We start from the raw sequence: 72,089 nt of genomic DNA on the forward strand, positions 1-72,089 counted from the left end.
AGTGCCAATGATACGCACCACTAGTGCATCAACCGGCAGAACCCTTACATTTGGGTCTATCCCCATGGTCGTTCATGAAATGGGGGATGGACATCGTCTAGCCGCTTCCATCGGCTCCTGTAAAGGTAAGGTTTCTTTTAATTTTGACTAGTTATTTTTCTAAATAGGTGGAAGCAGTTCCTTATCAGAAGATCGGAGAATGCGAAATGGTCGACCTCCTGTGGAAAAATATAATTTGCAGGTTCAGAATACCAAAAGAGATAGCATGTGATAATGGGCCTCAGTTTATCGGCGCAAAAATTACAAAGTTCCTTGAAGATTTGAAGATAAAGAGGATCACCTCTTCATCTTATCATCCAAGCGTAGACGGTAAAGCGGAGTCAACAAATAAAGTGATTTTTCAAAACCTCAAGAAAAGGTTGGAAGCGGCAGAAGGCAATTGGCCCGAAGAATTACCCGGAGTTCTGGGCCTACCAAAAAACAGCCAAGTCGAGCATAGGAGAGACTCATTTTTCCCTTGTGCACGGCGCAAAAGCTCTCCGGTGGAAGTAGGGGAACCCTCCTTGAGATATTTCCAGGCAGATGAAGAATCGAACAACGAAACAATGTTAATTAACTTGGAGCTACTCGAGGACCAAGGGACTTGGCGCGTGTAAGAATGGCAGCACAAAATCAGAGAATGGAGCGATATTATAATCGGAGAGCCAATTTCTGTAATTTCAAAGTAGGAGATTTGGTTCTGAAGAAAGTAACTCAAAATACCGGGGAACTCAATGCGGGAAAGCTGGGGCCAATGTAGGAAGGTCCCTACTGGATTTCAGCTATCACTGGAAAAGGTTCGTACGAGTTGGAGAACCAAAATATAGATAAATTGCCTAGCAACTGGAACGTGGCACACTTCAAAAGATATTATTGCCGATGAACATTATCCAAGCGGAAAGTATCTACTGCACTCTTTTTTCGTTCGTTCAGTTTTTGTCCCAATTGGGTTTTTTCTGGAAAGGTTTTTAATGAGGCGGCGATAGAAAGCATACTACGAAGACATCAGCAATAAGTCCTTCGATAGCAAGGCAAACAAACAAGCTTCCACTCAGGTACGATTAGATAATCTTTGGCTTGATAGGAAATTCCCACTGGAAAGTTAGGTTTGCTATCGGACAAAGGTTAACCGACCTTTCAAGAGCACAAACCACTAAGGGGTTATTAGATAGTATATTCCTCGATAGCATGGATTCCTAAGGGGAAGTAAGGTGTGTTGCCGAGTTAGGATTATCTAGCAATTCATTGGTGGAATCTTTGAAGGCACAAGACTTCCAGTGTCCAATTTGCATTCTTCGCATTCGAACACTGGTCGGGCGGGGGAGGGGGTTGATATGAGGATACGGCAACACTGACTGCCATGTCGACTGGGAATAAAAATCCGGAAATAAAATACTTCATTAGGACCGGGGACTACGCAGCCAGCCCCGTAGAAAATAGTTGTACAAGATAACCACAAGTAATGACAATTTCTTTTTCGCATAACAAATGCTTTTGTACTTCTGAAAATAGAAGGAATTAAATAAAATGAAATCCTTATCTTGTTTCTTGTCTGAATGATGAACTAACTTTGCCATTTGAAAGTTAAACAAGTACTTCAAATTCTAGTGCCGTGATGAACAGGAGACGTCCTCTTCAAGAGCACCATAAACATAAGAGGGCCCTCTCTTATGAAAACCCTCACGTTAAAGGGTTGGTTTCGGAAGAATTTATGCCCGGAATCAAAATGCCTTCAGGGAAAAATGCACCCGAAGACGTACACGAAAGGACGCAAAAAAGTAAACTTGCACAAATACATATAGAAACTCTCATGTAAAAGTGATAATGCTCGGAACCAAAGTACTTTGAGGAAGGTGCATCCGAGACTACACATAGCAAAGCACGAAAGAAAAACGTGCGCAAAATTCTTAAGCAAGTATAAAAGTTAAAGACTTGGATGAATACTCAAACAAAAGTAAGAGTCAAACAATACTTGAGCAAAAATATTTCTTTATTTACAAAAATTTTCCGAAACGGCAAAAGTATAAGAATGGGAAAAAGAAAAGAAAAGATAAGCTGCAGCATCTCCATAATTAGGAGGAAGAGAAGTGTCCGCATTCTAGGCAAAAGTAGGTGGGCCCGCCGATGGCTCGACATCTTCCCCAGTTTGATCTTCAGCATCATCATCCTCTAATTCCTCTTCAGTTCCCGAAAACTCGGAACCAAAACCGAAGAAATAGAAGCATCAGATTGCACCGGGAGTCCATTTTTAGCAGCCAACTTAAGCTCTGAGGCCCTAGAAATTTTGGCATCAAAGTCAAGGATGCCTACTTTGGCCTCTTCCAAAGTTTTTCTCCTCATGCTGTACATGGCGCAAGTTTTTTCAACAATGAGGGAAGCCACTCGGCGCTTGTGTTTTTCTTTGAGTTAGGTTACCTCATCAGAGAGGCTTTTCCGGGAGGACCTAGTAGATTGGAGGCTAACATCAAGGTCGCGGACAGTTGAACTAAAGAGACCATTATGGCCGATAGTCTTTCTGTACTTCTCTTCCAACTAGGCACACTTCTCCTCCATACCAGCAAGCTCTTCGATTTTGGAGTCCAAGGCTGCTTCTAATTCAGTCACTTTTTCAGCAGTAGCAGCCTCATGCTCGGTTGCAGCAAGAACGGTGTCATGGTCTTCAAACCATTTAGCCTTGGCCTTGTCAAATCAAACCCTTAGCCGGCTTATTTCTTGGGTAAGGGTTACCACCTCTTGCTCACTTTGCTGCAAATGAGCCTCGAATGCAATAGCCTCAGCAGCTTTGGCTTCCAATTCCAAGAGACAAATAACACTTTGCTCCCGCTCTGCCAAAAGTTGGTCCCGTTCAGAAGTAAGTTCCTCTTTCTCGCGACTCAACCTCCGAAGGCCCTCGGAAGCAAGAAAGTTGGCCTGCAAAGCAAGAGAAGACTTAGAATATATTCATGCAAAAGTAGAAGAAATTATGAAGGAATAAAGGAATGCACCGCTACGGCATTGTTCAACAAATACTCCCCCGAGATTGCTTGGATCTTTTCCCAATCTTTTTCTGAAGCAAAGACTTCAGATAGTTAGCAAGCTCCATTTGTCGGGAAAGCAGCTTGCACCCGGTAGAGACCGAGAGGGGAGCATTCCTCCTCCTCTGCGGATCTTCAGAAGGGCAGCATAATTCTGCCCCAAATTCCCATGAACTAGGATTGGGGAGGAGGAACATCTCCTTCGTGATCAGATGCGGCTGGTGGAGATGATGTAGCAATTGCTGGTGGAAGATTAGATGAAGATGGAAATGATATAGCTATTGCTGGTGGTAGTGAAGATGGAAATGAAGCTGATGGAGTTGAAGAATAAGAAACAGATGCATCAAACGCAGTGCTGGTTGCTGGATGCTCGCTAGCCAAAGACGGAAGGGACTCAGTACTTAGCCCTGTGATACCGGGCACAATAATTGGGGCCTGAAAACGGAGTTGGTATTTTTCACTAAATCAAATTCCCCCCAAAGTGCCGAGGTATCGTCCTCGGTTGGTGTAATTAACCTAACACATTGAGTATTCTGTTGAGTTGATGTTGAATGTCGCCTTCTGTGTAAAGAAGCCCCATCATCACTGGCTTCTCCATCATCGTCAATTACGCTATCTATGACTGGCCCGGGAGGAGGGCTAGTAATCACAACTTTCGGAGATGACACAGGAGCAGTAGTCTTCTCCCTCTTATTATTTTCCCCGGCCGCGGAGGAACGCCTTCTCTTTGGTTGCTTGTTCTCCGGCTAGGGACTCCGTAATGAAACACTTGGGCCCGAAGTAGGTCCAGAGACACATGCTCAAGTAAGTGCCTCTAAAAGCAGCCTCGCCGCATCAGCAGGATCGGCCAAATTATGAAGTGTAAGTGGTCGAAAAGGATGATGCATATAAGTAAAATTTTGGCAGCTAAATTCATGGCCATGATTACCTCGTTAATCAGCAAAAGCTATGCTTATTCGTGGGATGACACATGTTCGGGGAATTAAATGCGGAGAGATATGCGTCTAATCAACCGTCAGAAGCCTATAGAGGGAATTACAGAAATTCCCGCCAAAAGAGTGTTTCTACCAGCTTCCCGGTAACACCAAGTTATGTCACCAGAAAGCAGGGGGACTATTTGTATAGGGTAAAATACGATGACACGTGGTCATCTAAAGGAAGGACACGTGGAACCCATGATGAGGATGGCCGAAGATCGATACCAAATATTTCGCTTATCGCCGGAAGGGATAACGTTCATAGAAAGGTATTAAGTCGGTAACGTTTAATAAGGAATATTCTGCAGCATAAGAGCAACGGCCCGTTATAGGGATTTTGGCATTAATGTCCACCGTTACATCTTCATCAATGACCCTCATAATTGACATTAAAGGAGGGCACGATCCTAGGACCTCCTTCCCTAGACACAACTATAAATAGTGAGCTTTGCTATCATTTTAAAGGACAAAAATTTCTGGCTAACTTATACTACATTTTATACAAAGCTTAATACATTTTACTTTCTTGCTTTTGATCTCATCATTATTGTGCCCGGAAACCTTGTTTCGGGATTCATCGGCTCTGCTATTTCATCTACATTTTAAGGCTAAGAATTGTATATTTCCTCAGTTATTTCTTTATTCAGGATCAAATTAGTTTATTTGTCTAGAAACCACGTATAAATTCAAACTATATCGTTTTACGGGTAAACAGACACACATATAACGAGAGTTGATATCCTGCAGTAAGATTATATTCTCTTGGGTGTCACGACCCATTTTTCCCTCCGTTGGGTATCGTGATGGCACCTTGTCTTTGGGACTAGGGAAGCCTAACATTTACTGAATATCAACAATATTAAAGAAAGTCTAACAGTCTCGATATAGAAATCTTTACAAAATTTATAATTTCTCAAAACTGCTACTACAAATCATACGGTCTATAGAGTTTACTACAACTTCTAAATACAATTGTTTGGAAATAAGTAAAATAGTGTGAATACAAAATTAGGAAGGTGACTCCAAAGCCTGCGAACGCAGCAACAGGTTCACCTTGAGTCTCCACAGCAACGATCCGTACAGCTACTAACGAACAAATACCTGGATCTGTACAAAAATGAACAGAAGTATAGTATGAGCACACCACAACGGTGCCCAGTAAGTATCAAGACTAACCTCGGTGGAGTAGTGATGAGGAACAGTCAAGACACCTATTGGTCTAATAAATTGAACAAGTATAAGTATAGGGACAACAAAGCATGATTTCTACACAAAGATTACGCGATATGGCTAACAATACAGTAATTGCAATAGGGAAGGAAACAACAAGTACCAACGGAACACCATAATAAAGACACAGAAGAGTGAATGGAAACACAAACCTAATCCGAAATCACAAATACAGTAAAGACAAGTAATAAATCATCAACTACGACAGTTTTCACATCAGGTCTTAGCCAACAAGCTTTAATCAATTAGTCAAATCCTTCAAGTATAAATCTTTCACCCATAAGTTTTCAAATAAAAATCTTTAGAATATAATCCTTCCCAATAAAGATATTTCGAGATATACTTCCTTCAAATAAATATCTTTCAAACATATTTCTTTCAAAATAAATACCTTTTGAATATAATCTTTTCAAATAAATAACCTTCGAATATAAGTAACCCTGTGACACCTCATCTCATAATCATACAATACGGGTCTCAGTACCTGAACCCTAACACTTGGCATCCGGTGCCCTCATCACACCTCGTAACTGCACTAATGACTCACGTGCCAAATAGAGCAATTCTCACATGGAAGCAAGTAAACAAGGGCGTGCGTCTATGCTCAACAATATCACGAAAACCTCTTATCCGATAAGGGTGCTTAGCTACGTGTATGCCTGTGCAAGTGTCCTAATATAGTTCATACCAGCTAGTAAGTATAAGGAAAAGAACGGACAACACGTAGAATGTTTAAAAGAATGTAAGCATAGAAAATCAACAGCTCAGAACACATATATATAACAACAGGGAATCTCACAGGATACCGTCCCGCAGTCCCAAAGTAAATACGAAGAACAGGGGAATCTCCCGGATTACCGTTCCGTAGTCCCAAAGTAAATATACAGAACATGGGGATCTTCCGGAATACCGCTCCGTAGTCCCAAAGTAAATATGCAGTGCAAGGGGGATCTCCCGGAATACCATTCCGTAGTCCCAAAGTAAATATGCAGTGCAACCAACAGAGATAACAGTTACAGCACGGCAGAAACCTCGGGCATCACCACAACAAGTACAACCGCAACAATGACCATAATACACAGTACGGCAAGTAAATCAACTCAAGAACTTTAAATCATAAAGAAAAGGTAGAACTCATTCTCAAGGAATAACCACAATAAAGAATGTTAGGCGTAAAGAGAACAACTTAACAAGAGAAAACTAAAATGTAGCAACCATCCCACAATATACAATTTAACAACAAGGAAACTAACACGAGCCAGATAATTACAAATAAGGACATGTCAACTAGAATATAGGATATCTATACTTCCTTTCAGGTTGGGCAATTACGAAGAATTTACAACCAACTTCAGTTTAAGGACAAGTAGCGGAAAGGTAATCATAACCTCAATAGAATTACAGGAGAGATAATGGTGAATTCCAATAAAGACAAGTTGTTATGAAAAAAAAAGATAGCATGGCAATAGGAGAGGAGAAAATCTTCATTTAAGTCAAATAAGAATCAAATAGGCAATAAGAGTGAATCATAAAGCAAATAAATTCCCATTGAAAGCATGTAGAGGTGAAACTAGCAAATAGGAAGCTCAATCATACAAGAACAACTTCCTACTTAGTGAATATAAGGACCTACGAACCCTAAAAGGCCAATTTTTCACAAATAAGTCCGAGCAAGCACTTGTCACCTCGTGTACACGAACTACAATCAACATAGAAGACTCAAATCCTGAGGGGAAATCCCCCACACAAGGTTAGGCAAGATACTTACTTCAAAGAAGACAAACCGATACTCTGAAATGAACTTCTCGGGTGAAAAGACCTCAGGACGGCTTAAATCTAACCAAAATAACTTCAAAGCACAAATAAAACTCATAAGAAACTATTCCGGATCATAAAGTCTCAACCTTTAACAAAATCCAAAAATCAGTCCAAAGTTGACCCCCGGGCCCGCACCTCAGAACCCGACAAATTTTACAAAAATCAAATACCCATTCGAATACAGGTTCAATCATACAAAAATTATCAAATTCCGATACCATTATGACTTTCAAATCATGGTTCTTCATTTTAGAAATTTTCTTCAAAAACCACCATTTTCCTCAACCCAAAACACAAATTAAATGATAAAAATGAAGATAAAATCATGGAATATATTAAATACTAGGTGAAGAACACTTACCCAATCGAATTGCTTGAAAAACCCACAAGAATCGCTCAAAACCGAGCTCTACAAGTCAAAATATGATAAGAATGGCCTAACCCTTGATTTGAAGATCTTATATTATGCGCAAGTCCTTATGCATCGCGAACGCGGAGGAGGAATCTCGTTTGCGAAGAAGAAAAAATGAAGCTACCAGGAAAAGCCCATCGCAAATGCAAGTGAAGCGACGCGAACTCTAAAGCGAAGAAGAGAGAACGAGAACCTACGCGCACGCTTAAGGGTTACGCGAACACGAAGAGGAAAGTGATCACCAGCGCCCAGGGCTTGGTTCTACTACGCGAACGCGGAAGTGATGGCGCGAACGCGATGAATGGGATGAGCATGGCTACGCGATCGCGAGGCATACTACGTGAACGCGAAAAAGGAAAATTAGGCGAGTCAGTAGAACACTATACGAACGCGAAAGGAACTTCACCACCGCGAAGAAGGATATCAGACACCAGAAACCAGCAACCCAAAAATAGAGGAAATTGGCCCGTAGCCCATCCGAAACACACCCGAGGCCCTCGGGACCTCGTCTAAATGCACAAACAAGTTCTATAACCTAACACGGACTCGCTCGGGGTCTCAAGTCATATCAAACAACGCAGAAAATGCAAATCGCGCCATGAATGGAACTATGGACTTCCAAATCTTTCAACTTCAAAAACTCGTGCCGAAGCCAATCAAACCAACCCGGAATGATGCCAAATTTTGCAAACAAGTACAAAATGACAAGACGGAGCTGTTCCAACTCTCGAAATAGCATTTCGACCCCGATATCACAAAAGTCAACTATAGGGTCAAACTTCTCCATTTTTCCAAACTTCAAATTTTCCAACTTTCGCCGAAATGCCTTAAATTACCCTACAGACCTCTAAATCCAAATCCGGACGCACGCTTAAGTCCAAAATCACCATATGATGCTCTTGAGGTCATCCAAAACCCATTCCGGAGCCATTTACTCAAAAGTCAAATTTCAGTCAAATTCTCACTGCTTAAGCTTCCAAAACTAGATTCCTTCTTCCAATTCGACTCGGAATCATCCAGTAACTGAATTCAACCATGCACGCAAGTTGATACATATATTATGAAGATGTTCAAGACCTTACACCGCCGAGCTGAGCTTAAATTCTCAAAACGATCGGCCGGGTAATTACATCCTCCCCCTCTTAAACAAACGTTCGTCCTCGAACGTGCCAAGATTCGCCTCGAAGTCCTCAAATCACTGAATGCACACTTCAACATACACCCGAGGGTGATCCTACATCACCCAATATACATAAGCCCGACGACGCCATCTCAATTATAATTTAGCCTTTCTACTAATACCAATAAGCCTTGGAGCCAAAATTCTTGCCTTTCATTCATTTCCAAAAGACCTGATTTTAAATTCTTATCCGGAATCAGTCTCAACTAGCTGCATCAACTCATGCCTACACCCATAGAGTACCACCACACAACATGATACATCACACATAGGCCCATAATAACATTTCTGATCATAATATCTGCCGAAATCAAATTTAGCACCAGTCATAAGCCTCATATCCAATAAGAACCCGTTTCAAACCTCCACGACACTGACATTGATACCAGAACCACAAACATCTCATAACTAAACACCTAAATCAACAAGCCACAACTAACACCAACGAGCACGCACCCCACAAGCTAAAACTCAAGAAGCACAGAATGATAATTGCTGAATATGTAAAGAGAAATACATAAGAGAACTACCAAATAAGCCCGGCAGGCACAACTCTCTACCAGTAAAATTCTACGAATCAACACAAGGAAAAATCAAAATATATGAACAAATCAGAAGGATCTCATCCTGATATAACTTTCACCACGGTACACAGCCCGGTTCGAACACATCAAATCACATGAAATCACGAGGGTCCCGCCCTCAACTCTGAATCACAAGTGGGATCACATCAACCCACTGGAACCTTTCACTAGATCAAGTCCGTCAACAAAATTACAACACGTACTGGCTCTCACACCGGTGGAGCATCAAAATCACAACTCGTAACTAAAAATACTCGGAAATCACATCAAGCCTACCATAATGGTCAATAGGAGTTTACTACTAGTCTCATAACTCTCAATAATGAATAGAAACAGACGATAGACACGGGCTATCACTCATAGAACCCCCCAACAAGGAAACACATAAACGGAGTGCAAATCACGAAACGCACCCATAAGTGGAGCAACAAATAGGGGAACTCACCCCAATAAGCAGAACTGAAAAAAAATACGGAAGGTGCTGCTCTATAACAAACCTAAAGCATACCTATATCACATCATCTGGCGCAACGACCTCAAGCCTACCATATGAAACACATCAACGTGCCGGGCCTCCCCCTCTTGGTTGCCCTCTACTCACCTGAATACCTCGCTGTAACATATCTGCGCGAAATCTGTAACAATCTCTCACCATGTGGCTAGTATCTCCACACTCAAAGCAACCCCTCTGCTGACGTCGCTGTGGGAACTGTGCTGTACGGGTACTCTGAGACCCATGAACACCTGAATCACTGTGCGAAGCCTGAAGCGCAAACTGAACTGGCTGACCCATGAAACCTCTACCATGTTGAACCCTACCTCCAAAATAAAGACCTGCATATCCCTCCGGTCTATGAGGCCTCCTCACCTCCCTGTACTCTCTCTCTCCTGATCTCGTTCATCATCTCGCACTCGGTCCCACATGCCCTCTAACCGGCGAGCGATCCCTACCACCTGCTAAAACAAAACATCTGACTCCAACTTTCGAGTCATGCTAAATCGAATATCATGCCTGAGACCCTTGACGAATCTACAGACTCGCTCTCTAACTGTAGCGACCAAGGCAGGTGCATGTCCGGCCAAATCACTGAATCTGATGGCATACTCTAATACTTACATAGTGCCCTGGCGCAGCTGGTCAAACTCAGTGCTCCATGTATCCCGAAGGGACTGAGGTACAAACTCTCTCAAAAACATCTCTGAAAACTGAACCCATGTAAGTGAAGCTACATCGGCCGGGCTACCCAACTCATATGCCCGCCACCACTGATAAGCTGCTCTTTTAAGCTGGAACGTAGTAAAAGCAACTCCACTCGTCTCAACAATACCCATAGTGGGGAGAATGCAATGGCATTCCTATATAAAACCCCATGCGCTCTCTGAAGCCAAACCACTAAATGTAGGAGGGTTATATTTCTTGAACCTTGCAAATCTAAGCTGCCCTTCCTCGGATGTTGCTGCCCTGACAGGCTGAACTGGAACCACAGGCTGTGTTGCTATGACACCTGGAATCTGACCAACGTGAACTCGCTGCTCTGGAGTGTGGGCGGCAGGAGTCTGAGTCCCTCCCCCGGTTTGTGATGTAGCTGGTGCAATCGGAATCAACCATGCCTGGGCCAATGTACCAAACATGCTCAGGAACTGTACTAAAGTCTCCTAAAGTCCAGGGGTGATAGCAGGGCCTACGGTACCTGCCCCCCAAGTAGAGCTACTGGCGGCTCCTCAACTGCTGCTCTGGTAGGTGCTCTGGCTGCGACACGTACTCCTCATCGGCCTCTGCCTATGCCTCTGGTGACACCATCTCCGAGAGCAGCGCCATCGATAACTGCAGCTCGTGTCCTTATTATCAGTGATAGAATGGATTGATAAAGTTCAAAGATTTGAGATCAATAAGCTCGCACGATAGGAATGAAGGTAGTGAGATTGTCCTAATAGTTTCGTAGCCTCTCGAAGATAAGTACAGACGTCTCCGTACCGATCCGTAAGACTCTACTAAACTCGCTTATGACTCGTAGCACCTACGACCCTAGAGCTCTGATACCAACTTGTCATGACCCATTTTTCCCTCCGTTGGGTATCGTGATGGCACATAGTCTTAGGGACTAGGTACGCCTAACATTTACTGAATATCAACAATATTAAAGAAAGTCTAACAGTCTCGATATAGAAATCTTTACAAAATTTACAATTTCCCAAAACCGGTGGTACAAGTCATAAGTTCTACAGAGTTTACTAACACGTCTAAATACAAATGTTTGGAAATAAGTAAAACAGTGTGAATACAAAATTAGGAAGGTGACTCCGAGCCTGCGAACGCAGCAACATGTTTACCTTGAGTCTCCACAAGAACGATCCGCACAACTACTAACGAACAAATACCTGGATCTATACAAAAATGTACAGAAGTATAGTATGAGCACACCACAACGGTTCACAGTAAGTATCAAGACTAACTTCGGTGGAGTAGTGACGAGGAACAGCCAAGACACCGACTGGTCTAATAAACTGAACAAGTATAAGTATAGGGACAACAGTGCAGGATGTCTACCCAAAGACTACGCGATATGGCTAACAATACAGTAATTGTAATAGGGAAGGAAAAAACAAGTAACATAGGAACACCATAATAAGGACACAGAAGAGTGAACGGAAACACAACCCAAATCCGAAATCATAAATACAGTAAAGACAAGTCATAACTCAGCAACTACCGCAGTTTTCAGATCAGGTCATAGCCAACAAACTCCAATCAATTAGTCAAATCCTTCAAGTATAAAAATTTCACCCATAAGTTTTTGAATAGAAATCTTTAGAATATAATCCTTCCCAATAAAGATATTTCGAGATATACTTCCTTCAAATAAGTATCTTTTAAACATAGTTCTTTCAAAATAAATACCTTTTGAATATAATCTTTTCAAATAAATACCCTTCGAATATAAGTCACCCTCTGACACCTCATCTCATAATCATACAATACGGGTCTCAACTCCTAAACCCTAACACTTGGCATCCTGTGCCCTCATCACACCTCATAACCGCACTGACAACTCACGTGCCAAATAGAGCCATTCTCACATGGAAGGCAAGTAAACAAGGGTGTGCATCTATACTCAGCAATATCAAGAAAACCTCTTGTCTGATAAGGGTGCTTAGCTACGTATATGCATGTGCAAGTGTCCTAATATAGTTCATACCTGCTAGTAAGTATAAGGAAAAGAACGGACATCATGTAGAATGTTTAAAAGAATATAAGCATAGAAGATCAACAACTCAGAACACAGATATAACAACAGGGGATCTCACTGGATACTGTCCCGTAGTCCCAAATGTAAATGTGCAGGGGGATCTCTCGGAATACCGTTCCGTAATCCCAAAGTAAATATGCAGAACATGGGGATCTCCTGGAATACCATTCCCTAGTCCCAAAGTAAATATGTAGAATAGGTGGATCTACCGGAATACCATTCCGTAGTCCCAAAGTAAATATGTAGTGGAAGGGGGATCTTTCGGACTACCGTTCCGTAGTCCCAAAGTAATTATGCAGTGCAACCAACAGAGATAACAGTTACAGCATGGTAGAAACCTCGGGCATCACCACAACAAGTACAACAACAACAATGACACTAATACAAAGTATGACAAGTAAATCAACTCAAGATCTTTAAATCACAAAGAAACAGTAGAACTCATTCACAAGGAATAACCATAGTGAAGAATGCTAGGCGTAAAGAGAACAACTTAACAAGAGAAAACTAAAATGTAGCAACTATCCCACAATATACAATTTAACAATGAGGAAACTAACACGAGCAGGATAATTGCAAATAAGGACATTTCAACTTGAATATAGGATATCTAAACTTCCTTTAAGGTTTGACAATTACGAAGAATGTACAACCAATTTCAATTTAAGGACAAGCAGTGACAAGGTAATCATAAACTCAATTAAGACTAAACAATTACAGGAGAGACAACAATGAATTTCCAATAAAGACAAGCCTTTATGAAAAAAAGATAGCATGATAGTAGGAGAGGCGAAAATCTTCAGTTAAGTCAAATAAGAGTCAAATCGGCAATAAGAGTGAATAATAAAGCAAATAAATTCCCATTTAAAGCATGTAGAGGTGAAGCTAGCAAATAGGAAACTCAATCATATCAAGAACAACTTCCTACTTAGTGAATATAAGGATCTACGAACCCTAAAAGGCCAATTTTCTACAAATATGTCCGAGCACGCACTCGTCACCTCGCGTAAACGAACTACAATCAATATAGAAGACTCAAATCCTAAGGAGAAATCCCCCACACAAGGTTAGGCAAGATACTTACCTCAAAGAAACCAAATCGATACTCTAAAATGAACTTCTCCGGTGAAAATACCTCCAAACGGCTCAAATCTAACTAAAATAAATTCAAAGCACAAATAAAACTCATAAGAAACTATCCGGATCATAAAATCTCAACCTTTAACAAAATCCAAAAATCGGTTCGAAGTCGACCCCCGGGCCCGCACCTCAGAACCCGATAAATTTAACAAAAACCGAATAACCATTCCAATACGAGTTCAATCATACAAAACTTATCGAATTCCGATACCATTTTGTCTTTCAAATCATGATTTTTCATTTTAGAAATTTGCTTCAAAAACCACCATTTTCCTCAACTCAAAACACAAATTAAATGATGAAAATAGAGATAAAATCATGGAATATATTAAATACTAGATGAAGAACATTTACCCAATCGAATTGCTTGAAAAACCCACAAAGAATCGCTCAAAACTGAGCTCTACAAGTCAAAATATGATAAAAAGAGCCTAACCCTCGATTTGAAGATCTTATATTTGGCCCAAGTCCTTATGCATCGCGAATGCGGAGGAGGAATCGCGTTCGAAGAAAAAATGAAGCTGCTAGGAAAAGTCCATTGCGAGCGCGAGCACAAAGAAGAGAGAACGAGAACCTACGCGCACGCGAGGAGGAAAGTGATCACCAGTGCCCAGGGCCTGGTTCTGCTATACGAACGCGGAAGTGATGGTGCTAACGTGACGAATGGGATGAGCAGGGCTACGCGATCGCGAGGCTTACTATGCGAACGCGAAGAAGGAAAATCAGGCGTGTTAGTAGAACACTATGCGAACGCGAAAGGAACTTCACGATCGCGAAGAAGGATATCAGACACAAGAAACCAGCAATCCAAAAAAAGAGGAAATTGGCTTGTAGCCGATTCGAAACACACCGGAGGCCCCCGGGACCCCATCTAAATACATAAAACAGTTCTATAACCTAACACGGACTCGCTCGGGGTCTAAAATCATATCAAACAACACCAAAAATTCAAATCACGCCATGAATCGAACTATGAACTTCCAAATTCGAAAACTCGTGCCGAAGCCAATCAAACCAACCCGGAATGACGCCAAATTTTGCAAACAAGTCCCAAATGACAAGACAGAGCTGTTCCAACTCTTGGAATCACATTCTGACCCCGATAACATAAAAGTCAACTATGGGGTCAAACTTTTCCATTTTTCCAAACTTCAACTTTTCCAACTTTCGCCGAAATGCCTCAAATTACCCTTCAGACCTCTAAATCCAAATCCGGATGCACACCTAAGTCCAAAATCACCATACAAAGCTGTTGAGATCATCCAAAACACATTCTGGAGCCGTTTAATCACCTAGATTCCTTCTTCCAGTTCGACTTCAAATCATCCGGTAACTGGATTCAACCATGAACGCAAGTCGATACATATATTATGAAGCTGTTTAAGACTTATGCCGCCGAACAGTGCTTAAATTATCAAAACGACCAGCCAGGTCATTACATTGGCCATATCCCATTATTTTTCTACTGAAATTTAATTGACATTTCATACTTAGATATACTGAGCGTTTAAAAGATAAACTATCTGCTATAACAAGTTAAAATATGTTGATAATATAAAACTTTTATATACAATATATATATATATATATATATATATATATATTATATACTCAAAAGCGACCAAAGNATATAATGATTTTACATCAACAAGTAAAGGAAAAAAGAAATTTTTCTATACTTGCTTTTGAAACAAATTCAAATTGTATTGCTATATCAAAAGAAGGATAGTTATACTGATTCGTTCGTTTTTATATTTTCATCCCGTTTGAAGGGCTGCACAAGACGAAAAACCAGAGGTAGCGCTAAGGTGCGAGGGGAAGTCATAACTCCATGAAAGAGCTGACAGAATCACAGTTCCCACTCGGACAATATTGTGTCTGTTTACCCTTAAAATGAGTAACAATTAAATATTTACGCAGTTTAAAGGATACATGATTTAATTTAACACAAATAATTTAACAACAACAAATAATTAAATTAAAGGAAAACAAGGAGATCAAACCAAATGTGATGAAACGATTAAGCCTAGCATTAGGTTTGAATGTTGGAAACCGGCCTCGATCGAGCCCTCGCGATGAGCTTGGTTGCAATTAAAGAAATGAACAGCTACAGAACACTTGGAATAATAGCTAGAAGATGAAAGTAAACTTTATTATATTGCTTTGATTGCGTGCCAACTATAACGACCCGACCGGTCGTTTTGAACATTTGCACTTTGCTCGGTAGTTTACGGGCCAGAGTAGCTCCGTATGATGTATTGTGACTTGCGTGAATTGTTGATTTTGGTTTTCAGGTTATTCAGAATTGATTTGGAAGAATGATTCTCAACTAGGAAGCTTTAAATCGGAAGAGTTGACCAAGTTTTAACCTTTCAGTATTTCACCTCGGATTGGAGTTTTAATGGTTCCATTATCCCCATTCGGTGATTTTGGACTTGGGAGTGCGTCCAGATTGTTATTCGGAGGTCCGTAGTTGAATTTGGCTTGAAATGGAGAAAAGTTAGATTTTTGGAAAGTTTGACCAGGAGTGGACTTTTTGATATCGGATTCGGATTTTGGTTCTGGGAATTGGAATAGCTTCATTATGTCATTTGGGATTTTTGTGCAAAATTTGAGGTCAATCGGACGTGATTTGATAGGTTTCGGCATCGGTTGTGAAGTTTGAAGTTTCAAAGTTCATTGATTTGAATTGAGGTGTGATTCGTCATTTCGATATTGTTATGTTTTTGTGAAGCCTTAAGTAGGTCCGTGTTATGTTATGGGACTTGACGGTATATTAGGATGGGGTCCCGAGTGGCTCGGGTGAGTTTCGAACGAGGTTCAGATCATTTTCATTTCATGTTGCATTGGTGAAGATTTCTGGTTCTGGTGTGACTGCATCTGCGCAGTGTTGGGCACATGTGCAGAGCTGCAAAAGTGGCAGTGTCATCGCAGAAGCGTGAAGGGGAGCTGGGCGTGAGGATTGTAGGTGCGGGTGTTTGGACGCACCTGAGAAACCGCAGATGCGGTTCAAGTGCGCAGAAACGGTTCAAAGATCGCAGATGCAATGAATTGTCCAAAAATGCGGAATTGCTGGGCAGAATGTTATAAGTTTGAGGGTTGGTCATTCTTACCACATTTTGAGCTATATACTTCGGAATGGAGCAATATTTGGAGCAATTTTCATCACAAGGATTGGGGCAAGTATTCTACACTCAGCTTTGATTACATTTCATGAATCCATCTTCAATTTTAGCAATTGAGTGATGAATTTAAAGAGAAATTGGGGGGTTTTAGCCTAAAGTTTCATAAAGTGAATTTTTGAGTTTTAAAGATCGATTTGGAGTCGGATTTGAGTGAAACTAGTGCGGTTGGACTCGTAATTGAATGTGTTATCAGATTTTGTGAGTTTTGTTGGGTTCTAAGGCATAGGTCCGGGTATAACTTTTGGCCGGTTTTGGGCATTGATTAAGGATTCGATCTTTATCATTTGGAATTGTTTCCCTGGGCTTTATTTGAGGTATTTGAGTTGCTTTTGTTTCGAGCCGTTCGGAGGTCGGTATGCGCGATATGGCATTTCAGAGCATCGCTTGGCTTGCTCGGTATTGGATTTGGCTTGTTCGAGGTAAGTAACACTTCTAAACTTAGTTTTGAGGGTATGAAACCTCGAGTTACGTGATATGTGATTGGTGCTGAGGTGACGCACATGCTAGGTGACAGGCGTGTGTGCGTGAACCGTGTATTGTGACTCTGTTGTTTCTGTGGTACTATGTAGTTACCCGATCATACCTGTAACCATGAAACTTCTAAGTACTTGAGCTATTGAGCTGTGATCCATGCTAGAATCCTTGTCTACGCTACATGCTTATCCTGTTGGGACCCACTGAGGTCATTTCTGCTGTTAGCAATCTGCTTTCATTGCATAATATACTCAGTCATACGCATTCATAAGCATATCATATCTCAATCTCTGTTACTATTTATTGATACAGTACATCATTATTTGTGGGCTGATATTTCCTGACATTGAGAGCCCGAGAGACTGGAGAGGTTGATGACTGAGTGAGGTCGAGGGCCTGATGGTGAGGATATATATGGATTGGGTTGCATGACGCATCATGTTTTACTGATTTATGCCATGATTGGCTTGTTATAGCGCTTGGGATGAAGGAGCCCCTCCGGAGTCTGTACACACCCCCAGTGAGCGCAGGTATCTACTGAGTGCGAGTGTCGAGCGCCAAGTGCAGAATGATTGGGAGGATTGAGTTACTATGAGAACTGAGTGGCTGTGAGGACTGAGTAACTGTGAGGACTGAGTGACTGGGAGGACCGAGTGAATTGATACTCTGAGAGTATTGATAAGTGGGGATTTTAACCATTATTTGCTCTCTTTTACTTGTGTTTTAGGCTTAAAATGCATAAAGGTAATCCCAGAAACTAATGTAATATGCTTGCTTGCTGGAATTGATCAAAATGAGCCAAAGGAGGCATAATCAACTCATAAAAGAGTCAAATCTAGAACAAAAACCAAGACTGGGCCAGGAGACCTGAACCGCGGACCGCACAAATATTGTGCGGCCGTGGAAGCCACAATGCGGCCGCAGTCACAAATACGTGGTCCGCAAAGTGAAGAACCAGAGAGTGAAATTTAAGGCTAAATGTTGAGCGAGGTCCGCGCCAGAAATATGCGGCCGCGGAAGTCTCACCACGGCCGCGGTTGGAATTATGCGGACCGCGGTGGATGAGATTCAGATAGTTCATAATTCAAGCAACAACAGGGAGTGCGGTTCGCGATAGGATTACGCGGCCGTGAAAATCCACTAAGTGGCCGCGATGGAAATTCTACGGCCCGCGAAACAAAACCTTAGCCCAGATCCAGAAGTCAAAAACGCGGACCACGGTCAGTATTACACGTCTGCGAAAGCAAGAGTGCAGCCGCGGTAAGAATACGTGGTCGTGAAACCTCCGTAGGGGTATTTTTGTCCGAAAATTTCAGCTTTGTATAAATAGATCATTTTGACATTTTTAGGTTAAGTTTTGTTTTAGCTGAACACGTGAGACGGCTGCAAATTCCATTTTGGACAATTTTGTATTAGATTCATCTTTTAACATAAGATTTTTATCTTTTAATCTAGTATAATGGATTTTATCTTTATTTCATCTTTGATTTCTGCTATTTCCATGAGTAGCTAAACCCATAGCTAGGGTTGTGACCCAACCCTAGTGTGGGTATTTGACGGATCTTGAATTTTACGGCTTGAATGTGTATGGGTTAGTAGTATTTAGCCTAGTTCTTGCTAGAACTGTGGAATTAGTGGTTGCAAGCACTGATTCATGCCTTTATGACTTAGTCTCTACTTGAGAAAGAGGGACTAAGTCTAGGAAAACTAGGCTAACAAGGAATTATGGTGAACTCAAGAAATTGATAGCCCCAATTAAAGGGTTAAACCTAGAGATAGTAATACCCGACTTGAGCTAATATCACTTGTATTGCATGAATACTTTGGACTTGAGAAAGCCAAATTGGGCAAAATCACTCAAACTACCGAGAGGTATAGAGTGAGTACCCGGGTGTGATAGCTATATTACGATCCCAATTAATCACATGATTGTCCTAGATTCTTGCTACCCATTAGATATCCACCTAGGTAGAAGTCACTACCCTAGTCCCTTTAAACCTTTGAAAATCAACAACAAAAACATTGTACATAGTTTCTATAGCATGCATGCTATAGAATAGAAGTAGAACTAGAAAATAAACCAATCATTTGTGGAAGTGTAATTAGGAGCAAAACCCGCATCTAGACTTGGATATAAACCTAACTCCAAACAAATTAACTCCCTGTGGATTTGATCCCGACCTAGTTGGGTAAAACTGCATCGACCATCCTAGCTACTCAATAGTAGTGCAGGCTTGGACCAGAACAATTTTTGGCGCCGTTACTGGGGAGTTAAATGGTTTTAGCTATATATCTGAGTATTTGTGTGTTTTGTTTTTCTTTCCTTTCGTTTTTCTAATTTGTGTGTGAATTGCTCTTAGGTACCAAATGGCTCTTAACAATGAAGCCCTTGGAAATTTGCAATTGGGGGAGGAGGTAGATGATGAACACATGGATGAGATTCAACTCGAACCTCAAGCACAAAGGAGAGGCCGACCTCCTCATGATAATATTCCAAACCCTCCCCCACCTCCTCCAAGGGCAGCACATCGGGTGTTGCCTAACAAAGGCTATGCAAGTGCAATAGTCCCGCCCCGGATTAGGGCGGGCAACATTCAAATTACCAATGTCATGCTCACACTCTTGGAACAGAGGGGTTTCTTTACTGGAGCTCCATATAAAAATGCCTACAAGCATCTCAAAGGTTTTGTTGACACGTGCTGGGAGAGCAAGCAAATTAACGTCTCTGAGGACGCATTGAGATTAAGGCTTTTCCCATTTTCTCTAAGGGGGAAGGCTCTCGATTGGCTTGAAAGGTTTCTCAACCATTCCATCACCACTTGGGATGAGTTGGCCGAGAACTTCATAGCAAAGTTCTTCTCTCCGGGACATATGGCGACGCTAATAGATGAGATACTCGCCTTTAAACAAGAACCAAACGAACCGTTACATGAGATTTGGGAGAGGTACTGGATAATTGTAAAAGAGTGCCCTAACAACGATATGACTGAGGCCATGATCCAGCAGACCCTCTATACGGGGATTAACACTACGAATCAATGTGTAGTTAACCAACTCACCGGGGGAAATTTCATGAACACACCATATGGTGAAGCGTGTGAATACTTGATGAGATGGCGGATACTTCTTCGGTGTTGCAGAGTCGAGCTAATGTTCCACAAAGTGATCCCAATGTTATTCACCTACATAAGGAGCTCCATGACCACGGCCAAGCAATAGCCGAGTTGACTACCACTATGAACCAATTGGCAAATGCTCAGTTGCAACAAGTTCAAGGGCCAAAACAAGTGAATGCCATGGAAGGAGTGAATATGATGATCAACAAGAGAAGGCAACGAGGTCAGCAAAGTCAAAACAATCCGGACCGATTTGAGCAAAGTGGTAGTGGGTACAATCAAGATGATTCATATGATGATCAAAGTGAAGAGGTTCAATATGTGAACAACTACCAAGGTCAACGGGGCAATGCTCTGAATCAACAACAGTGGAGATCCCAAGGAAATTGGGGAAATCAAAGTCAACAAGGAAATTGGAATAGTGGCAACAACAACAAGCAAAGCAATATGGGGAAGAACAACAATCAAAATTGAGGTAGCCAAGGAAACCAAGGCAATTGGGGTGGCAACAATAATAGCAATTGGGGAGGCAATTACAACCAAGGGGGTTAGAATAATAATAATCAAGGGAATCGGGGGCCGGGCTTTCAAAGGCCTCCGATGTATCAACAACAAAACAACCCGCCTCCATATCCATCACAAGGTCCTAGCTCTTCCAATAATGAGATGGGACAGATAGAGACAATGTTTGAGAAAATGATGAAGAAAAACGCCGACTCTGATGCTCAAGTGGCCTCCCACAACACTTCTGACCGCAACGTAGAAGTCCAACTTGGCAAAATTTCTCAAGATTTGAATACTCGCCCTAAGGGGGCACTACCAAGTGACATAGTAATAGACCCCAAGGGTGGGAACAATACAGGCAATGCTATGGCGGTGACTACAAGAAGTGGTAGAGGTGGAGTATCTAGTACCTCTAATCCAAGAAAGGTTGTGAGTGATGATGTGTTGGTGCAAGATGACGATGAGAAGAGAAATGATGTGCAAGTGAATGATGAGAATGTGAATGATGAAGCGAGGATAGACATTGATGACAACATGGAGGAGACACAAAATGATGTGAACCCGTCTAGGGAACATGTGATAGACATACCGGAAACGGTAGTGCCCAAAGCCAAGGCTCCTTTGCCATGGCCTCCTCCACCATATCCTCAAAGGCTCGCCAAATAAAACAATGAGAACCAGTTCAAGAAATTTATTGATATGATGAAAAGTTTGTCCATAAATGTACCTTTGGTTGAAGCTCTAAAACAAATGCCGGGATATGCCAAGTTCACGAAGGACTTGGTAACAAAGAAGATATCAATGAACTGTGAAATGATCAAAATGACACATCAAGTGAGTGCTATTGTGCACTCCATAGCTCCAAAGCTATAAGACCCTGGTGCCTTTACAATTCCGTGCACTATTGGTAGTGCCGATTTCGCCAAAGCTTTGTGTTATTTGGGGGCAAGCATTAACTTGATGCCATATTTTGTGTTCAAGACATGGGGGATTGGGAAACCAAGGCCCACATCCTTGAGGTTGCAAATGGCGGATATGACAATGAAGAGGCTATTGGGGATAATTGATGATGTTCTAGTTCGGGTCGACAAGTTCATACTTCCCGCAGATTTTGTGATACTTGACTGTGAGGTTGACTACGATGTGCCGATCATATTAGGGAGACCTTTCCTAGCTACTGGGAAGGCCTTAGTTGGTGTGGAAGCAGGGGAGCTCACCTTCCGAGTGGGCGATGAAAATGTTGTGTTCCATCTTTGCAAGTCAATAAGGCAGCCTAATAGCAACGAAGTGTGTTCGTTTGTGGATCTTGTGACCGAAGTGATTCTTGAAGACACAAGTGTTGTGATTAATGTGGAAGAACCATTGGAAGCTTTGTTGTTGAATCATGATGTGGATGAGAAGAAAGGCTTGGTTGAATATGTCAATGCTTTGCAAGGAATGGGTTCATATACATATGAGCCCCAAAAACATTCCTTAGACCTTGAGAACCGGAAGACTCCACCAACAAAGCCCTCAATCGAGGAGCCTCCCATATTGGAGTTGAAGCCTTTGCCTTCACACCTCAGGTATGAGTTCTTAGGCCCTTATTCCACTTTACCTGTTATTCTTTCCTCGTGCTTAACAAATGTGCAGGTAGATGCCACCCTTGCGGTGCTCTAAAAGAGGAAGAAAGCAATAGGTTGGACACTGGCAGATTCGGGGTATAAGCCCCGCCTTTTAATTGAACAAAATCATATTGGAGGAGGATGCCAAAACCTCTGTGGAACATCAAAGAAGGTTGAATGAGGTCATGCAAGAGGTTGTCAAGAAAGAGGTTATCAAGTGGTTGGATACTGGGGTTGTCTACCCCATTTCTGATAGCTCATGGACTTCACCGGTACTATGTGTCCCAAAGAAGTGGGGCATGACTGTGATTACAAATGACAACAATGAGTTGATCCCCACAAGGACTGGCACCAGTTGGAGGGTATGCATGGATTATAGGAAGCTCAATAAAGTGACTCGAAAAGACCATTTTCCGCTTCCATTTCTTGATCAAATGTTGGATAGGTTAGCCGGACGTGCTTATTATTGCTTCTTGGATGGGTATTCCGGGCATAACCAGATTCTTATTGCACCTGAAGACAAAGAGAAGACCACCTTCACTTGTCCGTATGGTACATTTGCATTCTCAAGGATGCCGTTTGGTTTGTTTAATGCACCAGCTACTTTTCAGCGGTGTATGATGGCAATATTCACGGATATGGTGGAGTACTTCCTCGAGGTTTTCATAGATGATTTCTCTGCTGCGGGGGATTGTTTTGATGAGTGCTTGGGTAATCTTGATAAAGTCTTGGCACGTTGTGAAGAGCCCAACTTAGTGCTTAATTGGGAGAAGTGTAACTTTATGGTTGAGGAGGGCATTGTCCTCGGCCATAAGATCTCCAAGAATGGTGTGCGCGGTAAAATCAAGGGGTCCAATTTCCCCGTCATTATGATGCCCCGTGAACATACTTCCGAAGGCTCGAGACTGGGATCGAGGTTCACCTTCGAGGGCTGTCGATGCTCGACCTCGGAGCCATGCAGACCAACGCCTATATCGGGAAAAAGGGGGAGTTCCCAAAGCACGCGGCTAGGGCTGACAAAGTCTAGTGGGCTATTCTGAACCCAAATCAGGGTGTCATTCAGCTGTCCCATCCCCATATCTAGGTAATTAATGTATTTTGTACTATGCTGGGATTCCCCTCCTATATAAAAGGAGTCCTTGTCATTTTGTAAAGGATTTGTTGCTTCAGCTGCTCCATAAGAAATATAAAACAACATTCTCTCTGCTCTCTTACATATTTTTCTTGATATTATTGCTCTCATTTATTATCTTCATTATTGTTCATCATTTATTGCTTATCATTGGCCATAAAGAGCCCTCTATAATTTTATCATAACTGTTAGTCATACCTCGATAGCTTACGGTCGAGCCCCGGAATCGACCTCGAGGCCCCGGATCGACAAGCTCGAAGCCCCCGATTATCTGCCTATCGATTTGATTATCATTTCATACTTAACTCATATTTCGCTTCTAAGTCTCACAAACGTAGCATCAACTGCGTAACAACCGGCATAAAAATAGATCACGTATTTTTAAAGTCCCATAATCAAATTTAATTGTAATTACCATTTTCAAGGTAAACAGTTTGGCGCCCACCGTGGGGCTAAAAATAATAGTGATTATTTTCTTGCTGGTTCCATTACACAACACGGGTTATCTTTTACACCTTTTCTTGTCCAAGATCTTAAATTTCAGGTTGAAATGCCTAGCTCAGTAAATAGAACCGAAAACGACAATCTCGAGAACCACGGAGGTAGTGGTATGGTTGTTTCGGGTGCCGGTATACCACCACAGGACCCTATGAATGCACCGGAGCCGACCTCCAAAGATACGACCTCGCTCGATGCCCAATACATTGATGCCGCTCCTCGCATTCACCGGAAAGTGCACCGAAAAGTCCCGCGGGAAACTCGGCAAAATCCAACCTGGGCAAAAAAAAAGATTCCTCGGCATATCATTCATATGATTACTGGAGGGACTGACATTCCCAAAGGCCCATGATCAAGCGGACAAAAATATCCAACGCAGAAGAAGGGCCGACCCGAGACCGCGTGGCCGAAAACACCCTCGCATTCAGCGAAGAGGATCTCGAGACCTTGGCAGAACCACACAACGACGCGCTGGTAATCTCATTTCTTTTAAGCAACATTCAAGTTAAACGTGTGCTCATGGATCCAGGCAGCTCAGCCAACATAATCAGGTCAGAGGTAGTAGAACAGGTTGGGCTGCTCGATCGGATCATACCCACTTCCCGGGTCCTCCACGGATTCAACATGACCGGTGAGGTAACAAAAGGAGAAATCACCCTCTTGGTCGACACGTCCGACACGGTTCACAACACCGAGTTCTAAGTCATCGATGGCGACATGAGGTACAATGCATTGCTCGGCAGGCATGGATACACAGCATAAGGGCAGTACCGTCAATTCTGCACCAGATGATAAAATTTCCCACAAAGGATGGCATAACGACCATATATGGAGAACAACAAGCGGCGAAAGAAATGTTCGCAGTTTGCCACGAGGCGCCGACCCTCGCACACCCAACCTCGGATGAGTCTAGGAGCATACAGACCCCCGAAGACGATGAAGAAGACTTCTTCGCCCTCCTTGAACTTTCGTTGCCCCCAAAGAGTCGGATGCAACAAAATCTACAATCGAAGATCTGGAGTAGACTGTTTTGCTCGAACACCTACCAGATCGTAAGGTATACCTGGGAACGGGATTAACCCCCGAACTCAGGAAAGAATTCATTCAATTTCTTATTAACAATATCGATAGTTTCGCTTGGTCCCACTTAGATATGACAGGAATTCCGCCGGAAATAACCTCCCATAGACTGAGTGTCGATCCCGGGTTTAAACCGGTAAAGCAGGAAAGGAGACCACAGTCCGAGGTAAAACACGCATTCATCAAGGAGGAGGTAACGAAACTTCTTAAAATAGGGTCCATCAGAGAGGTAAAGTACCCCGAATGGCTAGCTAACGTAGTAGTGGTACCGAAAAAGGTAAATAAGCTAAGAATGTGCGTTGATTATAAAGATTTAAATAAGGCGTGTCCCAAGGATTCGTTCATATTGCCTAACATCGATCGTCTGATCGATGCTACGGCCGGCCACGAGATCCACACCTTTCTCGATGCCTACTCGGGGCATAATCAAATTCAGATGAACCCCGAGGATAGGGACAAGACTTCATTCGTCACAAAATATGGTACATACTGTTATAACGTAATGCCCTTCGGACTAAAAAACACAGGGACTACATACCAGTGTTTAGTTAATAAAATGCTCGAGCATCAAGTAGGCAAATCCACGGAAGTTTATATTGATGATATGCTAGTTAAGTCCCTGCGCACAGAGGACCATCTGACTCATTTGCAGGAAACATTCGACATCCTCAGAAGTTACAACATGAAGCTCAATCCTGAGAAATGTGCCTTCGGAGTAGGTTCGGGCAAATTCCTGGGCTTTATGGTATCAAACAGGGGGATCGAGATTAACCCCGATAAAATCAAGGGCATCGAGGAAATCACAGTGGTAAATAATGTAAAGGCCGTGCAACGGCTGACAGGGCGAATAGCTGCTCTGGGAAGATTCATATCAAGGTCATCTGATAGAAGCCATCATTTCTTCTTTTTACTCAAAAGCTAAAACAACTACGAATGGACTCCAGAATGCCAACACGCCTTAGAGGAGTTGAAACAATGTCTGACTAGCCCTCCTCTGCTCCATACGCCAAAGGAGGACGAAACACTATATCTATACCTGGCCGTATCAAAAATAGCGGTAAGCGGCATACTGGTTCGAGGAGAGCAAGGTACGCAATTTTCTGTTTATTACGTAAGCCGGACCCTGGGGGATGCCGAAAGTAGGTATCCGCACCTAGAAAAATTAGCTCTCGCGTTAATAAGCGCCTCGCGAAAATTGAAGCCTATTTTCAATGCCACCGTATTTGCGTTCTAACAACATATCCTCTCCGGAGCATATTACATAAGCCCGAACTATCGGGCCGATTGGCCAAATGGGCCATCGAACTCGGGGGGTATGATATCGAATATCAACCCTGAACGGCCATCAAGTCCCAAATTCTGGCGGACTTCGTGGCCGATTTTTTGCCCTCCCTCGTGCCCGAGGTGGAAAAGGAACTTTTACTAAAATCAGGCACATCTTTTAGGGTATGGACCCTATTCACCGACGGCGCCACAAATGTGAGAGGATCCGGACTCGATATAGTCCTGAAGCCACCAATGGGCGGCATAATCAGGCAATCTATAAAAAGTGCAAAATTGACTAACAATGAAGCCGAGTACGAGGCTATGATTGCAGGTTTAGAACTGGCCAAAAGCTTGGGAGCCGAGACCATCGAGGCAAAATGCGATTCACTCCTGGTAGTAAACCAGGTGAATGGGAGCTACGAAGTCCGGGAGGACAGGATGCAGAGGTATTTGGATAAAATCCAAGTCACATTACGTCGCTTCAAAGAATGGACCTTGGTCCACGTGTGTCAAAAGCAGAATAGCGAGGCCGATGCGCTCGCAAACCTGGGATCATCTGTTGAAGAAGATGACCTACTCCCCGGGGCTGTTATTCAGCTATCTAAATCAACGGTCGAGAAAGATCATGCCGAGATTAACTCAACCATCCTAACATGGGACTGGAGAAATAAATATATTGATTATTTAAAAGACGGAAAATTGCCTGCGGATCCAAAAGAATCGAGGGCCCTGCGAACCAAAGCAGCCCGGTTCTCGCTCGATGAAAACAAGACTCTGTACAGGAGAACTTTCGATGGCCCCCTAGCAGTATGTCTGGGGCCAGGGGATACAGACTATATACTCAGAGATATTCACAAGGGAACTTGCAGAAACCATTTCGGCGCTGATTCTTTAGTCCGAAAGGTGATCAGGGCAGGCTACTACTGGGACAACATGGAGAAAGGCACCAAGGAATTCGTCCGAAAATGCGATAAATGCCAAAGATTTGCCCCCATGACTCACCAACCCGGCGAACAACTACATTCGGTCTTATCGCCATGGCCATTCATGAAATGGGGAATGGACATCGTCGGGCCCCTGCCGACGGCGCCAAGTAAAGCTAAATTCATTTTATTTATGACTGACTATTTCTCAAAATGGGTAGAAGCGCGGGCCTTCGAGAAAATAAGAGAAAAAGAAGTCATTAACTTTATTTGGGACCACATTATGTGCTGATTCGGGACTCCCTCCGAGATAACATGGATAACGGGAGGCAGTTCATCGGAAGCAAGGTAACACAGTTCCATGAGGATCACAAAATCAAGAGAATCCTGTAGACGCCTTACAACTGTGTGCAAACGACCAGACCGAGTCCATAAATAAAACCATCATCCAAAATCTAAAAAAGAAGTTGGAGAGCACCAAGGGGAAGTGGAGAGAAATGTTGCCCGAAGTGCTATGGGCATACCGAACAACTTCAAAATCAAGCACAGGGGAAACGCCTTTCTCCCTAGTGTACGGTGTTGAAGATTTGATACCGGTGGAGGTAGGGGAGCCGAGCGCCAGATTCTAACACACCACCGAGAGCTCGCACAACGAGGCCATGACAACGGCCCTCGAACTGCTAGATGAAAAACGGGAAGCCTCGTTGGTCCGAATGGCTGCCCAAAAATAAAGGATCGAAAGGTATTACAATAGGAGAACAAACCTCCGACATTTTGAAGTTGGGGACTTGGTCCTAATAAAAGTCACCCTTAAAACCTGAAACCCTAATGAAGGAAAGCTAGGTCAAAATTGGGAAGGACCGTACCGTGTCCTCGGAGTAGTTGGCAAAGGGTCTAACAAGCTCGGTACCATGGAGGGCGAACAGCTTCCAAGCAACTGGAACATATCAATGCTAAAACGATATTATTGCTAGGGCATCCGATTGAAAATTCCAAAAGCATCCTCGAGCACGCGTTGCACTCTTTTCCTTCGACAAAATTTTGTCCCTAGAAGGGTTTTACCGGCAAGGTTTTTAACGAGGCAACGACCATATGCTACCTAAGGAGATTCAACAAGTATTCAAGATTTCTTTTGCAATCCACCCGAATACTTGGGGGCATCCCCCCATAAGGTCACCTACTCGGGAAAGCCAAGATATCTCAAATGGGACATCGATAGGAAAGTAATGTACCTAGCCAAACAACCGAACGAATAGTGCCCATATAGAGCAACCGAGCCCTTAACAGCAAAAACATGTATACTTGTACCAAGCAATCAGAGAATACTTTCTCATAAAAGAATTTCACGCTTCAAAGGAAACTCGACGTTCTAGAAAAAAAGGACTCCTCTATCAAAAAGGTCCGGAATACTCGGAGACTGGCGTCAACAATTCGACATTCGAACGACCCTCGAAACTCCAAACTCATAAGCCCTCAACGAGGCAACATCAAAATCATAAAGCATCTCCAAAGTCAAAAGTGTCCCGAACACTCGGAGAATGGCGCCAAAATCTCAAAAAAAATCGCATGACCTCAGGGTCGGAGTCGCCAATATCGTAAGCCCTCAATGAGGCAATACCAAGCTTACAAGTAACGGCTCTCGAGCCAAGATACCCTCGATGACTCGAGGACTGTCGCCAATCACCATTTATTAAAAAACCCGAGTCCATAAGACCCCGAGCGGGCAGACTCGATCTCGTAAGACCTATGTAAGGCAGCAACAGTATCTGTAAGACCTCAAGCAAGGCATAAACCATACTTGTACCAAGTATCCAAACACTGTAAGACCTTAAAGGCACAAAAATTTTGTAAGACCTTACTAAAGGAATAAACCCGATCTCAAAGTTAAGGTTATATATCGAACTTGTAAGAACCCTAAAAGGCATACCCTCGATATAGATGCCTAAACTACTTCACTCGGGATCAAAAATGGGTCTGGCCAAGCACAAATGGCTACGGTCATAAGGCTGTACTAGCCAAACTAACGCGACTTGGGACGCCCGACCGTCGCTACAAAATCACAGGCCTTCAATTACTTCGAATCTACTTCGAAAAGAACCGGTTAAGCAGGCTACCCTCAACATAGGCAAAAGAGCTTTGACCATGTCAGCTCCAAATCACAGGCTTCGAGATACTCAGCCCCCGAGCCAAACCTCCCGAGGTGCTCGATCATCGCCACATAATGATTCATAATCGAGGTTCTTCTCGAACCTTTGAAGAGTTAGGCAAAAACTATTTCAAAAGTCCTTAACGAGGGAAAACCAAACCTATAAAAGATTGCTTTGGCCCAAGGCGTAAGAGCCATTGTCGTCAGCCCACATAAAAGGCTGCATCGGCCCAAGGCGTAGGAGCCATTGTCGCCAGCCCACACAAATTCAAAACTTGAGGGTCGAATGAGCCCGAGTTGAAACCCGACTCGGAGACTGAACCCAAAAATAGTTAACTACATATGCCTAAGGGCAAGGCGTAAGATCCATTGTTGCCAGCCCGCATAAAAGGTCGCGTCGGCCCAAGGCGTAACAGCCATTGTCGCCAGCCCGCTCAAATTCAAAAACTTAAGGGTCGAATGAGCTCGAGTCGAAACCCGACTCGGAGATTGAACCCAAAATAGTTAACTACATATGCCTAAGGGCAAGGCGTAAGAGCCATTGTCACCAGCCTGCATAAAAGGTCGCATCGACCCAAGGTGTAAGAGCCATTGTCACCAGCCCGCACAAATTCACAAACTTGAGGGTCAAAATGAGCTCGAGTCGAAATCCGACTCGGAGACTGAAGCCGGAATAGTTAACTAAGAATGCCTAAGAACGAAAAGCATCGAAGCTCAAATGACAGCTTACGCTAAGAGGGCGTATCGACCCAATACGTACGAGTCACTGTCACCAGCACTAAGATCAAAGGTCGTGGCGGCCGTTTGCACAAAAAACCAGAACCTAGGGTCTAACCTGAGACCTGGGACCTCGGGTCGAAAGTCAAAATACATCACGTAGTATTCTCGAAAAACAAAAGGGAAAGAAGGGGTAGGAAACAAAAAACCTTCTTATGGCCCAGAAGGGGGATGTTTTACAAATATTGAAAAAAACCCTTACAAAGAGAGAAGCAAACAAAATCCTAATCTATCATCGAGCGTCCATCTTCGGTGGCTTCACCAAAGGTTGCACCCCAACAACTACGAGTCCTTCAGCGGCCCCTTCTCGGCGGCCTCTTCCCCTCCGGGGGCTCCACCTTCATTTTAATCACCTCCTGAGCCACTGCCCGATACACCTAAGAAAGCAAGCAAGTCAGCATTTCTCCTCTCTAGGGCCTCCACCCTCCCGAGCTCGGTAGGCAGAATGATATCTCCTACATGTATGTCCCCAAAAGCCTGCGTCTGAGAACCAAATCGAGCATGCTCCACAGCTCGGGTCAATTTCGGATCGGCCCCCTCAGGCGCCCTTCTGATTTGAGAGCTCGTCGCCATGGCATCCTCTCCATGCAAAGATATAAGTGCCTCGGCTTTAATTTTGATCCCGGATAATGCAGCTACCAGCTCATAATGAAGACCTTTGTACTTGTCATTATCCTCCCTCGTGTCACTAAGCTGACGCCCGACTAAGGTCACTTTCTCCGGGAGGGCATCCCTCTCGAAAGTTATCTCCCTCACATGCCATTTGAGTTCGGAGACTTCAAAGTCTCTGGCTCGGAGCTCCTCTCTCAGTAGGGCACTTTCTTTTTCAAACTTCACGAGTCAGATCCAAGATGTCAAAACACTGGGATCTGGCAAAACATTCAGATAACGGCAAAACGGGGACTAAGTAACCAGTTCAGTAAAGTGATCCTTCTCGCGCCCATGACGGGTCACCTCATCCTGATATCGGGTGAAAGTATGACTATAAAGCGCCTTGGCCTGAAGCCACAAAAAAAAAGACAAGTTAGAAAGGAAAAGGTCAGAACAACCGAGGCTAGAGCGACAGACAGGATTCGCACAAATTACCTACTCGCAAAGCCTGCTCATCTCACCAAAGACGAGCGAAGCATCGATCTCAAGGGTTTCCCTGAGAACAGTTAGAAGCATGTCGAGCTCAATCAGGACCATCCCTCATCCAATCAGGGCTCCAGAACTAGGCCCCTCCGAACCACCTACCGAAGGCACCCCTGCCCGAGGGCAACCCTAGCCATCGGCCAGCTCAGGAGCAGGACCCGATACTCCCTCAGTCGTCCCTCCGCTTTAAAGCTGGATCGCAACGACATCGGACTCAAACTCGGAAGGCACCATCTCTACAGCCCAAGGATCGGTCAGGTTTATCACTCCCTCGGACGCTGTCGAGAAGTATTTTCCCCCTCACCTTCAACTCAAGGGTTTCCCGCCGATTCCGAAGTTAGGGCCGTCAAGTCGACCTTAGCTTCTTCCGCCTTAATCTTCTTGGATTCCGAAGGTCCGTCTGATGATTCCCTTTGCCTTTTCTTCCCTTTATCGGATACCAAAGCACCCTTACCGCCAGGCAATGCTTCCCTCATCAAAGGGACTTCCCCCAGACCTACATAAATGCAGGAAGTAAGTGCAGGGAACGAGAACGCTGCTAATAGCGAATTAGATCGAAAAAATGTGACTACAGCAGGGGTAGAGTCTCATCATGATCCTTTGCTTCCCCCGAGCTTGGGATAGATCACGCCACACTCGCTCAACATACGGGCAGATCGAGTCCAGACGGCCAACCCAATTCGGGAGGTCCAGAACCGTGCCAGGGTAAATTGTTGCGGCTGCATTGGCAAGGAAAATTAAGTGCCTGGAAGAATGTAGTCAAAGAGAAGCAAGGGAATGTTGGATAATGTGTCCACTTACGTTCCACATTCCACCTTTCGGGGAACGGCATCCTTTCCGCCGGGATTGGGTCAGAAGTCCTTACTCGGATAAATCGGTTTATCCATCCACCATTCTCGAATTCCTCGATACAGGCGAAGAGGGCCCTCGAAGCTCGGTAGCGGAGCTTGATTAGGCCCCCGCGGAAGAGGCGGGGGCTGTACATCCTGATCAGATGATCGAGGGTGAAAGGAATCTCCTCGATCATGTTCACGTAGTGCCTGATCATGTAAACAATGCGCCAAAATGAAGGATGAATTTGGCCAAGGGTCATTTGATACCGTTGGCAGAAGTCGAGAATCACAGGATCGATCGGGGGCGAAGATGGCCCCACTGTCCTTAGTGTAAACAGATAAGTATACACACTGAGAAAATCAGCTTTATATGTCGTAATATCTTCCTCCCAAGAAGGGATCTCCACAAGCACAGTGTCCCCCCAGCGTCAATCAGCTCTCACTCTTCTTACGTTTGTTATCGAGCTAATATACTGAGTCACGGGCTCACGACGCCCCGGCCTCGAAGAAGGCCTCTCGACCTTGAAATCAGAAGCCATCGCAAAGAATCCTGGGACATATTCCTCAGCACAAGGAGGTATGCCCACTTCACCTTGAGATAAAAGCGAAGAGGATGAGGTCACATTCTCTTGGGAAGCAGAGGCGGAAGTTTTCGCCATTCCTAGAAATTTTCGGAAGAAAAAAAGGGAGCTGCGTTTAAGAAAGGACAGAAGTAAAGGTAGAACGAACCTTTTCTAGGGGATGGAAATATAGTGAGTTGTAAAGAACAAGAAGGAGAGTATTTATAGAAACCCCGCGTGCGCGTTGAAGGAGGCCAAGAGACAGCTATTTACCATAATCAATGCAAAGACCTTCAGGAGCTGCGTGTGCATCGTCTTTTGGCACCTTATGACTGTCGTTGCTACAAAGGTATCAGAGGGGGCAGAAATTCAAGGTTGTTTCTTATCACTTTCACTCTAAGAAACGCGGAGACTATCTGTGCGCGGTAAAATCGGGGGGTCCAATTTCCCCGTCATTATGATGCCCCGCAAACATACTTCTCAAGGCTCGAGACTATGATTGAGGTTCACCTTCGAGGGATGTCGATGCTCGACCTCGGAGCCATGCAGACCAACGGCTATATCGGGAAAAAGGGGGAGTTCCCAAGGCACACGGCTAGGGCTGACAAAGTCTAGTGGGCTATTCTGAACCCAAATCAGGGTGTCATTCAGCTGTCCCATCCCCATATCTAGGTAATTAACGTATTTTGTACTATGCTTGGATTTCCCTCCTATATAAAGGGAGTCCTTGTCATTTTGTAAAGAATCTGTTGCTTCAGCTGCTCCACAAGAAATATAAAACAACATTCTCTCTGCTTTCTTACATATTTTTCTTAATATTATTGCTCTCATTTATTATCTTCATGATTGTTCATCATTTATTGCTTATCATTGGCCATAAAGAGCCTTCTATGATTTTATCATAACTGTTAGTCATACCTCGATAGCTTACGGTCGAGCCCCGGAATCGACCTTGAGGCCCCGGATCGATAAGCTCGAGGCCCCCGATTGTCTACCTATCGGTTTGATTATCATTTCATCCTTAACTCTTATTTCGCTTCTATGTCTCACAAACGTAGCATCAACTTCTTAACAACCGGAATAAAAATAGATCACGTATTTTTAGAGTCCCATAATCAAATTTAATTATAATTACCATTTTCACGGTAAACAAATGGTATTGAAGTGGATAAAGCAAAAATTGAAGTGATATCAAAACTCCCTCCTCCTACTTCCGTCAAAGGAGTGAGGAGATTTCTAGGGCATGCGGGGTTTTACCGTCGGTTTATCAAGGATTTCTTAAAGGTGGTGAACCCCTTGAGCAAGTTATTGGAAAAAGATGCAAAATTTGTGTTAAATGATGATTATATGAAGGCTTTTGAGCTGCTCAAGTATATGTTGACTACCACTCCCATTATTACCGCACCAAATTAGAGCTTACCATTTGAGCTCATGTGTGATGCTAGTGATGTGGCTGTAGGAGAGGTATTGGGGCAAAGAATCAACAAGATATTCCATCCAGTCTACTATGCTAGCAAGACCATGAAAGACGCAAAAGTCAACTATACGGTGACCGAGAAAGAACTCTTAGCCATTGTCTTTGCTATGGAAAAGTTCCGCCCGTACCTCATGGGTACCAAAGTGATTGTTCACAACGATCACGCGGCGCTTCGTTATTTGATGAGTAAGAAGGACACAAAGGCTAGATTGATGAGGTGGGTATTATTCTACAAGAGTTTGATCTTGAAATCATAGACAAAAAAGGGAGTGAGAATCAAGTGGCGGACCACTTGTCCCGCTTGGTGTTATCCAGAGATGTGTTCCAGAAGAAGAGCAATTGGGTATTCTTGAAGCTTGCCATTCCTCGACTTATGGTGGTCACCATGGTGGGGCAAGAATTGCTACAAAGGTCCTAAGTTGTAGATTCTATTAGCCTAACTTGTACAAAGATGATAGCGAGCTTGTTAAGCAGTGTGATGATTGCCAAAGGGCCGGTGGGATTTCCAAGAAGAATGATATGCCTCTCACTACCATCCTTGAGATTGACATTTTCGATGTGTGGGGTATCGATTTTATGGGTCCATTTGTGAGTTCATGTGGGAACACTTATATTCTTGCTGTTGTGGATCATGTCTCCAAGTGGGTTGAAGCTGTGGCTTTGCCCAACAATGAAGCACAGAGTTTGGTGGCCTTCTTGAAGAAAAACATATTCACAAGGTTCAGCACCCCAAGGGCTATCATTAGTGATGGGGGTTCCCATTTTTGCAACAAAGCCTTTGACACTTTACTCTCTAAGTATGGTGTCACTCACAAGGTGTCAACCCCCTATCACCCACCAGGCAAGTGGACAGGTTGAGGTCTCTAACAGGGAGATCAAGAGTATTCTATCCAAGACTATCAATGCAAACCGGACTGATTGGTCAAGGAAACTTGATGATGCTTTATGGGCCTATAGAACAACTTACAAGACTCCAATTGGTATGTCTCCATATCGGTTGGTATTTAGTAAAGCATGTCACCTCCCGGTGGAATTAGAGCATAAGGCCATGTGGGCGTTGAAGAAGTTGAACCTAGAGTGGGATGTAGCTGCCAATCTTCGGGTGGAGCAATTGAATGAACTTGATGAGTTCCGGTTCCATGCTTACTCCGGTTCATCATTGTATAAGGACAAGATGAAGTACCTACATGATAAGTATATCCCGAACAAAGAATTCAAAGAAGGTGACCTTATTCTCTTATTCAACTCTCGGTTACGGATGTTTCCGGAAAAGCTAAAGTCAAAATGGAGCGATCCCTTAGAAGTGGTGCATGTAACTCCTTTTGGTGCTCTCGATTTGAAAAACAAGAATGGTGAGATCCTTAGAGTCAATGGGCACCGAGTGAAGAACTACCTTGGTAAGGATGATGATGGCCACGTTGTGGCATTGATCCATTTCAAGTGAACAATAGTAACATGCATCGTGCCGCGAAGTTAAATTAGGCGCTTCTCGGGAGGCAACCCATGTGTTTTTTTTTTCTTTCTTTTGATTTTATTCTTAGATTAGGCATTGTTATGGACTAACTGGTTGTGAAGTGTGTGTAGGAATTGGTTTTGCAGTGCAGGAAATTGACAAGGGACAAAGTGGGCTAAGTGACAAAAATCCGCGGACCGCACCCAATTTTTTGCGATCCGCGTGAGCATTTCGCGGCCGCACATTTTTTTGCATGGGTGAGTAGTTGAAATGAGAAAAATTGCCAACTCTCTGAAGTCGGACTGTCAAAAATCCTACAGAGTTCACATCCACATTCACATTTTCGCGGATAGCGGTGTTTCTGCGGCTGCGGCCATTATTCCGCGGACCGCGCCCAAGTGCTTGAAGCTGCTCTACATAAGGTAACAAAGCGCAGACCGTGATAGAATTTCACGGCCGCGCTCAGGTAAGGCGGTGGGTTCCACAGTGTCTAAGTATAAATAGGGATTCCTTGAACTTTTACACTTTACGATCCCCGACTTTTCACAGCACCTAAAAGCACTGTTCATCTCTTTTAGCTCTCAATTTTCATCTCATTCACATCAAGAGTTCACTTCCTACTACAATTTTACAACTAGTATGATCAATTCCATGATATGATTTTATCATTTTTTTTCTTTTCTTTTCTCTTTGTTTTAATTTTTCTTTTTAGTTAGGGTTAGATACATGCCATAATCTCAAATTAATGCTTAATTGTTGCTCAAATACACGTGGGTAGTGTTTGTATGCCTAATAGGGGCTGGGGTGAGTAACTTTGCATGATAAATTTCTACAATTCTTAAGTAATTAGTTAAAACCCTACGGTAATATGTTCGTCAGTACCACTCTCTTGTGAATTTCGCGGCCACGGTCAATTTTCTACGGACCGCAATAGGGTATGCGGCGGCGTTCACTTTTTTACGATCCGCGATAGCCTAGCTTTTAATTACTGAGTATTGATATAAGTTCTCGGCCGCAGTTATTTTTTTTTTGCGGTCCGCAGTTGGTCCTTTGCGGCTGCGTTCAAGTTTTCACGATCCGCGCTTCTGAACTTCAGAGAGTTTGTTAATTGCTTTCGCGGCCACGTTCATTTTTTTCACGGTCCGCATTTCTCCAAGATCAAAGAGTTAGTAGTTTGAGACTGACCTCTTCGCTGCCGCGTTCACTTTTGCGCGGTCCGTGGTGGGCATTTCGCGGCCGCGCTCACTTTTACGCGGTCCGTGGTGCCCTGTTCCGAGAAGCAGTGTTGCATTTCATCTGTACTATTTTAACACATGCTTGAAGTCTTTTTTATGACTATATTTCACTGTTGTATGTTGCAGACAATGGTCCGTTCCAGAGGCAGAGGTGATACATCTAAAGGGAGGGCAGAACCCTCCCGAGGCAGGGGTAAAGGAAAGACTAAGTTACCCCTTGGTGACGTCCAAATCCACTACTAAAAAGTAAATGGACACGGTCGCATGCAATATAATTTACCCAACTATGAGTCGGGGTCGAATCCACCAGAGAACAATGTGTAGGCGATTAGGAATGTAAGAGAATTATCACTTGTTATGCAGTGCCAAACACTTAGAATTGATTTGAGAAAATATTTATAGAGAAAATATTTATACCTAAATGCGGAAATGTAAACTAACCTAAAAAGCAAGTAAAATGATCAATGGCTACAAGTATGGTTGCATCGGGAATTACACTCAAGTAACGATCCAATGTATTTCACGATTTTACAAATATGAGTGAATTTATGTTAATTAGCCACGGATAATAATTCTTAATTAGCTTCTTCCAAAGACTAACAAGACTTCCTAATTGAATTATCCCTAAAACAATTAGGATATTAAGCACACCCGGATATGGCTACAAGTAGTTCAATCCTATCCCTAGGTAGAATCTATAAAATGAGGGTTAACGCCTCAAGTTCTTGTTAATTAATCTTTTCCAACCCCAAATTATCTTTTACAAAATTAATTCAAAGTAACTGGGCGAGTCCTAGAGTCATCTAATCCCTTTGGAAATATTAAAGAACAAGAATAATTAAAGAAACAACAACTCACTTCATAAATAAACGAAAATCATTCAATACATAAGCACAACAAGGTATTTAATCCACACTTTAATTATGAATATCTCCATAGACAAGATTCAAGTGTTGTAAATAAATACTACACATTTAAATATTCAATACAAAGCAAGGAAATGAAGAAATAAACATAAATGGGTAAGAAATCCTTAACTACAAGCTTGAAATCTTCAAAACTCAAGTGTGTGTGCAAACCTAGCTTCCAAAACTTGTTCTCTCTCTCTCTCTAAAAACTGAAAATAAGCCAAAGCTATGCCAAAGATCCTTTACAAATGATCTGGTTTGGATATTAAAGGGTTTGGGGTGAAAAATGTGAAATTCCATAACTGCCCAGTTTTCACACCCAGTTTCTTCATCGCGTTCGCGATCACACCTTCGCGTCCACAAAGGCTTGCTTTATTCAGGCATCGCATTCGCGTTTGGTCTTTCGCGTTCATGAAGGTTCAGGTTCTGGTTCATCGCGTTCGCGTTGTGTACTTCGCATTCGCGAAGGTCTAGCTGCATGCTTCTTCGCGTTCGCGTTGTACCTTCGCGTTCACGAAGAGTAAACCACTGGGCAGTTTCTCATTGCCTATTTTAGCTCTTTTTTGACTTGTTTTTACTTGGTTTCTTCACCATTACCTCTAAATCACATACAACATGTAAAATAGAAGTAAATAACGTTAAACACACGATTTTTATCACATAAACATAGAAAAAGTATAGGTTTAAAGGCAAGATAAGTTGGTAAAATACCAACTTATCAAACCCCCAAACTTAAACTATTGCTTGTCCTCAAGAAATGAAAGCGACAAAATCTCCTCCCAAGTAGTTAACTCAACAATACATCCATATCATGCCACGCCAAAAAGGTTTTACTATAAGAACAAAAACATGACTTCGATTGGTACCAATAATTACTCCAAAGCATATGAATTATCAAGCACTTCTCATGAACTTCATTACACTTCAAGTGCTCAAACACTAATGCAAATCAAAGTAGCTATCAGGTCATGACACTAAAGCTTCAAAATTTGCCTCTCTATCACAATTAACTTTCTTTGATCATTCCTTCCAATTGAAAATGGGATTAAATTCACAACTCAAATCTCATGTTCCCTCACATTTAAGAGAGGATCCCACACACATAAATCTTAATTCAAAACAGAAATGGGATATCCAATGGAAAGAATTAACTCTCTCTCAGAAAGATGTTCAAATGCATACAAGTAGTACCATAGGCTTGCCCTTCATGTATTCCTCCACTAATGTAGACAACTTGGTTCAAAATCAATTAGGACTTAAAGGCTTGTAGTTTAGGCTTTTGGTTAAGATAGGTCACAATTTTGGTTAGAGTAACTCAAAACCTCCCCAAGCACTACAAAATTTACAATTAAAGTCCACTTCCTTCGAAAACATTCTCCATCCTTTCTTCACTTTTCATTCCACACCTAGTCTTCCCTTTATTCACAACTTCTTATCATTTTATTCTATTTTTTTTTCTTTTCAAAATCAAGGAAGGTTTCATTTTTTTTTTACCTTCCACCTTTTTAAACAACTTCCATATCACAACTTTTCCAACCTTCACCCCCAAACATAGGCTTTTAGCCTATGTTTACACTTTCAAAGTACTTACGGAGGTAGGGTGCCAAAAGCTAGATCAATAAAGAACAAAGGATTAAAGTTTGTAACATGGTTGCCAAAGAATGAGGTTAAAGGCTCAAAATGGATTGACTAGGGAAAATATTCAAGGGTAGGAAATTTAAGGCAAAATAGCGGTCCAAGGAAGGCCTAATATCATTTTTCAAACCAAGTTACTCTATAATTTCGCCTTGAAGCACATTCCGGGCAAGTTCTAGACTACAAGTAATGCAAAAGAACTCACAATAAATCTCACCACACATGGCACATGAACACTCAAGTCGAATACAAATCCAAAATCCAATTGAAACAAATGACTCAGAAAGGTTACATATAGAATTGGAAGCTATTTAGTGAATCAAAGAGCCAAATTTTGAGTCTACAAGTCATGACATCTTTACTTCAATTATTTTTCTTTTTCAACAACCAAAAATTCATATGCCGAGGTTTAAATCATGTTGATACCAAGCAAGCCACAACTTGGCCAATGGGCACAAACTCCAACCCAAACCATTTATTCTTCCTAATATTAACATAGCTATATCTAAACTTCAAGACTAATTCCCTTAAGAAAGTTGTCTATCTATCCATCAATCGGGAAAAGTCGACAAAAATTTTCTACAATTACCCGGTTCAAGAAGAAAATTGGCATCCTTGGAAAAAGAACAGTGGTACAAAGAAAACCAAGGATATCGCCACTAACATAAAACATACTATATATAAAAAAAATTAAGAATCTAATAACCAAAATGAAGAAGCTAATAAACATCAAGTAACTAAAACATAATATATACAAAAACAAGAAGTTTAGAAGCTAACAAACATAATAATATCACTCATCACATGAAAATACACTAACAACAAAATGAAAACAACCACAGTACCAATCTGCCATACCCACAGTTATCCACAGTTATACAAAAACGACAGTTATACAAGAAGCCACCCCCAACTAAAGATGTTGCAATGTCCCCAATGCAACTAAACATGATAGAGTAAAATGGTGGAAAGTTCTCCCTAAATACTGCATCAGTCGGAACTGGAGGTGGTGGGAAATTTGAGCTCCAAGTCTGCATCATCATCATCCTCCGATTCATGTGAACCACAAAATGAACTCAGCTTTTGCATCATCTTGGAAAGCAGTTTGCTTTTCTTCTTCTCATGCTCCTTGAACTTTCTCTGCCTCTTTTCAATCTTTCATTGCCGGCAACTCATGTTCTCCAACCTGGTATTAATGGCCTCCATCTTGCCCGTGATTGCTTTTTGCTCTTTGACCACATCCTCCATGGATGGGGCTTTAGCCCCAGTAGATGTGCTCACCCCAGGTGGGCCAGTAGGAAGGCCAGCTATAAGCTGCCTAATATGTACATCTACTCCATGTATCTAACTGGATAAGTGGCGCATAGTGCGAGGACCGGACTGGAGTGGTCCCATAGGGTCAAAGTACCCTGATGAAGGTGCAAAGGATCTGGCGGGATCAGTGGTGGCCTCAGAGAACTGCCCAAATGAAGAGGAAGCAACATCAATTCTCCTCTTTTTTCTATTTGTCACTGGGTCCCCTTTTCAGAAAGGGATGGATCATCGGCTTTCCTGGACCTTTCTCAACATTATTGGGGTGTTTAGGCACCCCAGAATCATAGCAAAGTCTAGTGATCAAGGATGGGAAGAAAAGGCTCTTGGACCTCCCATGAGTGGCTTCCTTAATTTCTCGGACAATGTGTTCCCCCACGTTCATAGGCAGTCCATCCATGATAGCAGCAATTATCAATGCCCTATCTGGTGTCACATCAGTGTCATTTGTAGAGGGCGATACTCTTGAACAGATAATGGAGAGCCATGTCTTTGCCTCAGCCGTGAAATCATGCGAATCAACTCCCTTGTACACTGTCAGCCACTTTGGGGTAACCCCATCATGTAACTTATCTACTAGCCACTGGTTTCCTCCTGCTTTGGCTCTGTCTCTGTAGACCTCGTTGTCAGCATTAGGGAGGCCATAAACACCATTGATTATCTCAGGGCTGAAGTGGACTTGCACGCCCCGCACAGTAGTAAAAAAGGCACCTTGGAAGTCGGTCCTCAAGGCGTTTGCATAGAATTCCAGAACTATTGTGTGGTTGGCATTATTTGGTTGCTCAGCAAAACAAATCCACCTGTTCTCTATCAAGCGCGTGTAGAAGCCCAGCATTTTAGCTTCGACTTTTTCCAAGTTTATGCCTCTTTCTCGGACGATGGTCTTGGACAATAGTTCATCGTATCTCAGCTCACATGCTGCAGATAGAAACCGTTCATGGTCAAAGGGTTCCGCTTGTTCAGCTCCAAAGATATGTTCTTGCGCAATTTCATTATGTTATGGATCCATTTTAAGCCCAAAGTACCTACAAAACAGACCAACAATGTTAAAAGCTCATACAGATACTTAAAACAATGTATTAGGAAGTATTTAGGCCGATGAAATGGGCGAAAAAGGTCCCGAGCAGAGCTGTGCGAAGCTACTATTTTTTGCCAGTTTTGGGACTGTCAGTGATTGCACTTCGCATTCGCGAGCAAACAACCACGTTCGCAAAGAGCAAAATATTTTTTCCCAGAATTATACTATCGCGTTCGCGAGGCTACCACCGCGTTCGCGAAGGTAAAATTTTTCTGCCCCACTATTCTGCCTTCGCTTTCGCGTGAAGACCCTCGCATTCGCGAAGGTCATCTTCCTCGCCCAGAGCATGTTTTCTTTCAGGCTTTTCTTCAAACAGTTGGGTTGCCCTCTTTTCTTTGTTCATTTACAGAATATTTACGCACAGATCTTGCCCAAAATTTTCTTGAAAAACAAACACTCACACTCAACAAACCTCACCCAGCAAGCACAACAAATTTCACACACAAATTTGACATTTAAGATCACAAAATTTTTGAACCCTAAGCACCAATCAACCATGGTTGTGCTTCCATTGTTTCACACCAAGAAAGAGAAGAAAGATTCAAGAGGGAAGAGAAGAAATTACATACCTTGAGAATGGAGATGGAAAATTGCAAAATACTTGAAGATTATGGATGAATTGATTATTTTTTTTTGCCTGGGTTTCCCCATTTGAAGACGGCCTTTATGCCTCTCCACATTTTTATCATGAACTTGCTCTTCTTCTTGTTCCTCTCCTTCTCCTTCTTGAAGTCTGACTGGAGATCTGGATGCGCCTTGGCCAAGTTGCCGTAGGCTGTCTCAAGTCTAGTAACTGATGCTGCCATCTTCTCATGACACTCTTTCTGACTCTTCTGCGCATCTAAGTAACTCTTCATTTCTTCCCTAGAGAAGTACGAGGGCCCAGGCTGGGAGGATGAAGGCCCGCTCGGAAGCTGTGACACTAACTCCCGGATGGATGCATGCTCGGAGTTTAGCACCCCAAATGGTCCCTCAGGTGCAGCTACCTGTGAAGATGACTCTGAACCAGAAGCCGTGGTGGTGACCTTCCTTTCCTTGCTTTTGACTGCACTACCCTCTCCTGTCACTCTCAGTGGATGAAAAGGTTTATCAGCTGGTAGCCATCCATCGGTGCTACGCACCTCAACCTCTTCTCTCATGCATAGCTGTGTGATCAATGAAGGGAACATCAACCCTGCGTCCTTGTCCTGCAAATACTCCCTCAGCTCCCACAGGATATAGTAACCGACATTCACAGGAATGCCGTCCAGGATGCATGAAATGATCAATGCCCTGGTATATGAGACATCTGAGACATTACCACAAGGAGACACCCTGTTGCATAGGATGTACAGCCATATTTTTGCTTCAGCTGTGAAGTCAATTGACCTCAAACCTTTTCTCATGTTTCCCCATTTGGCTCTCATGCTTGGAGGGTAGAGTTTGGAGGCAAGCCATTCCCCGTTGTCACACTGATCTTTCTCTCGCACCGGCTCCATTGGATAGTTGTGAATCCCAAGGGTGTCATTTATCTGTTCTATCCCAAACCATACCAATTTTCCTCTAATGATGAGTTGTGGGTTGGCAAAGTCTGTGCGCTTAAGGTTAGCATAGAATTCGCGAACCCACTCCTCATTAGCTTTTCATAGAGTGGGAATGAAGCATGACCATCTGGAAGCATGGAGATAGGCATAGAAATCTGGGAGCTTTTCGGCCAATTTTTCCTCGTTGATCCCCTTTTCAAATACTATTTTTTGTTGACGAGGTTGTCATAATATCTGCACTGACAGTCAGCCGACATGAAGCGCGAGTTATCAAATGGTTCCTCAACCTTCTCCTCAATTTCGTGTTGTTGTGGGGCATTTTCGCTCATGTTCGGGTCCATTTTAGCTCAAAGTACCTTCATAAAATCAAAACAAAGTCAGTCGGGCAATAGAATCATGTTGAGCAAGTTAAAACACTGCAATTAGGCCAAAGATTTAACTTGATTAGGCCCGGGAAGGCCCTGTTGCAAAGCCACTGGAATTGGCAGTCCTGCCCAGTTTTCGCATCTGCTAAACAGTAACCGCAGGAGCGGTTCCGCTTCTGCGGAAATTTCACCGCATCGGTGGTTTTACTCGACTGGGACAAAATCGCACCTGCGGAAAAATCATCGCAGGTGCGATGCCACATCTGCGGTAAAAGTTCCGCATTTGCGGTTCTCGTGCAATGGTTCAACTGCCCAGATTTTCGGTACATTTTTCAATTCTTAAACCCGATTTTGGCACCTAATTTATACTCAAGGCTTCTAAATTAGTGCACTACATGAAATTCTGATTCTATTGAGACCGATTTTGTGGTACTTAGCAAGAAATTTTCTTTCAAATTTGTCGAACACCTTGCGAGCAGTTGAAAATGACCTCTTCTTCACATAATTTGGGTACTCAGATTTCCCACAAATTTGTTTCATGATACACAGCACACACAAATGCACTCTCAACCAATTTTCCTCACACTATTTTCACACAAATCAGAGGGAATGGGGAAATAGAGGACACAGCCATGGCAGGCCTAAGAAAAGAAGAAGGAGAAAAGAGAAGACAAAGGGAGAGAGAAGTAGATGAGAACTAAGAGAAAATACCTGAGTCTCGTGTGAGTGCAGTAGAATTCACAAGCAAATGGAGGTTTTGGAGTATGTTAGAGATGGGGGAGTTTAGGGCTGGGGGAGCAAATGTAGAATATACCTGTGAGGGAATGAGACTTCTATATTTTTTTTTAAAACCTGCTCGATTTCCGCATCTGCGGTATTTCACCGCATCTGCGGCGTCGCTTATGCGGCAAGCTAGCCGCTTCTGCGCACGGAACGCATCTACGGTTGGAAACACACTTCTGCGTGATCGCATCTGCGGTCTAGAATCCGCAGATGCGATTATCCCAGAAGATTGATGCACAGATTTTCCAGCTACTGGTTTTGGCCCCCCGGATCACTCCGACCTGCTTAAATCAACTCCAAAAAATCTAAAACTTGGGAGATTAGTCAAAAATAATATACTAAGCTATTCTAAAAAAGAAAATTTCAAAAACGACCAAAAATTTTGAAAACGATGGATTGCCTCCCACCAAGCGCCGCATTTAACGTCATGGCACGATGCAAGTCAACTTTACAACTTTTCTCGCCACTTGGATGATATGAATTGGGAACCTAGCTTGGAATCAAGCTTGTGACCACGAGCGATGGGGGGTGGTAAGTCGATGATCAAGCCAAGCCTTAAATTCTTCATTTTGCACTTCTTGGCTCTCATGTGAGGAATGTCATTTTGCTTTCTTGTTCCCTCAAATTGTAGGATGTATGGTATGAGTTTTTCTGCCTCTCAGTCCTTCATTGATTCGTGTAGTTCAACTTCCATATCACCACACAATTCCAATGTTGAAAAATGCTTGGAATGTGACCTCCAACTTGCAATTTTTCTCGGATTTTGACATCCTCTTCTCCACCCGGACTAGAGTCAATTTCAACCAATTTTTCATTTACCCCGGATGACTCTAATTCCATATTTTTCTCGGCATCATTAACACTCATGGAGTCGGTTGGCAGATGTTCAATTCTTGATTCCTCAAAGCAGAGCTCACTTTCTTCCTCGAAATCGGGCTCTTCTTGACTTCCTTCCACACTCTCAAGTTGGTGGGCATAGTGAGCCTCAACCAATATTCTCATTTGATCTTCCAAAGTGCGGATATATTCGTCATTGTGAGCCAAGCCTTGTTTCACGTCCTCGATTGCAAAGTTGTGTTTCTCCCCATTTTCAAGAATGGTCTCCAACATGAGCATCATCTTCTCATTTTGAGAATTTAAGAGTTCTTCTTGGTTTTGATCAAGTGCCAAGGAAGGATTTCCGGCTTCCACATCTAAGGAAAATTCTTGGCTATCATTAACTTCCGAGGATTTTTGGACCTCTAAAGCTTCAAGCATTTCTTCCATTCGTGAGTGCAACCTTTCAAGTGCCAAGTCGTTTTGGAGACTATTCTCCAAAAGCTCCTCCAAGGCACTTTGTTCTTTGTTTCCTCCTTCAAGTAAGCACTCCAACATGAGCTTGCACTCTCCATTTTGACCATGCTCAATTTCTTCCACTTCCATAGACCTATAATTTTCATCACAAAAAGTAGAATCATCATAGCGGGGGCTTGGGGAAGGGAAGGACAAATAAGCACAATACTCCCAATGACCATTTTGACAACCACACTTATCACAAATACTCAACTTATGGGTTTGAGATTGTGCGCACAATCCACCTCCGGGAGAATTTAAACAATTTTGCCACGAGTGTGGTCCTCCACAATAAGGACAAGGGTCATCAAAGTATGAACAACTACCCTCCAACCAATTTTCATTAAATGATGCCATTTTTCAAAACTAAGAAAGTAAACAAGAAACAAACAAGAAAAATAGACCAAGGTAAGAAAAATAATTACACAAATATTCACAAGTTTGGAGCAAAGCACTTACGCTTATTTCTCAAACAACCTAAATTACGCCAAGTTGTTTCCCGGCAACGGCGCCAATTTTGGTGACGTCCAAATCCACTACTAAAAAGTAAATGGACATGATCGCATCAAATATGATTTACCCAACTATGAGTCAGGGTCGAATCCCACAGAGAACACAGTGTAGGCGATTAGGAATGTAAGAGAATTATCACTTGTTATCCAGTGCCAAACACTTAGAATTGATTTGAGAAAATATTTATACCTAAATGCGGAAATGTAAACCAACCTAGAAAGCAAGTAAAATGATCAATGGCTACAAGTATGGCTGTATCGGGAATTACACTCAAGTAAAGATCCAATGTATTTCACGATTTTACAAATATGAGCGAGTTTATGTTAATTAGCCACGGATAATCTCTTAATTATCTTCTTCCAAATACTAACAAGACTTCCTAATTGAATTATCCCTAAAACAATTAGGATATTAAGCACACCCGGATATGGATACAAGTAGTTCAATTCTATCCCTAGGTAGAATCTATAAAATGAGGGTTAACGCCTCAAGTTCTTGTTAATTAATCTTTCCCAACCCCAAATTATCTTTTTCAAATTAATTCGAAGTAAATGGGCAAGTCCTAGGTTAGCTAATCCCTTTGGAAACATTAAAGAACAAGAATAATTAAAGAAACAACAACTCACTTCATAAATAAATGAAAATCAATCAATAAATAAGCACAACAAGGTATTTAATCCACACTTTAATTATGAATATTTCCATAAACAAGATTCAAGTGTTGGAAATAAATACTACACACTTAAATATTCAATACAAAGCAAGGAAATGAAGAAATAAGCATAAATGGGTAAGAAATCCTTAACCACAAGCTTGAAATCTTCAAAACCCAAGTGTGTGTGCAAACCTTAGCTTCCAAAACGTGTTCTCTCTCTCTCTAAAAACTGAAAATAAGCCAAAGCTATGCCAAAGATCCTTTACAAATGATCTGGCTTGGGTATTAAAGGGTTTTGGGTCAAAACTGTGAGATTCCAGAACTGCCCAGTTTTCACGCCCAGTTTCTTCATCGCGTTCGCGATCACACCTTCGCGTCCGCGAAGGCTTTCTTTATTCAGGCATCGCATTCGCGTTTGGTCTTTCGCGTTCACAAAGGTTCAGGTCCTGGTTCATTGCGTTCGCGTTGTGTACTTCGCATCCGCGAAGGTCTAGCTGCCTGCTTCTTCGCGTTCGCAAAGAGTAAACCACTGGGCAGTTTCTCATTGCCCACTTTAGCTCCTTTTTGACTTGTTTTTTTACTTGGTTTCTTCACCATTACCTCTAAATCACATACAACCTGTAAAATAGAAGTAAATGACATTAAACACACAATTTTTATCACTCAAACATAGCAAAAGTATAGGTTTAAAGGCAAGATAAGTTGGTAAAATACCAACTTATCACCCCTAGCAGTGCAATAGTCGATCGGCAAGTTAAGAGCCTCCATCAAAGCTGTAGATAGAGCAGCGGACCATTCAGACACCAGTGAGTATGTCCCTTCCCGGGAAGCTTCAGAAGGAGACTCCGTGCCAACACATGTCCCCACACATTTCCTGGAGAGACTCCATCTAGTTGATGAACCTACCTCCTCTTCTGAGTCGTCTGATGGCTCAGAGGAAGGTAATGAGGTTTCGGCACCATCTTCCCCACCTTCTACAACTTCAGCCTCACCACCTACCCTTATTACTGTTGATGATGATGACGAGGTCCCAGATGACGGGAGAGGGGGTGATACCAATGTGGGAGGGTTGGCCAGGTCCATAAAGCCCGAGGTGTGGGCTAATAGATTTGTGAGCGAGATAGCTTATCTGATGTTTCGAGAATGGTGGCCCCATAGGTCTCTCACACTCTAGAAAGAGTTCATAGAGAGAGACCTCCTTCCCCACAATCCAAATGTCAAGAGGTAGTTTTAGGAGAGAAAAGGGTGGAAGTTCTTCACCACCAAAGTTCCTCATGCTAATGAATACCTTGTCAAAGAGTTCTATGCAAACGTTGCCCACAACAAAAAGGGCACCACTGTGACAAAGGTCCAGAATTTGAAGATCCGATTTGATGGCCACACGTTGAATGAATATGCCGGTTTTGAGGATGTGAAAGCCGTGTAATACTTGGAGAAGCTGGCACTAGATGAAGCAGCCCGTCCATGGTTGGCAGAGATATTAGCCCCAAGGACGACATCGGCATGGCTCACAGCTGGAGTTCCAATAGCCAGAAACACCCTCAGCTTTGAAGCCAAAGGGTGGTCCACATTTGTATGCAGCCGACTGGACCCATGTCAGCCCGATAATGTCCTCCCACTCAGCCGGGCAGTCTTGATAGCCTCCATCATGGAGGGGTATCCTATCAATGTGGGGAACCTCAGGTACTATCACATCACAAAGGCAGTTGGAAAGGAAGAAAAATCCTACCCCTACCCCAACTAGTTCGGATAGCGAGCTGGGTTCTGATGAAGACTAGGAAGGAAATGCCTTAGATTATTTTTGACTTTTCTTGTAGTTACATGTTTTGTATTTTGGGGTCATTTTATAGTGCCTCTATAAACATTGTTTGGTAATATATGAGATTATCCCTTCGGTTATATGTTGTGTCCTTTAAGTTTTTTGTATTTGCATATGTGTGAAATGTGCACGGTGAAATCGGAGGACTAACTTCCCGTTGGCAAAATGCTTTGATAGATCATTCCAGAGGTCCGGGGTCTCGAGCTGGCCATTTCCCCCAAGAGGTGTCGACGCCCAACCGAAGGTAACATCGACCGAAACCCCTCCGAACACAGAAAACTCCCGAAGAACGTATCCGGGGTCGACTAAATCTATTCGAGCAACTCGACATCAGCCTACGCGCACGTCATAAAGCTAGTTGGCTGTCCCATCCCTTTTTTTCTTATCACACAACGTCTCTTGTACTAAGTTTAGGCTCCTCCCTCCTATAAAAGGGGATCCATTAATGCATTGTAAGGCAGGCTCACACAATTCTACAAGTGCAATAATATCTATCTATCTCTCTCTTTTCTTACTAATATTTATTGGCTCTCACTGATGCTAAGGATACTTCGATATTCTTAGCCTCTACATGTGTTCTTCATAGTGTAATTCAATTTCAGTTATAAGTAGCTTCATTTGATTATATCTCTAGCTGTTATATTGCTTCCGAGTATCCCCGACAACCCGAGCTTGACCTCGAGGTCGACCTCGAAGTCCCGATCGACCAAGCTTATGCCCGGGTAGCGGACCCTTTAGTTCGGTCGTTACCTCGTTTATCTCCTCCCCCATCGTTAAAATTCATAATACTAGCATCATATGCCCTAACAAACTAGCTTGAGAATAGATCACGTATTTTTAGAGTCCCATTTAATAAATTTAATTGTCGTTACCATTTTCACGGTAAACAGTTTGGCGCCCACCGTGGGGCTAAAAATAATAGTAATTATTTTCTTGTTAGTTTCGTTACACAAACGCATACCATCTTTCACACTTTTTCTTGTCCAAGATCCTTTGATTTCAGGTAAAAATGTCTGGCTCAGTGAACAGAGCTGAGAACGACCACCTCGAAGATTATGGGGAAAATGGTGTAGCTATCCCGACCGCCGGAGCACCACTACAGGATCCCAATAACGCACCCGGACCAATACTAGCGGACGCGGACTCACAGGACGCACAGCAAGTCAACGAAACTTCTCACGCCGACAGAAGCGTGCGACTCAGCGACCGACAGGAAGTTCAAAAAACCCCGGCCCGGGAAGAACAACTGGCCATTGCTCAGTTGCAAAGCCATCCAAGAACTCCCAGCACACCGGCACAGGAGACAGCTCCCCCTGCCGAACAAATACACGAAAGATCAAATGATATCGGGTCAACGGCTGACCCCACCATTGTGAAGATGCTGGAGGACCTTACCAAAAGTATCGAATCGGGCGAAAAAATGATTGCGGCCAACGATAAAAAAGTCGAGACCTACAACTCTCGAGTGGACCATATCCCGGGAGCACCCCCGATCCTAAAAGGTCTGGATTCGAAGAAATTCGTACATAGGCCATTCCCCGAGAAACCGGCCCCGAAGCCTATTCCCAAAAAATCAGGATGCCGGAACTCCCCAAATACAATGGCACCACCGATCCCAACGAGCACGTCACCGCTTATACCTGCATTGTAAAAGGCAGCGACATAAAAAATGACGAACTCGAGTCCGTGTTGCTGAAAAAATTTGGAGAAACACATTCGAAGGGGGCCATGATCTGGTATCACAACTTGGCTCCCGACTCCATAGATTCATTCGCCATGTTAGAAGATTCGTTCGTAAAAGCACACGCGGGAGCCATCACGGTAGCAACGAGGAAGTCCGACGTTTTCAAAATCAAGCAAAGAGAGAATGAGATGCTGCGGGAATTCGTGTCCCGCTTCCAAATGGAACGAATGGAACTGCCACCCGTCTCCGACGATTGGGCGGTACAGGCCTTCTTCCAAGGCCTGAACGAACGAAGCTCGGCGGCCTCGAAGCAGCTGAAGCAGAACCTGATCGAATACCCGGCCGTGACTTAGTCGGACGTCCACAACTGGTACCAATCAAAGATCAGGGCCGAGGACGGCTAGCTGGGAGCCCCTTCGGGCTCAGTATACCCGAGCAAACTCCCGGTAAAGGAAGCGAGACCAAGCAAATAAAGGTACCGACCGTACCTCGAAGACAGGAGGAACATCCCAAGACGCAACCTACCTCGCAACGATCGAAGGATGGATCGAGGACAGGACCCTCGAGGACTCATCAACAGAACCAGGTTCAATTGAAACATAGCACCAGCTAATGCGCCCCACTTATCGGAATACAACTTCTGCGTCGATGTTTCAGACATCGTGTTCGCTATCAGCAAGATCAGGGACGCCAAGTGGCCCAAACCGATAAAGATAGACCCTTCGCAGAGAAACTACAACCTAGTATGAGAGGAGGTGGCTCGACTACTCAACAAAGGACATCTCCGGGAATTTCTCAGCGATCGGGCCAAAAATCAATTCCGAGAGAGGGAGGCGGCCAAGAAAAACGAGGCAAACGAACCACGACATGTCATCCACATGATCATGGGGGGCGTCGATGCCCCGCAGGAACCCGTAGTGAGAAGAACAAAGATATCCATCACTAGGGAAAAAAGGACTCGGGGATATATCCCAGAAGGCGCCCTCACGTTCAGCGAGGAAGACATCGAGGCCTTATCTCAACCCCACAACGACGCCCTGGTAATCTCCTTTCTTATAAATTCATTTCAGATAAAACGGGTACTCGTGGATCCAGGTAGTTCGGCCAATATCATTAGGGCGAAGGTAATAGAACGACTCGGGCTGCTCGAACGAATCGTACCCTCCACTCGGGTCCTCAACGGTTTCAACATGGCTAGCGAAACAATGAAGGGAGAAATCATCCTCCCGGTTACCGTGGCCGGCACAACCCAAGACGCAAAGTTCCATGTCATCGAGGGAGATATGAGGTATAATGCCTTATTCGGACGACCCTGGATACACTGCATGAGAACAGTACCATCCACCCTTCATCAGGTGATAAAATTCCCGACAAAGGACGGGATCAAGATCGTATACGGGGAACAGCACGCGGCAAGGGAAATGTTCGATGTACACGACGTAGTGCCAGCACTTACACTTCCACCCCCAAATGAAAACATGAACAGGCCAGGTCTTGCCCCCGGTCGAACTTAACAAAGCAAAGTGAAAAATTTGTGCCGCACCTCCGCTCCCGGGAAGTTATAATAGGCTAAGTCCCAAGACGTCGCCTGCGCCCGTTACTTTAAGGTACGACAATTCCTTTCTTATGTTATTTTTTCAAATCCCGGATTAACCCTTGCGCAGACACCCAAATCGGAAGCTGCCCAGACGTTAGTACTGCCGCGGAACCCAAAGCCCCAATGGCCCACCCATTGCACTCTTTTCCTTCGACCGAGTTTTTATCCAAAAAATAAAGGTTTTTACCGTCAAGGCTTTTAACGAGGCAACGTCTGCAAGCCTCCAGGAGGGGAACTCCACAAGATTTTCAGAACAAACCCAGCGGCCGTTAAAAAAGCGAGAAGGCATTCCCCTGAAAAATAACGGCCCGCTCGTGGGAATTTCGGAAAACACCAGACAAGGTTTCCTGTAAAAGAAACGATGCATCGAAACACCGGTGTATTCAGGCCTCGTCGGCAAAAAAGTGTACTATTGTATCAAACAAAATCAAAAAATACTTTTTGGAGGAAGGAACTCCTTCCCAGAGTAAAGCAACGAATCTTTTCCCCTGAAACATCCCGAAAAGCGCAGGAACAGGTACCAACAGTTCAAAATGCCCCAAACGGCCTCCGGGTCGAGGCTATGAGATCGCAATATCTTTCAGGCGGGACAAACCGCAAGCGATCGGCCCTGACCCAATGTAGGTCAGGCCAACACAATAAGGTATATTGCGCCAATGGATCAAAGAACGCTTTCCAGCACTCCGTCCCCCGAACGGAGAAATCATAGCGCATTCCCGGCAGGGATCTCTTCACCAAGTGCATCTCGGAATACTCGGAGACTTGATGCCTACAATAGGGCAATCGCACAACTTCGGGATCGAAACTCCGGGCTCGTAAAGCCCCAAAACACAGCTCCGAGTTCACAAGAAGCGGTCTTTACGCTTAAACAACTTGATGACTCGGAGACTGACGACAATCGCCATACTACATCGCCAACTTTAAGACCTCAATAGGCATGACAAACTGTAAGACCTCAACAGGCATGAAAATCCTGAAGTTTAGGCTATACGTCGCATTTGTAAGAATCCCGAAAGGGCATACCCTCGATGTAGACGCCTAAACTATCACTCAGGATCAAAGATAGCTACGCCCAAACGTACATGACTACGGTCAAAACGGCTGATACAGCTAAAAAAATGCGATTTGGGGACGCCCGACCATCGCTAAACAAAAAATTGCAGGCCACTACATCGAATATACTTCGGAAAGAACCGGTTACAATAGGCTTCCCTCAACAGGCAAACAGTGGGCTATGAACCTTCTGAGGTGCTCGAAATATCGCGGATTACGACTTGAAATCGAGGTTCTTTTAGAACCGATGACGGGTCATCCAAAAATCTTTCAAAAAGACCTTAACGAGCGGAAAATAAAGCCTACAAAAAGCCCACGGGCAAAAATAGCGTAAGAGCCATTGTCGCCAGCTAAGCAGTCCTACGGGCCACATATCAAAAAGGTCTCTACGACCAAAAAGCGTAAGAGCTATTGTCGCCAGCCAAATTGACAACTTGAGGATTAAAGTGAGCTCGAATCGTAACTCGATTCGGAGACCGGATCCAAAATAGTTAACTAAACAAGCCAACGGTCCACATATCTAAAGGTCTCTACGACCAAAAAAGCATAAGAGCCCTTGTCGCCAGCCAAAACTGACAGCTTAAGGGTCAATTAAAGCTCGAATCGCAACGCGACTCGGAGACTGGACCCTAAACAAGTTAAAACGACCGAACGCCCAAAGGCAAGAAATAAAGGCCATCATCGCCAACCCAAACGAGCGCCAATCTCGAGGGTAAATTAAGCTCGAGTCGGATACCGACTCGAAGACTGAACCCAGCAACGAGCAAAGTATACAAGCCCTAGGGCAAGTCCGGGATCGAATCGACCCAATTGAAATTCCAACAAACGGAAATACAAAGAATATAAGTTGCGGGGTTCCCCCTCTTATTACTACGTATTGACGACAAGACGTAGCCCCAACCTGCGTAGAATATTGAAAACCATATATACATAACAAAGGAGGCAAGAAACGATCATTCCACTTTTTTCCGACAGCCACAGCTCGGCGGTCTCCTCCTCATCATCCTCAGCATCGGGCAGCGGGAATTTAGGATCGTCGCTCCTATCCTGTGGCCTAATCTCCCTCGGAAGATCAAAACCCCTTGCGAGAACTCCTCAAAGACTTCCCTCCGGGATCTGTACTTCACGCGCTTTCTGCTATTTTAGGCACGACCGAGGATCTTCTGCAAACTCAGCTTTGGCGACATCGGCGCTCCTCGAGTAAGCCGCTATTCTCGGCCCTGACCCGGTATCTTTTGCCACAATCTTGGCTCGAACATTCGCCTACACCAGCGCAAAGAGACCGAAGGACAGGCAGGCTCGACAAAAACCTGACTCAAGGCCGAAAGCAGCTGTACAAAACAAAAAGGTTCCGGCGCCTGCTCGCATCAGCAAATCATACTAAAAGGTCCCCTGGCCTAAAATAGATTGGTTCCAAACCCGCCAGGGTCCCGCCGAAACACAAAAACCAGTCCGTCAGATCAAACACAATACAAAGGAGGTAAAGAAATTCATGACTCCTCCCATTTTTTATATTTATACATATGTATATGCGCGAAAGGCGCGCTCTCCGTCTACAAGCATAAGTCTCTAAAAAACATTGCAAAGGAGAATGGCAAGGTCGACGCTCCAATGACGGGCATTCTTCGGGACATCCGCCGTAAAGAAGCCGGGCACCACGCCGACTATCTTCGCTCAAGCAAACTCTATCAGAAAAACGGTACCCCCGGCATAAGTCCCTACAAGCAAACGCTCCCTTCGAAAGCCCGCTCCGGCCTGGCTCAAATCATCGGCAAATAAATCACCACTCCTTCGCCATCTGCGGGTCAGCATAGTACTACGCCAGCTCGGGCACCGGCTCTTCCAAATCCGGACTCTTCGAAGAATCAAGCGGTAGTCTACGAACATATCGACTCGAATCAAAACTCAAAGATCCAAGACGCAGAGGGATCGCGCCAAAACCTACCACAAAGGGAAGCCGGCAAAGCCTACTCAACGACCAAACACCCTCCTAAGCAGCCCTACCCTTGTTGGCATTAAGGAACAACGGCAGGCTCGGATAATGCACTCTCCTCGGAGGCTCGGGCCAGTCTCGCCCCAACAAAAGCTCATTCACGAGTATCCAGCACACGTCTCATCCATCATCATGCCCCGTTTATGCCGCAAGCAACTACTAAGGGCATGATCCGCCAAGCTCCATAAAACCAGCAAGCTCTGGGAACACCCGGACGAAAGCAACTTCACAAGCGCATAAGAAAAAGGCCGGAACAAGCCAGCACCAATCAAAGGCGCCAACACCTGACACCAACTCCGACCCCAAGGACTTCCGCCATAACAAAACAATGCCCAAAAGTAGACCAACAATGTCTCCATCGAATTGGCATACATCCCCAAGAGGCCTTCGCCATAGGAGGCTGATTCACAAGGGGGGAGGTGTACTTAACAAAAATGCCCGCACAAAACAGACTCCAGGTAATGACTGGGATGGCCCGAAGCATCACCTCCTGAAAGTTACCGGCGTTTCGAGACCGCGGATCCTCGGACGAGTCTCTTCTCAACAGCCATTTTACGAGGCCCAAAGACTTCAATCACACTTTCGCACAGAGAAGGAGCTCCGACGGTCTGAAGTTGTTGGCCTAATTTGAGCCCAGTTGGGGAGGTCACAAAAGGACCCCGCATATGGCTAGTTCATCAACATGAGGCCGGATGCGACACTCGTGCCAGAGGCCAGTATCACAGACGACATAACAGGAACATGCAGTTGAAGTCACCAAAAATGTAAAGGAGCGCGGCAAACATCGAAGGAAGAAATCAAGAGAAAGTCTTTTGTATTTGCACAAGTATTCACTTACAATAATCCTCGAGACATCCTTACATACGATTACATTATACACAAAAAGAGCGAAGAAACACAGGTAATATGCAAGCCTAAGGATCTAGCCTATTTATGTTGTGTTTCCATCACCATACCCCTCAGGAATCCAAAGAGGGTGTAACACGCCGAGCCGAGGAAGGAGGGTGGGCAGCAGTGTATAATCCGAGCCGCCCTTGAGCAGCGGTGCATAATCTGAATTTTTCCCCGATTTAGAGGAAACCGACCCCTTACTTTGTCACTCCGAGCCAGCGGGGACAGCAATAACAACAACAACAATGATAACCTTACTGTTGCCTCGTTAAAAAACTTGCCTTAAAACCCATTTCAGGAAAAAACGGTCAAACGAAAAAAGAGTGTAACACGTGCTTTCAGACCTAATCCTTGGATTTGACTTCGATTGGGTACCTGCATAAGTTAGTTCAAAGCGTAATAAACCATGAAGAAATTTATGTGTTCATACCTTAGAAGTAGTACCGCTTTAAGTGTGCCACATTCTAATTGTTGGGTAGTTGTCCACCATTTTCAGACTCGAGCTAGTACGAGCCTTTCTCGGTTATACCGGTGACTATGTATGGTCCCTCCCAATTCGGTCCTAGTTTCCCGTCATTTGAGCTCTTGGTGTGCAGTGTGACTTTCTCAACACCAAGTCCCGACTTGGAAGTGTCGAAGGTTTTCCCTTCGGTTGTAGTATCTTCCTATTCGCTGCTTTTGAGATGCTAACTGGTCTAGGGTGGCTTCTCGCCTTTTTCTACTAAATTTAGACTTGTGGCCATGGCCTCGATCATTGTCTGATATCTCCGTAGCATATCGAAATCTTAAGCTCGGTTCTCCCACTTCTACCGGACTCAAAGCCTCTGCGCCGTAGACTAAAGAGAATAGTGTTTCATCGATACTTGACTTTGAGGTTGTTCGATATGCCCCACAGGACCTCGGGCAGAATTTTTTTCCACTTCCGTTTTGAGTCAGTCAATCTTTTCTTTTGGTTGTGCAGTATAATTTTGTTTGTCAACTTTGCTTAGCCGTTAGCACTCGGGTGGTAAGGGGTCGATAGAAGTTTTTTGATTTTGTGATCTCCAAAGAACTTATTGACCTTGCCACCGATGAACTGTATCCCGTTGTCACACGTGATTTCGGCCGGTATCCCAAACCGACATATTAAATGATCCCAGATGAAGTCGATGACCTCATTTTCTCTAACTTTCTCGAACGACCATGCTTCAACCCACTTGAAGAAGTAATCGGTCATATGTAGGATGTACTGGGCCTTACTAGCTACCCATTGCAAAGGACCTACGATGTCCATTCCCTATTTCATGAATGGCAAAGGGGAAAGGACGGGGTGGAACATCCCCCGTTTGGTAGATCATCGGGGAGTGCCTTTGACATTTGTTACATTTTTGAACAAAGTCCTTTGCATCCTTTTTCCATCTCGTTCCAGTAATAACCATCCCCGACCAACTTTCAAACTAATGATTCTGCCCTAAATGGTTTCCACAAGTACCATCGTGGACTTCCCCCATCACGTAATCGGTATCCCAGGGACCCAAGCACCTCGCTAAAGGTCCAAAAACGATCTTGGGTATAGTTTTGCTTCAACTAATCTAAACCTGGCAGCCTTAGTTCGAAGGACTCTGGATTCATTGGGATCCGATGGCAATTTTCCTTTCTAAAAGTAGTCTATGTATTTATTTCTCCAATCTCAAGTCAAGCTTCTTGAGTTTACCTCAGCATGACCTTAGTCTATCACCGAGCTCATCAATTTCACCACTGTTTCGAAATTAAATTCATCAGAATCGACTGACGACCCTAGATTAGCCAATGCATCGGCCTCGTTATTCTGATCTCGGGGCACATGTTGTAGTGTCCATATCTTGAACTGATGTAACGTTACTCGTAATTTATCCAAGTACCTCTGCATCCGGTCTTCTTTTACTCCAAATGTTCCGTTAACTTAATTAACAATGAAGAGGGAATCGCACTTGGCTTCGATCACCTCAGCGGCTCTTAGCCAGTTCTAGACCTGCAATCGTAGCCACATATTCGGCTTCATTGTTAATCAATTTCACGGTTCTAACACACTAACTTATTACATTACCCATGGGCCATTTTGTATGATTCTCAACCCAGACACTTTCGTTTTGGAAGCACCGTCTGTAAATAGGGTCCAAACCCCCGAGCTAGTCCCCTAGGAAAGTAATAATTCTTTCTCGACCTTGGGGATCAAGGCCGGTGTGAAGCCAGCCATAAAATCTGAGACTTAATAGCTATTCGGGGTTTGTACTTAATATCTTACCGGCTAAACTCTACGGCCCATTTTGCTAGCCGACCCGAAAGCTCGGTTTTATGCATAACATTCCTTAGCAGATACGAGGTCACGACACATGTAGGGTGACACTGAAAGTATGGTTTTAGTATTAGATGCACTTAATAAGGAAAGTGCCAATTTCTCTAGGTGTGGATGCCTAGTTTCGGCATCACCTAGGAATTTACTAACATAATAGATAGGAAACTACGTTCCTTCTTCTTCCCGGACCAGGACACCACTTACCGCTATTTCGGAGACTGCCAAGTAGAGGTATAACTGCTTGTTCGCCTTCGGGGTATGCAACAAATAAGGACTTGTTTGGAATGTTTGAGTTCTTCTAAATCTTGTTGACATTCCGGGGTTCAAGAGAAGTCGTTCTTTTTCTTTAGTAACGAGAAAAATATGTCGCTCTTATCCGATGACCTAGAAATAAATTGGCACAATGCAGTATATGCCCGATCAACCTCTGTACTGGCTTGACGTTGTCGACCATGGTGATATCTTCTATAGCCTTTATTGTACCAGGTCGATCTCTATTTCTCGGTTAGATACCATTAAACCGAGGAACTAGCTCGAGCTGACTCCGAAGTCACATTTCTCCGGGTTCAGCTTTATGTTGTATTCCCTTAGTATGTTAAAGGTTTCCTGCAAATGTTTTAAATGGTCCTCTACTCGCAGGGACTTTACTAGCATATCTGCTCCTCGAACATTTGGTTAACTAGGCGTATATATATGGCACCGACATTTTTTTAACCCAAATGACATCACCTTATAACAATAGGTGCCGAATTTTGTTATGATAGAAGTCTTCTCTTGGTCCCCCGGGTCCACCCGTATTTGGTTGTACTCCGAATAGGCATCGAGAAAACTCAGCGTGTTGTGCCCAGCCATTGCATCGATCATTCGGTCGATGTTAGGAAAAGGAAACGAATCTTCGAGCATGCCTTATTCAAGTCCTTATAATATACCCATATTCTAAGCTTGTTTCCTTTTAAGGTACGACTACTACATTACCTAGCCAATCCGGGTATTTAACCTCCCGAATGGAACCTATTTTTAAGAGTTTAGATAGCTCGTCTTTGACGAATGTGTGCTTGATTTCGGACTACAGCCTCCTCTTTTGTTTGACCGGGTGAAATTTCGAATCCAAGCTCAATTTGCGAGTTGTTAGCTCCGGCGGGATCCCTGTCATATCTAAATGGGACAGGCAAAACAATCGGCATTAGCTTTAAGGAAATCAATGAATTTTTCTTGAGCTCGGGGGTTAGTCCTATGCCCAGATAAACCTTTCTGTTAGGTAGGTGCTCTATCAATATGACCTGTCCCAATTCCTCTATTGTCGACTTGGAGGCATCGATACCATCGGGTGCTATAAAGGATCTTGGGACCCTAAAGTCATCTTCCTCATTCATTGAGCATTCTTCCTATTTTTTGGCCAGGTCGGGGTCGGGATCGGTAATTGCTATTTGATGCCTTTCCCTTCGACCAGTCCCCACTTTTTGATGTTGTGATTTTGGGCACCAGACTCACTCTCTCAACAACGAACATCTCCTTTGTGGCCGGTTGTTCCCCATAGACCATTTTGATTCTACTTGGGTTGGAAACTTCAACGTTTGATGCAAGGTAGACAACACCGCCCTCATGCTGTGGACCCATGGTCTCCCAAACAAGGTGTTGTATCTCATATCCCTCTCGATTACATAGAAATTTATCTCCTGGGTGGTTCCGGCTGTGTTGACCAGTAGGGTGATTTCACCCTTCATTGTCTCGCACGCTATATTAAGCTCATTCAATACTCGAACTGCTGGTATGATCTTATCCAATAGCCCAGATATTCTACAACTCTCCATTGGATCATGTTAGCTAAGCTACCTGGATCAATTAATACACACATAACTCGAGATTTATTAATAAGTACAGATATTACTAGTGCATCGCTGTAAGATTGAATGATACGCTCGGCGTGCTCATCGCTGAACGAGCTTGATCCCTCCAGAACATAGTCTCGAGTTCATTTTTCTCTTGTGATAGAAACGTTGGTGCTTTTTTATCATTGGCCCTTGTGGAACATCTACTCCTCCAATGATCATGTTTATCACATTTTGAGGTTCTTCCTACTCGATTTGTTTGTTGGCGTCCCTGCTTTTGAAATGGTTTTTGGCCCACTCACTTAGAAATTCCCAAAGATTCCTATTGTTGAATAGACGGGCAACTTTTCCCTTAACTGCCCATAATCCTTCGTTATGTGGCCGTGAGTACCGTGGTATTTACATATCAAGTTGTGATCCCTCTCTGCGGGGTCGGACTGGAGTGGCCTTGGCCATTTGGTCTCCTTGATGTGACTGATGGCCAAAACTATACCCGCTGCATCCACTTTGAAGTTATACTCTGATAGTCTCAGGGAATCTCTTCCCCCGGGTGGTCTGTCGAAACAGTTTCTATTCGTTAACCTTGGTTGCTCGGACCCTGATCACTTCTCCTATCATTCCAGGTCAAGTGGCGATGGAATTCGTTTCCCCTTCTATCCGAGTTTTATGGATGGTATCGATCTCGGGGTGCCCTCGACTCCTGATCCACAATCCTTTTAGACCTGTTGTTCACTCTATTGAGGTAAACAGACTCCGAGGGAGATCCTAGCTAATCTTCCTCGACTCTGATCATTGACTGGTACCTGTTGTGGACATCGGCCCACGTGACCGTTGGGTATTCTACTAAGTTTTGCTTCAATTATTGAGAAGAAACCGAAATCCGGGGGTTGAGCCCTTGAGTAAACGCCTGAACGACTCAATCATCTGCAACTGGGGACAGGTCTATCCGTTCCATCTGGAACCTCGACACAAATTCTCTAAGCATCTCATTGTCCCTTTGCTTGACTTTAAACATGTCCAATTTCCTTGTCTCAACTTTGATAGCACCAACATGGGCTTTATCTAAGGCATCTACAAGCATAACAAATGAATCAATATAATTTGGGGGGTAAGTTATGGTACTATATCATTGTTCCATTGGATAAGGTTTCCCCACATTTCTTCAGCAACATTGACTTGATCTCATCATCCTCGAGGTCATTGACTGCACACGTGTAGAGGTCATATGCTCGTTTGGATCTATGGTCCTATATTTAGGAATATCGGGCATTCGAGACCTTTTCGGAATTGGCTTCGGTGCCGCACTTGGGGGAAAAAGTTTTTGAATGAACTTTTTGGAATCTGGTCCCTTCAATATCAGAGGCGCTCCCGGGATTTGATCGACCCTTAAATAGTAAGTCTCCGCTTTTTTTTTATTTGCCTCTATCTTTTTTTTTTGCTGGACTCCACCCGTTTTGCAGTGCTTCGAGCATTTTCATCACCTTGAAAGTTTTCCCGGTTCTGAATCCATCCGGTTCTGTGACAATCCGTTCTTCTCTCCGGGTATCTTCTCTAACCCGCTTGGGTTCGGCTGCGTTCTTTACGTGATTTTGACTCTGCAGTTGTGCTATTGCCACTTGTTGAGCTTATAACATCTCAAAAATCAAACGTAAGCTAACTCCATAACCTCCTCCTTCGGGCGCTTCTCGAGCCGATGGTTGGGGTGCCCCGTGAATTCTGTTTTCGAGATCAGTCGGTAGGTTAATATTGATAGCAACTTGTGAATTGGCATCGACTGGGCCAACGATTGGTACACCATTAGGGTCAACAGGGGGCACGCTGCTGCTTGGTACCACGTTATTATTTTCACCGTGGCGGCCTAACTCGGTGCAACATTCAAATGAGCAGACTGAGAATCTGACATTTTGAATAATCGTGAAATCAAACTTCAAAGAGCAAGTGTAAAATAGGATGTGTTATTGAGATTCGTATTAAATCACCACTATTATCCTTAGCCCACGATGGACGCCAAACTATTTACCCTTAAAATGAGTAACAATCAAATTTGCACGCGGTTTAAAGGATATGTGATTTAATTTAACACGAACGATTTAAGAACAATAAATAATTTTATTAAAGAAAAACAAGGCGATCAAACCAAATGTGAACAATTAAGCTTGGCGTTAGATTTGAATGTTGGAAACTAACTTCGATCGATCCCTCGAGATGAGCTCGGTTGCAACTAAAGAAATGAACAACTGAAGAACACTTGGAATAATAACTAGAAGACAAAAGTAAATTTTATTGCTTTGATGTGCGTGCCAACAATGGTTGAAAAATGAAAAGGTTATCCCTTTATATACCAGTGGAGTTTCAATCCTAGTACAAGTCTAGATAAGGTAACAATACCTTCCTCCTAGTAAAATATGATCTGCAGTTGATATCAGGCGTGATTCGTGCCGTAATATTCGGTTGATGGGGGATATTTCGGCTCATCGTTCGTCCTCTCTAACCGTCTTCCATTTAACCTCGATTCTTGGTTTTGGTTGAGCTCGATTCTTCCCCTGTTTGGCCATGCACAATCCTTGGCATGTCATTCGTCCCTCTAGGCTCTGATCTGTGGGCGCCCTCGTCTTTACCCGAGCTGGTGTCAAGCCACGTTATCTTTCGTTTCTTCATCAGAAAATCAGGGGTAACTTTATTCCCTATTTTACCCGTACACAATGCCGTATTACTATCCATCCATCACGAACTCATGATGCTAATCATCTAAGAACTTTTTGTTTTTGGTTAAGTAGATTTTATTAAAGCTAACATTTAGCCGCTCTGGGTTATAAAGTATATATTTCTATTACAAATAAAAGAAAAGAGAATGATACAAAAGATGATGTTCATACAATAGATCCTTAAGTCTTTTTTTTTCTTAAAAGAATCCATGATGTAGCTCAATGCTTGGCCACTGACTTTTAGGGACTATAAGCATGTTTTACCTCATAATCGGCAGTTATTTCCCATAAATCCTAGAAGTGAATATCAATACATAATGCATTGTTGAACATAGCTAACGTGTTATGAGTACAATAATTGAAGCAAAATAAGTGAAATGACACATTTCAACGTAGAGACAATTATATATAGCTCCTATGGAAGTACGTACACTTTGCAATGGGAGAAAGAAAGAATATTTACTTCCACTTGCATGATACAATCCTATATATGGTTCGGGGTAGCTATCGTTTTACTGGTTCGGCCGAAAGTAAAGCTTCCACTTGCATGATACAACCCTATGGTCAAGGGCGGAGCTACCGTTCAACTTAAGGGTTTGGTACAATCTAATAATTTTAGCCTAGACCTTGTATTTGTATTAAAAATTTCACTTATAAAAGGCAGCCCGGTGCACTAAGATCCCGCTACGTACGGGGTCCGGGGAAGAGCCGAGCCACAATGATCTGCATTTCTGCAAGAGACTGCAAGAATTTCACTTAATATATATAAATAATTATCAATAATCTATAACTTATAAACTCAAAATCCTGGCTCCGCCTTTATCTATAGTTCATGTATTCTCCAAATTCTAAGTCGTGTCAAAAGCAAAATGGCAGTCATTCATTTGTGTTTTTTGGGGTTAACATCACCATAAAAGCCTAAAAAATAGGTTGATTCGAGTGATCACTCAACCCCTCATCCATTTATAAAAGCAAAAAGCCCTTGTTTACGCTATTATGCTTAATGTCCTTGCAAGGAACTAGAAATATTTCACAAATTTTCAACCATTTCGATGTGGCTTCCACTTTCGTGGATGATTAAATCATATTGCACTTTCTATGGTAATGAAAAAACTCAAACGACATATAGCTCTAATAATACTAGAAAAAGTTAGTCGGCTCGGAAAATATCCACTTAATCTCCTAACATGCTCAAGAACCGTGAGCCGCCCAATAGTTTATAGAAAAAAGACAGGTCCGTCAAAGAAAATCAAGGTGCAATGAACTCTCCGCTCCTCATCACTAAGAAGTGTTATTGTGTCCTTCCCCACACACCAAGTTAACTTTCTATACATAAAATGATACTACTATATACACAACTTACACTTGATCACTAGACTTTCAGAACAATTTCCCAGTCCATTCATTTTGAAAGAGAGAGTACAATATATTTTTTTCCTCCATAATGTGAAATGTCCCACTATATATTGGCCATTCTCTCTGATATGATTAGTAGCTGCAACTAACTATCCAGTTTTACTTTGCAAGAAGGACCAATGTGACATTCTTAGATAATAGAAAAGAAAACGTAGTTTGAAAATGCCAGACAGACATTATTAGAGTAGTCTTCATTTTGAGTTTAACTTCTATATACACTGATTATGCCTATAAAGTTTTTTTTTTTTTTTTTTACATTATCTTATGAGTAACTTGCAACAACAAACTGTCTATAGTATACCAACATTGGTAATGTCGAAGATAAGACAAATAACTTGGTATCACCCGTGAAAGGCAGTAGCAAAGGTGGGTCCAAGATTTAAACTCCATGAGTTCAACCTTTAAGGTTTTTAGAGTTAAACATATTATATTTTTAAAATATGGGTTCATTTTTACTATTTATTACATAATTTTAATGAATTCTTACACATAAATTTATGTTGCGCATCGAAAGTTATGAGTTTCAATTGAACTTGTACCTATAATGGTACATCCGTCCTTGGGCAGTAGTACTGGATGTAGCAACCAAGTAACATGTTCAACGTAGCCCGACATTTTCGACATGTAACATAGTACTTAAAGGTTGATTCTTCGAGTTTAAATCTTGGATCAACCTCCGACGAAATTTAAATCATTCCCGTGTGACCCGTGCAATCCAACATTGGTAGCATGTGCAGCAGTATCCTTTTAATTTGGGAAAATGTTCTTCAAATTATAGGACCCATCCATTTTTGTCCCCACAAAGGTATAATTCTGTTACAATAAGACATCTTTCATATTCTAAAATTCAACCTTATCAGTCAAATCCATGCCAATTAAGTGGAATCTTCAACTTATAGCACAGTGGTTCAGCTTGCACCCTTGTCAACTCAAAGTTGGGACATGGGATCAGTACCCTATAAAGAAGCTAAGATTAATTCTGTGATGGTACTGAAGCTAAGCTGCATAACCAATGACCATTGCCAAATTGGCATTTGAAATCTTGACAACACCATCCTTTCACAAGACATAAAGGTGAAACTATATGGTTATGCCTAATTCTTCTTTTGCAAACAATACCTTTGTATAGAGTCCGGAGCCGAAGTGTAGTCTTTTTGGACTCAAAATACTTAATTAGGTGGGAAAAAACTTAGTTACCAAAATATGTAAAACGTGGTTCATTACTGCGTTTTATATAAAACGTGGTTTAATATCGCGTTTTACCTGAAAGCTGATAAGACGGCTATATAAAGCGCGGTTCATTAACGCATTTCATATAAAACGCAGTAATGAACCGCCCTTCACATATATAAGTAATCGTCCTCTTCCCTTTCCCCACGTTTGGACATAACCTCTCCCACCCCCCCCCCCCCACTTTTTAAAAACCTTCTACCGGTCCTCCCCTACCCCCCCCCCCCCTCATTAACTCGATAAAATCATCGAGTGGACCCCACCCGTCCCACAAAAACTAATCAAAGTTGGTCCCACATTCTAGCCAAACCTTCTATTGTTGTGGGTTGCTTGTTTCGGAGTCAGATTTTCAATTTTTCAACTTTCCGAAAAACATAAATCGAGGTATTCCGATTTAGTTTATGTCGAAACTCGTATAAATAATGCATATTAGTTTTTTTTTAATGTGTTGCATGTTGTTTTGTATTTTTTTTTTTTTTTTGCGATTAAATTGGTATATGTTATTTTTATCCGGACTAAGATATTAATGTTCTAAAAGAATATGTAAAATTTGCGAAATCGTTATTATTTGTTAATGAAAATGTTAATAAATTATTATTACTGTTTTATATGTATTTTTGTGAATGTTTTGTGATTAAAATGTATTTGTTGTGTTTTATCTGGTTTATATTATTTATTTGCTTAAAGACTAGTAATATAGTGCCCTTATAGGGTGGTAAAAAGTAATGCATTTTAGCGTAGTAAAATGTAGTACCTTTTAGCGTAGTATAATATAGTGCCTTTTAGCGTAGTATAATGTAGTGTCTTTCAGCGCAGTTTCCCTGTAGTTTAAGTATCTCTTATACTAAAAAATACATAAAAATAACTGATAGATCAAACACAAACTCTGTCCAAATTATAGTCAACATATAATGGTGCTACTGGGCCACAAATATCGAGCCTAGAACCCATATATTAATATTTAATAATTAAATATTGTATAATTATAAAAATTAATTATTTAATTTACAAACAAACATATAAAATTATAAAACTATCATGTAAAATAATAAAACTAACACATAGAAGAATACAAGATAAATTGGTGCTACTGAGCCGCAAATATCGAGCCTGGAACCCATATGTGAATATTTAATTATAAAAATTAATTATTTAATTTACAAAATAACATATAAAATTATAATAAAACTAACACATACAAGAATTCAGGATATCTTGGTGCTACTGGGCCGCAAATATCGAGCTTTATGTGAATATTTAATTATTAAATATTGTATAATTTTAAAAATTAATTATTTAATTTACAAACAAACATATAAAATTATAAAACTAACATGTAAAATAATAAAACTAACACATAGAAGAATTTAGGATATCTTGGTGCTACTGGGCCGCAAATATCGAGCCTGGAAATCATATGTGAATATTTAATTATTTAATTTACAAACAAACATATCAAATTATAAAACTAACATGTAGTTAATGTTGTTTAATTTATAGTAGACCACATGGAGGTGCCGCCTATTCATCCCGGACATTCCAGCAATGAGCTACTATCGTTACAGGGCGATCATAGGTCCTCCCACATATGGGAGGGAGAGTTACTGACCCAGACTCTCCGCGTCAGGAGAGTGGACGACATGTGGGACTTTCTACATGAAAGAGTTCTCCATCCCCGTGTAGTTACACGCCTGCGGGAAACGAGTTTCTACAGGATTTTGGAGATTGGGTGGCTGCAGCTCGATTGGTCTTTGGCCACGGCCCTGATAGAGCGGTGACGACCGGAGACGCACATATTCGACCTGCCCATTGGCGAGCCACCATCACACTGCAGGACGTGGAGGTTTTATATGGGTTACCCGTTGATGGACACCCCGTTGTTCTGCCGCCTGGCATGAGAAAGATGATACATGTGCAGTACCTAGACATGGTGCAGCGGCTCACTGCTTTCCGACCAGAGGACAAGAATGTACTGGCTGGGACCAGTCGTTTTCTGTTTACGACTATTCGACAGTGGTTGGAGGCATTGCATCTTGACATCGATGGCGATATACCGGATTATCATGTTGATCGGTATATGAGGTTGCTGCTACTCCTTATGTTTGGAGGGGTCTTATTCCCGGACACTTCGGGGAACCTAGTCAGCTTGAGATTTCTTCATCATCTTGAGCTGCTAGATGATTTACCCTAGTATAGCTAGGGTGCTGCTGTTCTCGGCTACTTGTATAGGCAGATGTGCCGGGCGAGCATGGGCACCCAGCATGATGTTTTTGGATTTTTGCCGCTACTACATGTGACAACATATTCGAATACTCTATTCATTTTAACATAACTAGTAAAAATATATCTTAAATTTTACGTCAATTTTTTGTGTTAGGTTTGGGCCTGGGAGCGGTTCCTGCAGTTGCAGCCACCTCTACCACCATTAGATCCGGATGTACCACCTCCATTGCTCCCTCTGGCTAGGAGGTGGGTTCTCCGGCGGGGACATACGCGCGAGTACGAGGCTCGGCATAATCTCTCCTTGTGCAAAGATATCTTGGATTTGCTGGAAGAAGCACAGGTAAATGTGTATCTAAGTTTACTTGTCATAGCTTCAAACACATGCTGCGTATACTGACATTTTCTGTTCTTAGTTAATAGTTCATCTGGATGCCATACAGCGACGCGTTGATAGCTGGATTGCCCTGTTATTGCTCGACCGGACAACTTATGCGGGGCTCTTCCATCCCGTTGATCTGCCTTGATATTGTGGAGTATCATGCCACCGAGCTGGTACTTCGCCAGTTTGGCAGGCCGCAGCTCGTACCGACACCGCCCACCTGGCAGACCACACATTACCAGCGGGATGATCGTACCAGGGTGGACGACGCATATTTGGCATGGCTAGAGAAGCAGATCGATACTTGGGACCGGCGATCTGATCTGATTCCTCCCCCCCCCCCCCCCTTCACCTAGACGGCTGGATACTGAGCATGATTATATGGGCTGATACCGCGGCGTTACTCGACTTATCGTCAGGAATCCCATTCATATTACAAAAACATTACGAAAACAAAACACTACATGTATCCTTGATAGTTGTGCACAGTAGATGAACTTTCACCAGGAGCAAGATTACCACCGCCACCCAAACTAGCTGAAGGAGATATATGACAATCGTGTCCTGTTTGCGAGCATATGCCATATTTACGCGCATAAACGGTATCACCAACATCCATTTGGTTCCGTATACGCGTTCTCTTTTGCAGTTGTAGCTTGCGCAAATAGTCCTTGTTACACAGCATTTTAAATGGTTCCGGCGGCCAATAATTATGCTCAGCACCCACTGGCTGTAACTGCCCACTATATGTGTTTAAGTATGAAGCAACACTGTATTGCCTATCAACATAGTTGGTTGCCCCTAAACCTGTATGTTGAAAGCACTTCATGGCATGTGAGCACGGCATGTGGTAGATGGTCCATTTCCCACATGAACACAACCTGCTGGCTTTATTTACGGTATGTATATTATTCTCCCGGTGTTGATGGATAGCAGTGCGAACTTCAAAAACATCCCGGTCGTGTTCATACCGTAAAAATGAATGCCAAAGTTCTCGCCTCCTGTATTTCTCAAATCTTTTCATCGGTATTGGCATAAATTCAACACCCCTCTCCATCAATTCCGATGCACCTCTATGCCTTTTAACAAACCTCTCCGCCATCTGTTTGAATGTCATCCGGACCATGGCAGTGACAGGCAATCCACGTGCAGACTTCAATAACCCGTTGAAAGACTCCGACACATTTGTAGTCAGGAGTTTCCCATCATCTTCCACCATCAGCATGCAATGTCCACTTGTGAAGCTCATGTCGCATCAACAAATTATAGGCTATTTCGTCTAACTGCCGGATCGATTCCATGCGCCTCCTGAATTTGCACTGCTGGTGATCAGTTGTAGCCATCCACATTAAAATGCAAGTCCTTGTTGGGATATTTCTTCTGGAAATTGGTCTTCAGGTGCCTCACACAGTAACGGTGGTATGCATAGGGTTCCTGCCATTCAGGCAAATGCTCTACAGAACTTAATATACCACCATGCCGATCAGATATTAGACAAATACCTGAATGTTGTTTGACAACGTGCTGCTTCAAGTGGTTCAAAAATAGCGTCCACGTCTCTTGGCTTTCATTGTCATCTACTACAACGGTGATTAACAGCTTAATATCATACTTTCCATAGACATGAGTACCATCTATGGAAATTATCGGACGGCAATGCACAAAACCATCATTTGCTAGTTTAAATGCCCAGAACACGTATCTGAATATGTATTCTGGTATTCCTGCACTCTGCTCAAGCTTCCATTCAACAATAGTCCCGCGGTTAAAGTGTTTCAGTGCGGCCATGTACCTGGGTAGAGATGCAAATAACTTATCCCAGTCACCTTAAATAATTTTAAATGCACGTTTGCGCCCGAGATATGCCTTTCTTTTGGTAATAGTACACCCATATTCCTGGTGGATGGATGTAATACACTCTTTGATCTTGTACCTAATGGACACTTCAATGTGTGGAATCAATTGAAGAGAAATCAAGTCAACATCCAAGTTGAAGTGATTCCCATTGAATGTGTCCATTTCACAATTGTGGGTGCCAATATATTTACCCACTTTCCACAACCCTGTTTCCTTCTCAGCCGCACGCAACATCCAGTGACAACCCGTAAACCATCTACGGCAAACAACCTTTTATACCTCCGGACTTGACTCCCATACTATCATCTCACGACACTCTCTTACGATGTACATTTTACAACCCCTAGTTAGGCGAGAATTATCGGGAAAAAACATGCCCTTTGCCAGCACCGTTGGTCTAGACTCATCACACATTGCTGTCTGAATTTCGTCAAGATCCCTTGTGAGGGAATCCACATCGAGCATAATTGACAAATTATCAAGGCAGGGAATATGCCTTGAATGAAATGGCACGTGGGACTCGTACACTCTTGGTCTAACGGGAGGTGGAGCATGCTCCCTTGTCAGCTCAGGTTCGACATTCACTTCCTCCTCATCATCACCCTCGTCATGGAAGGTTGTGTCATCTCCAGACTCATCGGCATTGTTGTTATAATCACTATTATCTTCCTGACTCTGCGCATCTGCCAAATCCCGAGTAAATACGTCGTCTACGGGCAACTGAGTGAGGTCAGGACCATCAAGTTGCTCGTTTTTACTGCATAAACAACAAAATAATAAGCTACTCAAATTGATAAATACTTTAAATATAGCTATATCACTTCACTTACAAGTCGTAATGTGTTGATATTCCATGATGGACATTATCCTATTGGTGATGACTCCCGAATGGACCGTCGTGATCTAACACACCAAAACTACGCATATTCCAACTGGGCGTGGGGTCATAACTCGTAAAATTCATATCTGGATGGTACCCCTGTGGAATACATGAGTGTTAATACAAATTCAGTACAACAAAAATAAACATCGTAACACAAAGGAAAATTGAAGTTTATCAGTAGTCTTGTGGATTATGTAAAGTAGGAGAGAAATTATTTCCTCGCTCCTCGTTCGCCCGTGAAGATAAGTTTAGATCCGGCCAAACTCTTTCAGCCGGAACCTATTGGGCTAAAACTGCTCCAGAATAACCACCCGATGATTGAGGGTTATCCCTGCTTTGCGCAACATCATTATTGCGAATGTCTTCAACCTTCACGTACATTCCCAATATTTTTATCAAAATAAGTTCCCGGTATTCATCTGGAGTCCCCAAAAATACTCTCAGAGTTTCATCATCCTCGATGTTAAACTCAGCGTAACAAGCAACCCCTTGCAGAGTCACAGAATACGGATATCTTTCGGTTATTTTAAGATTCACCGAACGTTTGCTCAACTTCATTTTATTGCATAACAACGATACTAGTCTATCGTACTCCATTGTAAGTGGCAACTTAACATGACTCTGTGGAGATAAACTATAGCTCACTGAGTTATTCGCCACCACAACCTCACCCCTCCAATATAATAAAACCCTTACTTTTCGCTCTTCAGACATTATGAAAAAAGCTTGAGAATTTAACAAGAAGAAAAATTTATCACGAAGTTGGAGTATTTCTGAATGATTTTTCTCAAAACCCTTAACGCCTTTAAATAAGGCAATGCCAAGTCCCGGGGGGGGGGGGGGGGGGGAGGAGGAATCAAATTTTTGGAAGTAAAATGCAGTTTAAATGGACATTTTACATTTTTGAATTATTGTTATGTCAGTTAAGCGTAGAAGAGTTATTGGTGGGCTCACAAAACATGTAAAACGCGGTATCAAAAGCATTTTATGTAAAATACGGTATTAAACCACGTTTTATATAAAACGCAGTAATGAACCACGTTTTACATATTTTGGTAACTATGTTTTTTCACC

This window comes from Nicotiana attenuata, chromosome 11 (assembly GCF_001879085.1).
Source record: "Nicotiana attenuata strain UT chromosome 11, NIATTr2, whole genome shotgun sequence".
In the NCBI taxonomy this organism is placed as follows: domain Eukaryota; kingdom Viridiplantae; phylum Streptophyta; class Magnoliopsida; order Solanales; family Solanaceae; genus Nicotiana; species Nicotiana attenuata.